Source organism: Bubalus kerabau, chromosome 17 (genome assembly GCF_029407905.1).
Source record: "Bubalus kerabau isolate K-KA32 ecotype Philippines breed swamp buffalo chromosome 17, PCC_UOA_SB_1v2, whole genome shotgun sequence".
Classification (NCBI taxonomy): Eukaryota; Metazoa; Chordata; class Mammalia; order Artiodactyla; family Bovidae; genus Bubalus; species Bubalus kerabau.
Genome location: NC_073640.1, coordinates 23187833 through 23259921, shown reverse-complemented (window position 1 = coordinate 23259921; position 72089 = coordinate 23187833).

Below are 72089 nucleotides of genomic sequence, written 5' to 3'. Positions count from 1 at the left end.
TAAGTTGACTATAGTTGTGTGGGTCTATTTCTGGGCTTTCTCTCTGTCCCACTGAGCTATGTGTCTATTCTTTTTCTAATACTATGCTGCCTTGATTACTGTAGGTTTATAGTAAGTTTTGAAGCTCACTGCTGTCAGTCCTCCAAATTTGTTTTTTATTTTCAGCGTTATGTTGGCTATTCTGAGTCTTTTGTTTTCTTTTTTTTTTTTTCTGTGTACATACTTTTAATTTTTTTTTTCTATTTATTTTTTTAGTTGGAGGAAAATTGCTTTTCAATGTTGTATTCATTTATGCCATACAATGACATGAATCAGTCATAATTATACATATATCCCCTTTCTCTCGAGCCTCTTTCCCCTCCCTTTAGTCCACCCCTCTAGATCCCCCCCAGAGTACCAGTATGTGCTCCCTTGGTTACATAGCAACTTCTCACCAGCTATGTATTTTACACATGGATTTATATATATATATATATATATATATATATATATATACACACACACACACACACACACATGTTGATACTACTTTCTCCATTCATCCTACTCTCTCCTTCCCCCACTGTGTCCACAAGTGCATTCTCTACAGCTGAGCCTCCATTCTTTCCCTGCAAGTAACTTCATCAAAATTGAGTAAGTTCTAGTGAGGTGGATGAACCTAGAACCTGTTATACAGAGTGAAGTAAGTCAGAAAAAGAAAAACAAATATCATATATTAACACATATATATGAACTCTAGGAAAAAAAAATTTTAACATATATAAACCTCAGAATCAGCTTGTATCTACAAAATAGTGTGCTGGCATTATGTTAAAACTATATATCAAGTTAGGAAGAATTGACATTGGGCTTCCTGGTGTATCAGATGGTAAAGGCTCTGCCTGCAATGTGGGAGACCTGGGTTCAGTCCCTGGGTTAAGAAGATCCCCTGGAGAAGGGAATGGCAACCCACTCCAGTATACATGCCTGGAGAATTCCATGGACAGAGGAGCCTGGTGAACTACAGTCCATGGGGTCACAAAGAGTTGGACACGACTAAGCAACTAACACACACACAGAGATTCTAGAAAAAATGGTTTCGCTTTTTTTATATATAAACTTTAGAATCCATTTGTCTGTATCTATAAAATGATATGCTAGGATTATGTTAAATCTAGCAAACACCCTCTTCCAACAACACAAGAGAAGACTTTACACATGGACTTGACCAGATACTCAATACTGAAATCAGATTGATTATATTCTTTGAAACCAAAGATGGAGAAGCTCTATATAGTCAGCAAAAACAAGACAGGGAGCTGACTGTGGCTCAGATCATGAACTCCTTATTGCCAAATTCAGACTTAAATTGAAGAAAGCAGGGAAAACTACTAGACCATTCAGGCATGACCTAAAACAAATCCCTTACAACCATACAGTGGAAGTGACAAATAGATTCAAGGGATTAGATCTGATAGACAGAGGGCCTGAAGAACTATGGACAAAAGTTCGTGACATTGTACAGAAGGCAGTGACCAAGACCATTCCCAAGAAAAAGAAATGCAAAAAGGCAAAATGGTTGTCTGAGGAGGCCTTACAAACAGCTATGAAAAGAAGAGAAGCGAAAGGCAAAGGAAAAAAGGAAAGCTATACCCATGTGAATGAAGAGTTCCAAAGAATAGCAAGGAGAGATAAGAAAGCCTTCCTCCTCAGCGATCAATGTAAAGAAATTGAGGAAAACAATAGAATGGGAAAGACTAGAGATCTCTTCAAGAAAATTTGAGATACCAAGGGAACTTTTCATGCAAAGACGGGCTTGATAAAGGACAGAAATGGTATGGACCTAACAGAAGCAGAAGATATTAAGAAGAGGTGGCAAGAATACACAGAAGAACTATAAAAAATAACATCTGCATGATCCAGATAACCACTATGGTGTGATCACTCAGCTGGAGCCAGACATCTTGGAATGCAAAGTGAAGTGGGCCTCAGGAAGTGTCACTACCAAAAAAGTTCATGAAGGTGATGGAGCTCCAGTTGAGCTCTTTCAAATCCTAAAAGATGATGCTGTGAAAGTGCTGCACTCAATATGCCAGCAAATTTGGAAAACTCAGCAGTGGCCACAGGACTGAAAAAGGTCAGTTTTCATTCCAATCCCAAAGAAAGGCAATGCCAAAGAATGCTCAAACTACAACACAATTGCACTCATCTCACACATTAGCAAAGTAATGCTCAAAATTCTCCAAGCCAGGCTTCAACAGTACATGAACCGTGAACTTCCAGATGCTCAAGCTGGATTTAGAAGAGGCAGAGGAACCAGAGGTCAAATTGCCAACATCAACTGGATCATCAAAAAATCAAGAGAGTTCTAGAAAAACATCTATTTCTGCTTTATTGACTATGCCAAACCTTTGACTGTGTGGATCACAACAAACTTTGGAAAATTCTTCAAGAGGTGGGCATACCACGCCACCTGACCTGCCTCCTGAGAAATCTGTATGCAGTTCAAGAAGCAACAGTTAGAAATGGACATGGAACAACAGACTGGTTCCAAATCAAGAAAGGAGTATGTCAAGGCTGTATATTGTCACCCTGCTTATTTAACTTAAGTGCAGAGTACATCAAGAGAAATGCTGGACTGGATGAAGCACAAGCTGGAATCAAGATTGCTGGGAGAAATATCAATAACCTCAGATATGTAGATGACACTACACTTATGGCAGGAAATGAAGAGGAGGAACTAAAGAGCCTCTTGATGAAAGTGAAAGAGGAGAGTGAAAAAGTTGGCTTAAAACTCAACATTCAGAAAACAAAGATCCTACCATCTGGTCCCATCACTTCATGGGAAATAGATGGGAAAACAGTGACAGACTTTATTTTAGGGGGCTCCACAATCACTGCAAATGGTGACTGCAACCATGAAATTAAAAGACGCTTACTCCTTAGAGGAAAAGCTATGACCAAACTGGACAGCTTATTAAAAAACAGAGATGCTACTTTGCCAACAAAGGTCCGTCTAGTCAAAGCTATGGTTTTTCCAGTAGTCATGTGTGGGTGTGAGAGCTGGACTATAAAGAAAGCTGAGTGACAAAAAATTGATGCTTTTAAACTGTGGTATTGGAGGACTCTTGAGAGTCCCTTGGACTGCAAAGAGATCCAACCATTCCATCCTAAAGGAAATCAGTCCTGAATATTCATTGGAAGGACTGATATTGAAACTGAAAGTCCAATACTTTGGCCACCTCATGCAAAGAACTGACTCATTGAAAAAAGCGCTGATGCTGGGAAAGATTGAAGGTGGGAGGAGAAGGAGACGACAGAGGATGAGATGGTTGGATGGCATCACCGACTCAATGGACATGAGTTTGAGTAGACTCTCGGAGTTTGTGAAGGACAGGGAGGCCTGGCATGCTGCAGTCCACGAGACTGAAAAAAGTCAGACATGACTGAGCAACTGAACTGTACTGAACTGATAGATAAAGTTGGGAAGAATTGGCATTTTAACAATATTGAATTTTTGAACAAGGTTTTTTTTTTTTTTTTTTTTTTTTTTAAACCAGCTTAGTTCAGTTCAGTCACTCAGTCATGTCTGACTCTTTGCGACCCCATGAATCGCAGCACACCAGGCCTCCCTGTCCATCACCAACTCTCGGAGTTCACTCAGACTCACGTCCATCGAGTCAGTGATGCCATCCAGCCATCTCATCCTCTGTTGTCCCCTTCTCCTCCTGCCCCCAATCCCTCCCAGCATCAGAGTCTTTCCCAATGAGTCAACTCTTTGCATGAGGTGGCCAAAGTACTGGAGTTTCAGCTTTAGCATCATTCCTTCCAAGAAATCCCAGGGCTGATCTCCTTCAGAATGGACTGGTTGGATCTCCTTGCAGTCCAAGGGACTCTCAAGAGTCTTCTCCAACACCACAGTTCAAAAGCATCAATTCTTCAGCACTCAGCCTTCTTCACAGTCCAACTCTCACATCCATACATGACCACTGGAAAAACCACTGCCTTGACTAGATGGACCTTTGTTGGCAAAGTAATGTCTCTGCTTTTGAATATGTTATCTAGGTTGGTCATAACTTTCCTTCCAAGGAGCAAGTGTCTTTTAATTTCATGGCTGCAGTCACCATCTGCAGTGATTTTGGAGCCCCCAAAAATAAAGTCTGACACTGTTTCCACTGTTTCCCCATCTATTTCCCATGAAGTGATGGGACCACATGCCATGATCTTTGTTTTCTGAATGTTGAGCTTTAAGCCAACTTTTTCACTCTCCTCTTTCACTTTCATCAAGAGGCTTTATAGTTCCTCTTCACTTTCTGCCATAAGGGTGATGTCATCTGCATATCTGAGGTTATTGATATTTCTCCCGGCAATCTTGATTCCAGCTTGTGCTTCTTCCAGTGCAGCGTTTCTCATGATGTACTCTGCATAGAAGTTAAATAAGCAGGGTGACAATATACAGCCTTGACGTACTCCTTTTCCTATTTGGAACCAGTCTGTTGTTGCATGTCCAGTTCTAACTGTTGCTTCCTGACCTGCAAAGGCGTAATTGACATAAACTAAGCTACCCATTTAATGTGCACAATTTGATAAATTTTGATGTATATATGCATTCCTGAAGCCATTACTACACACAATATAATGAACAAATTCATCAGTCACCAATTTCTTCATGTCTCATTTTAATTTCTTCCTTCTTATCCACCTCTCCAAATAACCAATATGATCTCTATTATCAGTTTACATTTCCTATACTTTCATATAAATGGAGTAATACAGCATATATATATTTTTGGTCTGATTTATCACTTTCACTCAGTATAATTATTATGAGATTCATAAATGTCATAGTACATATCCATAGAGTATTTCTTTTAATCCTCAGGTAATATCCAATTGTATAAATACACCACAATTTGTTTATTCATCAATCTGTTGAAGAACATTGGATTGTTTCCAGCTTTCAGCTATTCCAAATAGCAGCTGTAAACACTTGTATAGAAGTCTTCATATGGACATATGCTTCCATATTTCTTGTGTAAATATCTGGGAGTAGAATGACTTGATCAACTGATAAGCATAATTTTACCTTCTTAAGCAACTGCCATCCCATGCTCATCAATACCTTCATCTGTTGCAACTCAATTCCAGGGAACATTGTGAGATGTTAAAAATAGACATCTTCAAGCTGTTCTCTGACAGAAGAAGGAAGTGGTATGACAGCAATTAGAAACACTGGCCTCAAAGGTTGAGAAAGTTCAGTCCAAGTCAGACACTTCTTCCACTGCAGTCTTCTCTACTCTTGTTAGAGATATTTATTATTATGGACAGAAACATGTGGTTTTTGTGATTCTGTTCACTCCCTTCATGACAATGGATTCATAATTTTGCCATAGGTTTTAAATCTCAAGGGGTTTTAGACTGATTTTTTTCTAGTTTCAATAGCATGTTACTCAAAGTATTTCTCTAGACAACACTTTTGGGGAAACTTTTACATATTGTTCTCGCTTCCTGAAGATATAAGTTATGTTCTCCTTCAAAAATAAAAAAATGCATATATATGCAGTCTTCTTGTTTACATCCCCTTCTATAAAGTTCTAGGCCCCTTGGTTCTTCTTTTTTAAACTGTTTCTTTTGCATCCCTCTCTTCTACATTTCTTGGACTAAGTAAGGGTTTTTATTGAGAACTTCTTCTTTCCCTTTAAGCCACTACCACAATAGTTTCCAGATAATGGGGACACATTTAAAAAAATTATTTGATGCATTTTTAAAGTTACACTACATTTTCAGTTATTACAAAATATTGGCTACATTCACCATGCTGTTCAATACATCCTGTCTTATACCCAATGGTTTGTACCCCTCACTCCCTCATCCCTGGTATATTGCCCCCCACCACCTCCAATAACACATAGTTTGTTCTCTATATCTGTTGAGTTTGCTTATTTTATGCTATATTCACTAATCTGGTGTACTTTTCAGATTCCACATATAAACAACATCATACAGTATTTCTCTGTCTGATTTATTTCACTTAGTATAATGCCCTCCAATTCCATCCATGCTGTTGCAAATGGAAAAATTTCATTCTTTTCTATGATCGAGTAGTATTCCATTACATACACGCCACATCCGCTTTATCCATTCATCTGCTGATGGGCATTTAGATTGCTTCCATGTCTTGGCTGTTGTAAATCATTCTGCTGTGAACACTGGGATACATGTATCTTTTCGCATTAGTGTTTTTGAAGTGATGTTTCTGTTTTTCCTTTTTGTTTAGGTCCTAACATTATCTTTCTTTTTAACCTAAGGATATTTCAGTACCTTTTGATCTAAGAGGTTTTGATGGCTGAAAGACAGTCAGTCTTGGATGGTGTTTCCTTTGTCAGCTTGGGTACTTACGGCATCAGCACAGGTGGAGGTGGGCTGGGGTGGCATGAAGGCTGTAGATGCTGTGAGCTATAAGAGTCTTCCTTTTCTCCTTCCCTCCCTTCTCTTGAAAACAAGAATTCTCCTCCTGTTCTTTCTAAAACAACAATAAAACTCATCTCTTTTTGACCCCTCTTTGTGCTGGGTTTGAAGCTTTGTGGAACTCTAGAGCAAGAATTGGTACACATTTTCTTATAATAAATATTTTAGGCTTTGCCAGTCAGGAGTTAAAAATCAAGGCTATTATGTAGGTACTTATATAACCATTTAAAATGTAACTATTTCAGAATGTGAAAAAAAAAAAAAATTCTTACCTCTTGGATCATAAACCAACAGGCAGCTGGCCAGCTTTGGCTCCCATAGTTTCACTGAACTTTGCTCTAGAGGACTGGATAATATCTAAGTTCTCATGGGATTTGGGGTGTGCTCAACTATAGAGAGTAGTGCAGAATAGTTGGGAAAATTTACATTCAAATACAGAATGAATCCACATCAAATCTATCTCTACCAAATGCTATCTGTTAAAATCCATCTGAAATAATTTTCTCTGCAAATGAAAAAGCTATTATTTAATTTCTCACTGAGTTGGGCCTGATATGTACTAGGGAAAGTAGTGACTGGTTGCTGACTGCTTCTAAAATTTTCTCCTACTTTAGAAAATTCTACAGCCTCATTTTTCTCCAGTGATCTTTCCATTCCAGTTAATCAGTTCACACACATCTTCCCACTCAACCTCTTTGCCCTGACATCCACACGTTTACTGTGGTCTCTCTGTGGCTGGCTCTTAACTCCCCCATCTCCTCATGCCCTCTGTCCACTGCTACCTGTGCCAAGTTAAGTCTATCTGCATCCTTAATGTGAGGAATTGCCAACATGCAAAACCTGAACCCTAAGAGTAAGAACGTTGATTTCAGAGAGTGTAGTGGTCTGGACAGACATGGAACATGGCCTCACACGATTTCCACCTTTAGGTACTCACTCCCTTGGATAATCCACTCCCTATGGAGTCTGGGCTAGAACTAGTGACTTGCTTCTAAAGTACTGAGCTGTCCCGTTCAAGATGCGGTTGGTTACAAAAGTCTATGACTGTCTCATTAGCATGCCTTCTCTTGCTTTCTGACTTGTTCGGTTCAATGAAGACAGTTGTCAAGTTGTGAGCTGCCCTATGGAGAGGCCCGGGTGGCCTGGAACTGAGGGTGGCCTCTGGCCCGCTGCCATCAAGGAGCTGAGGTCCTCAGTGCAACCCCTGGGAGAAACTGAATCCTGCCAAAAGCCACGCAGAGAACTTGGAAGCAAATTCTTCCTTAGTCCAGCTTCGAGACCACAGTAACCCCAACGAACACCTCAACTGCAGCCTCCTAAGAGACCGCAGGCTTAGAACTCAGCCAAGCTACACCTGGATTCCTGAGCCATGGAAACCATGAGATAGTAAATGTTGTTTTAAGTCAGTAAGTTTGGGGGCTATTTTGTTACACAGCAATAGATAATTCCAGTAACCTCAAATTTATGATAATGTGTAGTGGGAGAAAACTTGGGCATACTAAACATTTGTATTTGTGTGTACTCAGCTAGGTCCAATCTATGTGACCCCTTGGACTGTAGCCCACTAGGCTCCTCTGTCCATGGATTTCCCAGGCAAGAATACTGGAATGGGCTTCCATTTCCTTTTCCAGGGATCTTCCTGAGCCAGGGATTGAACCTGCATCTCCTGCATTGGCAGGTGGATTCTTTACCACTGAGCTACCACTAAATATTAAATCTTCTTTTCGAATGTATTTAAGTAAAAAAAAAAAGAAAGAAAAAAAACTTTACTACAGATGAAAACATTCAAATGTGACACATATTTCAAAAATTATGAAAATGACTGTTTTAGGCAATGGCTTTGAATTCATCACCACCAATAATCTGTCATGATTTAAGACCCCCACCCCTGCTCTCTTCTCCATCTCTATCACATCTTTACACCACAATTTTGTGTAGTTGCCTTGTGATGGCAAGGCGGGATGGCAAGTATCCACTCAGCATTTTGTTGTTTTGAGGTCTATTTTAGGACCTGAAGGAGAAAGATACAAGATGATTTCATGTCTAGGTTCATGGGTTTAATGTTGTAGTGAAGCATCAGAATTTATTTTCATGAAACAATTTATATGCACGTGGGAATAAGAGATTGTGCAATGAACATGGGACTTGGATAAATGTTCAGGATTTGGGGGCGATCTGGATTATCAGTTCAGTTCATTTCAGTCGCTCGCTCAGTCATGCTTGATTCTTTGAGGCCCCATGGACTGCAGCACGCCAGGCTTCCCTGTCGATTACCAAGTCCCAGAGCTTGCTCCAACTCATGTCTGTCGAGTCAGGGATGCCATCGAACCATCTCAACCTCTGCCATCCCCTTCTCCTCCTGCCTGCAATCTTTTCCAGCATCAGGGTCTGTTCAAATGAGTCAGCTTTTCACATCAGGTGGCCAAAGTATTGGAACTTCAGCTTCAGTCCTTCCAGTGAATATTCAGGACTGATTCCTTTAGCATGGACTGGTTGGATCTTCTTGCCAATCTGGATCATAAAGGAAAATTACAGAGATTAGAAAAGTCTAGAGAGACCTTAAGGAAAGGTCATTTCAGCTCTGGAAGAAGGGTCAATTTAGCACTCACTGTGTGCTACGGTAAATACGGCACCATGCACCTATAGGAAGCAGTAAAGGAACACACTCTCCTGGTTTGTCTGGGTCTGAGGGTTTCCTGGGACAGGGAATTTTCCATGCAAACACCAGGAAAGCCCCTGCATGGTTGGCCTCCCTATGTGGTGGCCTCTATACTTGTGGAGCTTTGAGTCTGTAAAAGGTCACAGTTGGGCAAACCTTGTGAGAGATGTTGTGGAAAACTGAACAACTGTCCCCACATATCTCCACCTCACCCCTGTAACCTACAAAAAGTACCTTATACGTCAAAAGCAGGTGGTTCAGTGGCAAAGAATTTGCCTGCCAATGCAGGAGACCTAAGAGACTGGGTTTCATCCTTGGGTCAGGAAGATCCCCTTCAGGAGGGCATGGCAACCCACTCCAGTATTGTTGCTTGGAGAATCCCATGGCCAGAGGAGCCTGGCGGGCTACAGTCCATAGGGTTGCACAGAGTCAGACATGACTGAAGTAACTTAGCACACACACATGCCTGCAAAGGTTGATTTTATGTGTCAGTTTGACCAGCCATGAGCTGCCCAGATTAAACTTTGTTTCTGGGGTCATCTTTGGCTGTGTTTCCTTATGAACTAGCATTTGAATTGGCGGACTCGAGAAAGTAGATCACCCTCCCCCATGTGTGAGGAAGAGCATCAATTTCCTTTTTGCCTGCCTGACTGACCAATATATAGGTCTTCTGCCTTTGGGCTGGGATTTACACCATCATCAGCTCCCTTGATTCTCTGGCTTTAAGACCTGAATGGAATTATAGGACCAACCTCACGGGGTCCCCCATTTTCTTCCCCAGGTTTCAGTTTGCACATGGTGGATTGTGGAACTTCTCAGACTCCATGATCTTGTGAGTCAATGCGTCATAATCAATCAGTCTCTCTCCATCAATAAATAGGTGGATGATAGATAGATACAGATATATCTCCCATTGGAGATATATTATACACACATGCATCCACGCACACACACATACACATATTCTGTTAGCCTACGCCATGTCAGAATGAAATGCATACTGGTTAAGTACTTATCTCCAATGTGGGAAAAACTCACACCCTGAAAAATGGAGATAATCCATTTTAGTGTGAAGAAAATAGGAATATTTCCATATTTTCCTCTATCTCATTATTTTCATATTTCTACTTGGAGTTTTGTTATATATAGTAGATAATATAGTCATGCTTGCATATCATTTATAAATTAATAAGTAGATAGTGATGGAAGTGTCTCTTCATGCATTTTCTTTATAATGGGGTGTGCAATAAAAAGGTCTGATGATCAGAAATCTCTATAGTGTTACACTTGGGTGGATTTAGAGCAACCCCTACTTGCTTCCTATTGGATTCAGGAGATGTTTTACAACCTCTCCCGTCCTCCACATGTCCAATCTGTGAAATGGGATGGCAACCATGATGCTAATACTTTAACTCATGATGTTGGATGAGGGCTAAAATTGATGCTGCATGTGAGAGCTGGGACTAGAGTGGGCTCTCAGGGTGTGTAAATACAGAGGTGGCCCCTGACATTTCACATTATACTGCCCATGAGCACTTGGCATGTACTTGCCACTGGTGGCTGCTAGAATTGATACTCACTCTCAGTCCAGCCCCAGACTGGAACCCCCCCTCCAACCAAGGCCTTCTCCCAGGAAACCTCAGATACTGAGTTTCCCGTATCCCCAATCCCTGCAGTTCAGAGAGGAATTTGGTTGGCCTTTCCAGAGTGAAGGCTCAACCCTGCCAAGCCTCACACTGGAGGCCAGCTCTCCCCACATCAGGCACACTCTTAAACATCTGTCTGTGGCGTGATTTATTCTATTTTAAAATGAGGTTTTCAAACAACTCAGTATCTTAATTTTAGCAGTTCAGCTCCTTTGTATGCTAACAATACCAAACATGCAAATGAGCTACCACTTTGCTTTCTAGCAAAAATGTTTCTGTGCAAACACTTGATTTTATAACGCACTTTGCAGCTTTCTCCTATAATTAGTTGTTAAATCTATATTTGACTTTGTCTAAGTGGTTGCATCGCAAGGCTGTTTTTCTTGCCTCTCACTTTGGCTGGTTCATCTTACCCCTGATCATGTATCTGTCTGCATGGGGACATAGCTTCTTGGCTAGTTTCTAGCTGGAAGGCAAAATCAAGAAACATGCCAAAAGTCAGGGCCCGGTTGCACCCAGAGACGCTAAAGACTCCTGGATATGTAAGGTTCAAATCACATGTCTCTCACCCACTTTTTTTTTCTTTTAAAGAGAGTATGGCCAATAAACAATGTAGTGATAATTTTGGGTGAACAGCAAAAGGACTCAGCCATACATGTATATGTATCCCTTCTCTCCCAGACTTTCTCCCGTCCAGGCTGCCATTGAGCAGAATTCCCTGAGATATACATGTTGGTTATCCATTTTAAATATAGCAGTGTATACATACTGATCCTGAACTCCCTAACTATCCCTTCCCCTGTACTTCCCCCCAGCTATCATAAGTTCATTTTCTAAGTCTGTGAGTCCATTTTTATTTTGTAAATACCTTCATCTGTATCATTTCTTTTTAGATTTCACATATAAGGGATGTCATATGATGTTCCTCCTTCTCTGACTTGCCTCACTCAGTATGGCAATCTCTAGTTCCATCCACATTTCTGCAAATGGCATTATTTCATTCTTTTTAATGGCTGAGTAGTATTCCATTTTATATATGCACCACATCTTATTTATCCATTCCTCTGTCACCGACATCTCATCCTCTTTGGATCAGCAGATTAACCATGACCTGCCCTTTTTCATGGTTAACCATGAAGCTCAGATCTGGCTTCTGCCTGCATCATGTCTTCCAGCATCCAACACCAAGGGACAGCAGGTGTATTCCTCCCACCATGAGGGGGAAGCAAGCCTTATGGCCAAGTTCAGTAGCAGTCAGTGGGGAAGTATATTGCTACTTTGGCAGTGAAGAAGGGAAGAAAGTGAATATTTTTGAACAACAATCTCCCATAAGTACCAAAAGACAGAGCTCGAAGTGTTGTTCATTCATACTCAGTCATGGGAAAAGTTTTTTGAGTGACTACTTGACACTGGTTACTGCAGGTACAACAGTGATTTAAGGGTTTAGACAGAAGATACCATGAACTCACCTTTCCTGTGCTTACAGTCTAGACTAAGCAGGTCATTGAGGCTGACCTCAAACTCTCCAGTCTCCTACAAATGGTGGAGCCTGAAACCTATGCAGTTTGGGAGCCCTTGATGGCTCAGTGGTAAAGAATCCACTGGCAATACAGAAAACTCAGTTTCGAGCCCTGGGTCAGGAAGATCCCCTGGAGGAGGAAATGGCAACCCACTCCAGTGTTCCTGCCTGGAGAATCCCATGGGCAGAGGAGCCTGGACTACAGTCCATGTGGTCACAAAGAGTCAGAAGTGAATGACTTAGGGACTAAAACGACAACATCAAGTAAAAGACTGCAAAAGCATGACATAAACTTAGGCATGATAATCATGTTTATTTAAAACAGAAAAGAAATCATGACAAGATACAAATCTTAAGAAGCTGACTGACCAAATTTTTAAGAAGAGCTTCCAGACAAAGAAAGAATTTTTAAATTAATTAGCTGCCTAGAACACCTCTACAGTACTTTTTCTTACAATTTTGGCTTCACACTCTTGGATTGCCTCTTATGACAATAACTTTGTCATACTTTCAGTGGAGAGACTAGAAAGACAGGTCAGTCTTTCCTCTCTATGGTTGATCAAAATAGTAAAACATGATATTTGGGCTGTGTGAAACATGCAACTTCACTGAGAGAAGTCCTCACTGAAAGATACAGGTTTGAACTCTTCAAACACAATATTTCTGATAAATTATATTTCATGAGATGTTCATATAAATGATGGTGGGTTTATAATTATATTGTCAATAAAATGCTGCTCTATTTGGTATATTCTGACAGGAAAGAGCTTCTATTTTGACTAGGAATTAATGTGAACAGAAATTTCTGCTTATAAGTTTGCACATTTGACTAGTATAGAATTTTTCATAGCCTTGTTCTGACTCACTGCTTTTCAAACGTGTTTCTTCTCTCCTCTTCTGTCCTCCTAATTCTAGGACTGGGGCCCACAGACATGCTCCTATCTCAATACAGTGTCTGTCTTTGGACTGTCTTGTCACGATGCAGTGAGCTGGCCCAGGGGCAGGAGCTGAACCCATGGCTTACCTGAACCCACACTTATCCTGGGGCAGCCATCAATAGCTTACTCTCCATGGGCCCTCTGTACCACAAAAATATATCTCACTAAGTACAGGCGAAAAGTGTCCTCAACTCAGGGTCCTCTTGACCAGCTCCTGAAAAATGTTGTCACCAACCAACACATGGACAAGTGTAATGTGAGGAAAATTGAAACAGAAAGAAATAGCAGCCCTGCTGCTGCTGCTGCTGCTAAGTTGCTTCAGTCGTGTCTGACTCTGTGAGACCCCATAGACGGCGGCCCACTAGGCTCCTTTGTCCCTGGTTTTCTCCAGGCAAGAACACTGGAGTGGGTTCTCCAATGCATGAAAGTGAAAAGTGAAAGTGAAGTCGCTCAGTCGTGCCTAACTCTTAGCGACCCCATGAACTGCAGCCTACCAGGCTCCTCCATCCATGGGATTTTCCAGGCAAGAGTACTGAAGTGGGGTGCCATTGTGACCCAAGTGCAATTAAAATACATACTTTTGCAAATTTCACAAAAACATGCTGCCTTATTCAGTCTATTCAGGCCACTGAAACAAAATGCCATATACTGGGTAGCCTAGAAACAGCAAATATTTCTTTCTCAGAGTTCTGGAGTTTGGGAAGTTCAAGATCAAGGTGCCAGCAGATTAATGTCTGGTGAGGGCCACTTCCTAGTTCATGAACAGCTGTCTTCTAGTGTAACCTTTTCATTCCAATCCCAAAGAAAGGCAACGCCAAAGAATGTTCAAACTACTGCACAATTGCACTCATCTCACATGCTAGTAAAGTAATGCTCAAAATTCTCCAAGCCAGGCTTCAGCAATACGTGAACCATGAACTTCCAGATGTTCAAGCTGGTTTTAGAAAAGGCGGAGGAACCAGAAATCAAATTGCCAACATCTGCTGGATCATGGGAAAAGGAAGAGAGTTCCAGAAAAACATCTATTTCTGCTTCATTGACTATAACAAAGCCTTTGACTGTGTGGATCACAAGAAACTGTGGAAAATTCTGAAAGAGATGGGAATACAAGACCACCTGATCTGACTCTTGAGAAACCTGTATGCAGGTCAGGAAGCAACAGTTAGAACTGGACATGCAACAACAGACTGGTTCCAAATAGGAAAAGGACTCCGTCAAGGCTGTATATTGTCACCCTGCTTATTTAACTTCTATGCAGAGTACATCATGAGAAATGCTGGGCTGGAAGAAGCACAAGCTGGAATCAAGATTGCCATGAGAAATATCAATAACCTCAGATATGCAGATGACACCACCCTTATGGCAGAAAGTGAAGAGGAACTATAAAGCCTCTTGATGAAAGTGAAAGAGGAGAGTGAAAAAGTTGGCTTAAAGCTCAACATTCAGAAAATGAAGATCATGGCATGTGGTCCCATCACTTCATGGGAAATAGATGGGGAAACAGTGGAAACAGTGTCAGACTTTATTTTTCTGGGCTCCAAAATCACTGCAAATGGTGACTGCAGCCATGAAATTAAAAGACGCTTCCTCCTTGGAAAGAAAGTTATGACCAACCTAGACAGCATATTAAAAAGCAGAGATATTACTTTGCCAACAAAGGTCCATCTAGTCAAGGCTATGGTTTTTCCAGTAATGATGTATGGATGTGAGAGTTGGACTGTGAAGAAAGCTGAGTGCCTAAGAATTGATGCTTTTGAGCTGTGGTGTTGGAGAAGACTCTTGAGATTCCCTTGGACTGCAAGGAGATCCAACCAGTCCATTCTAGAGGAGATCAGTCTGGGTGTTCATTGGAAGGACTGATGCTAAAGCTGAAACTCCAATACTTTGGCCACCTCAGGAGAAGAGTTGACTCATTGGAAAAGACTCTGATGCTGGGAGGGATTGGGGGCAGGAGGAGAAGGGGACCACAGAGGATGAGATGGCTGGATGGCATCACCGACTCAATGGACATGAGTTTGGGTGGACTCCGGGAGTTGGTGATGGATAGGGAGGCCTGGCATGCTGCAATTCATGGGGTCGCAAAGAGCAGGACACAACTGACCGACTGAACTGAACTGAACATGATGGGAGATTTCTCGTACCTCCGTTATAAAGACACGATTCCCATTCATGACCTAATCACCTCCCAAAGGTCTCATGTACTAACACCATCTCTCGGGGGTTAGGATTTCCACATATGGATTTGGAGGGGACACAATCGCTATACAACACGTGATCACGTGAACCCACTGTTAAGCCCTTCTCTGGGCTGCGGAAGGGGTTTGTGCAAGTGAGCAGTGCTAAAAATCAAGCTTCATGAACTTCATGGTAAGCCCAAACCTCCTTGAGCTCCCCCAGCACAGACTCCATCCTCAGAGTTTCTTGCCAGGGGGCATAACTCCTTGAAGGAGCTACTTCTGTAATATGTCCTGGGAACTGTGACAAGGGAGGGTCTGTAGTTTTCTTTCCCTTTATACTTTGTATCAAGGAGAATCTGACATAGCCTTCTCCCATCCTCTCTCTGTTTCTCTTTCTTTCCTCTTCTAGCCTCTGACCTTGTTACTGATTCTTCCTTTTGGCTTCTCCTTGCCTTCCTGACTTGACTGCATAAACCACAGACTTCCTAGAGAAAGCCTGCCCCAGCCCCAGGGGCCCTTCCTGTAAAGCCTTCTCCCAGGGACTTTAGGAAGTTCTTTCTAGATAAGATGCTAATAAAGGCTTATATGCATATGAGAAAATACTCAAACTCATTGCTAATGAGGAAAATGCAGATTGAAAATCACAGTAAAGGACTTCTCCAGCAGTCTAATAGTTAAGACTCTGCACTTCCAGTGCAGGGGTGTGGGTTCATTCCCTGGTTGGAGAAATGAGATCCCCCATGCCACGCAGCTTGGCCAAAAAAAAAAATTAAAAATAAGAAAATGCAGATTGAAAATAACAGTGAGACACTATCTTGGTCTTATAATACTGGCAAAACCCTAAAATCGATCATTTCAACAATCCACACAGTTGCTGGCAAATAGGTATCACAATGCAACATAGTTGTGAAAGTGAAAGTGAAAGTGAAGTCGCTCAGTCGTGTCCAACTCTTTGTAACCCCATGGACTGTAGCCTACCAGGCTCCTCAGTCCATGGAATATTCCAGGCAAGAGTACTGGAGTGGTTTGCTATTTCCTTCTCCAGGGGTCTTTCCAACCCAGGGATCGAACCCGGGTCTCCTGCACTGCAGGCAGATGCTTTACTGTCTGAACCACGGAGGCCTTTATTGGGCTGTCAAAATTTATAATGTGCCTACCTATTCCCCTATGTATGTTTCAAAGAGTCTGTTTTACAGAAATAATCTCATTTGCTCAAAGATATATTACAGGGACTATTTTTTTGTTCCCTGTGCTATACAGTAGGTTTTTATCTATTTTATATATTGATAGTGTGTGAATAGATGTATTTTAAGGTCTTCTTAATTGCAACATTAAAATAATGAAAAACCAGAAAGTGAAAGTATTAGTCACTTGGTGTGTCTGACTCTTTGGGACCCCATGAACTGTAACCTGCCAGGCTAGTCTGCCCATAGGATTCTCTTGGCAAGAATGCTACAGTGGGTTGCCATCCCCTTCTCCAGGGAATCTTCCCAACCCAGGGATCAAACCTGGGTCTCCTGAATTGCAGGCAGATTCCTTACTGTCTGAGCTACCAGGGAAGCCCCAATGAAAAAGTTGAGGGAACATAAAAGTCCATCAATGGGAAACATGTTAAATAAATTATGATTCATTCATACTGTGAAATCATCTGCAACTATTTGTTTTTTAATGATTGTTCTGTCATAGAAGTATTCCCAGGACATATTAAAATGTGAGGGAATCAGGTCAAAACACCATGCGTGTGGTATGGGCACATTTCTCATGGACTGAAAAATTGGACAAATGAAATAACCTCTTGGGACCTCAGTCTCCTCATCTGAAGAGAATCTTTCCATTTCCCAGATGTTAGCAAATTAAAAGGGACAATGGGTGTAGAAGAAGCCTATAAACTGTAAAGTTCTATGTAATTCACCAATTGAAATTTATTGACTCAAAAGGGAATATCGCTCAAGGGCACAAATCCTCATTTTACTATAGGATGTCTTTTAATCCCCAAAGTCTTCGATAGTTTATTAAAGACATCTTAAGAAGTAAATTGTTTTGCTTTCGGCAGTAGCTGACTGTCACATAGTATAAGTAGATTGGAGCATACCTAGCAAAGTGCTTGGTGCATAGTGGGCATTTAAAAAGTAGTTGTGGAATGAATGACTAAACCATTGAACGGAAGTAGGAATGTCAGGGTGAACTGGGTTAAACCAAAAGATAGTGCTGGTCTTGGAGGCCAGAATCACTCAAGAATGACTCCAGAACCAGAGATGAAGTTCGCCTTGATGGAGCATTCCCCCATTATTTATGAGATCATCAGGGTGAAATATTAACAGAAAAGAACAGAATGCTAACATAGAATGTACACTATGACTACAACTATAAGGAAATGAAATATTTCTAGAGATCAGTCCTGGGAGGCAAACACTAAATTGGAAACAGTTGGTTTGCTTAGTGTGGTGATATTGTGAGTAAATTTTCTTTTTAATTCTAGGACTGTTATAATGTTTCAGGCAATCCACACTTCACTTAAGTGGATTTAGAAAAAGAATAGGTACTCATTGAAGAAAATTAGGAAATTTGAGAAAAACTGAAAGGGGAAAAGAGCTTCATTCCCAGAACCATTACTAAACAATACTTGTTATTAATATGTTGTGTCTTTCACTGAAGTCTTGCTACTACATTTTTTCCTTATATTTTGGAGACAAATATTTAACATATGTGAGTGTTCTATGTGCCATTCTCCCCACTCTGCAATAAAATGTTGATGAGCCTGTGTTTTTGGTGACGGGCTTGTGTTCAGAGTTTCTGAATTCTGGTTCGGTCACTTACCAGCTCTCCCACATGCTGGGCAACATTCTGACTCCATCCAAGCTTCAGGTTTTGCATTTGTAACATGAGGATATTCTCAGTACATGCTTCCTAAGTGAATTATATCCTGGAAACTTGTTCACCTCAGTTTCAGGCAGATAATACACACTCTGGAAAGACTAATTCTGGAAGAAAAGAATAAAGGAACCAAGTAGGGGAACTTGGCCTGGTCTAGGAGACCAGGGAGGGCTTCCCAGAAGAAGTGGCATTTGACCCTGGTATCTGAAGACAGAGCAGAAATTTACCATCAATGAGAAACAGGTTAGATAGAGTATGGTTCATCTGTACTGTGAAATATCACTGGGAACTCAGAGGTGGAGAATGAATTTCAGAAACAGCTGCAACATCCTCCTTGGGCCCAGGGTCACTGGCACTGAAGAAGGGAAGGCAGAGGGGAGGGATCAGGCCAGATGACAGACCCAAAGTCACAGGGGGATTCAGAGGAGGAAGGGACCCAAAAAGAGGTCAGTGAGAAAGAGAATCAGGAAGCAAAGTGTTCTGTGACCCACAGAGGTCTCAGGGAATCACCAGAGCAGATGGTGCAGGGCCCCAGATCCCTGATGGAGAGGTGGAGCTTGATCCTAGAGAACAATGGGGAGCCATCAAAAGGTTTTAAGAAAAGGAACCCTGGTCAGATTTGTATATTTAGAAGAACATGCTACCTGCCTTGTGGGGCATGGCTCAGCAGGGGAGTGGGGAGCAGGGGTGGGAGTGACGAGTGGGCAGAGTGGGAATGAGAAGACTTCTAAGAAGTCTTCCTTCTCCTGGCAAGAAATGCTGTAGCTTGAGCTAGTTGGTTCTTCAGTCATGAATTTCCCCTTCATAAGTAAACATATCTTGCTGCATACTTAGTCGCTCAGTTGTGTCCTACTGTTTGTGACTATGGCCTGCCAGGATCCTCTGTCCATGGAATTCTCCAGGTAAGAATACAGGAGTGGGTTGCCATTTTCCTCCTCTAGGGAATCTTTCCCACCCAGGGATCAAACCTGCATCTCCTGTGTCACTTGCATTGCAGGCAGATTGTTTACCTGCTGAGCCATTGAGGAAGCCTGCATAAACAAACACCAGAACTCATATTATTACTAGTCGTTGCCCAGCTCTTTGCTTCCAATGCATTTAAAGATGCACCTTGCTCAGCCTACTTGGGGCTTCCCAGATGGCACTAGTGGTAAAGAACACTCCTGCCAATGTAGGAGATGCAGATTTCATCCCTGGGTCAGGGAGATCCCCTGGAGGAGGGCATGGCAACCCATTCCAGAATTCTTGCCTGGGGAATCCCCATGGACAGAGGGGCCTGGCAGGCTAAAGTCCATAGAGTCACAAAGAGTCAGACAAGACTGAAGCGACTTAGCATGCATGGATGCAGCCTACCTTAGAATCTGCAGGTGTCCAATAAGTTGGGTTGAGAGGGTCAGGAGGAGTATTTCTGCTGAGTCTGAGAAATGTACAGAGTGCTGCCATGGATAGAAGAGAAGGCTGACCTGCAAGCCTGCAGCAAGCACCCTGGGTTTATATTCCAGACCACCAGCCACTGTAATTATACATTAGTGGGCCTCAGAACGGCACAGTGTAGGTGCTTGCAGCCAGGGTCCCTGTTATAAAGACGCTGGTTGTGGTTGGTTATTAACTATACTGTACGAAGCCTCATAAACACCTTTTTACACATACAGTGCACCTTTCAATACAACAATCAAATGCTTTTCAACAAATTACAGTCTCCTAGAAAAGGGACCCCTTGATTGCTTCCCAGAAAGAGGTGGAAGGAAACTTTAGACAGAACTCACTCGAAGCCTGATGTTTAGAGCCGTGTTTGCTTTGGGGTGGAAATGCTAGCCTGGAGTTCAGACCCCAAGTGACTCTGGGGAAATCAGTGCCGATGAATCCAAACCTGGCTAGAGAAGAAAGCAAGACCACTGAAATAATCGAACCAATATACTTTACAGATGAGCAGAATGAGCTCAGGATCTAGAAAAATGGTATAGACGATCTTATTTGTGAAACAGAAATAGACACAGACGTAGAGAAAAGTGTGTGGATACCAAGGAGAGAAAGAAGGGTGGGATGAACTGGGAGATTGGGATTGACATGCAAACACTATTGATACTATCTACAAAATAGATAACTAATGAGAACCAACTCTATGAGGATAAGTTTGAGCAAACTCAGAGAAAGTGAAAGACAGGGAAGCCTGGTGTGCTACATATAGTCCATGGGGTCACAAGGAGTCGGACACAACTCAGCGACTGAATAACAACAACAATGAGAACCTACTCTATAGCTCAGGGAACTCTACTTAGTGCTCTGCGGTTACCTATACGGGAAGAAAATTCAAAAAAAGAGGACTGATTTACGTATAACTGATCCATTTTGCTGTACAGTAGATGCTAACACAATATTGTAAAGCAAATATCCTCCAATTAAAATTAATTTAAAAAAATACTTACAAAAAAAGAGCAACCACTGTCTGAAGCCTCTTGGGAACTCAAAGATGGACCTTTTGAGTCAAATTCACTCAAAAGTGAATTTCGGAACCAGTTGCCAGCATCATCCTTGGGCAGAGCTTACTGATCAACATGCTAAATACAGAGTCTTACACACAGAATGTTGAATCCTTACTCCCAACACTTTCTTTGCATAATTCTTTCTCTTATGTCCCCAGTCAAGCAAATCATTTCACTGTTATAAAGATAGATTTTTCGATTTCATAGATCAGTAAAAGGTACAGACCTAAGGTTGCAAACGTTTTTATTTTGCCAGATAAGAACACTGGAGAAAAACAAACTGATAAGATGATGATCCAAGAATGTGTGTGATTTGCAATTACCAGCATTCCTACAAGGGGAAAACGCTACTATCACTAGAAAAGGAGACAATAAAGTGGGGGGAAAGAAGAAAATATCAAAATTATATTGGTAGTTACCTGGCCTGGGTGGGGGTTGTAGTTTGGCTGCAGAGGGGAACAGGGAACTTTTCTGGGGAGATGGGCATATCCCATCTCTATTTGGATTGAGATAGTGGTTATATGAGTGTATCCATTTAACAAATCATTGCTGTTTGTTAGAAGATGTTCCTCGTGATACAAAAATAAAGCGAGATATAAGTAACAAAAAAACCCATATCCTGATCAGGCAAATCTTTCTTGGATCCAGACTTGTGTCCAAGTTTGTAGCTGGATTGAGGGACACAAGAGGGAAAAAGACAAGGGTTGGTCCCTCGTGTAGCTTCCCTGTGTCCTTCCAACCCACGTCAATCAAGAGAACACTGTGTCAGAGTATATTTCTAGTCAGTGTCTCAGATGAAACTCAACTAGGGGCAAAGCCAAGGAATCCCTGTTCTTTACTTCGCCTAAGGACTTGAGAAAGGGGTACAACCAATCTTGGCTTCAGAGTCCTCATATGACCATTGAGAAAGTCATCACCCTCTAGGGGTAAATGTTCTAGGGGACTCCCTAATCTTGAGAATTCAGGCTCTGACAAGGTCAAGGGAGCTAAGCAAAGCCACTGAGGCTGGTTTCCTTAGTTCTAGCCTTTCCTTGTTTGCTTATAAAATACAAAGCTTAAAGAGAAGTGACTAAATGCAGGCTTAGGCAGCAGAAAGACCTGAATATGAATCATGCTCTGACACTTATGAGCTGTGTGACACAGGGCAAGGAACTTCACCCTGATGAGCCTCCCTTTCCTGCGCTGTAAAATTACAGATCACGATAGTGACCATCCAGAAAGACTGAGGATTAAACAAGATAACAGGCAAAAAGTTGCCAGCTCAGTGTCTGGCACCGAGTAGGTTCTGAATTAATATCTAGATACTTTTACAATTTCTCCTAGACATTTCCACAGGCTTCCTAGCAACCAACAGGAATGGGAGAACTCGCATAAGGTAGGACAGGATTCTTGGAGGCTCTGTTTCCTCGACTCTAAAATGATGAGGATAAGATGAGGTGATGTGTGTGAAATGCTTACCCCATGCCCAACACTTAGTAGGTGCTCACTTAGTGAGAATCCTGGTCGTAACAGTGTCAATGGGAGCTCAGATCACTTTTGGCCAAACAGGACTGTGGAAGAGTCACATGTAATGGCCATGACAGCTACACTACCTTTTTGCCGTCAATACACATTTTCCTGAGTTTTCTCCAAGGGTTCAGTAGGAATGACCAGAGCTCTAATGCTGAAATCGGTGGTACAAGCAGCATCTCTTTCTTTTAGTCCTTCTGTTGGCAGGGACTCTGCTGGTTTGCAGTTGCATGCTTAGCTCCAGGAAAAGTGTTGAGCACGTAACAGGTGCTCAATAAATATTTCCTAAATGAATGAATGAGTTCACAAGGCAAAGAATGAATGAGAGTAATGTGTCTGAGACCTCTTAAGTTCTATATTCAGCCAAGTATGATTCTCTAAATGCCAAGGCAGAGAAGCAGATACAAACACTGTAGAGAGATTCTCAAGTGAACGGCTGGCTGTAGTTAAACCGGCAAGCTCAGGGTTGCTTTTCCTAGAGCTGGAGTTCTGCAGATTTGGGTTTGGTGTGGGTTTTTGGCAGATAAGAGAAATGCACGCTATGTCTCTGTGATCCTCAGAGTACTTCATGCATGAGACTGTCCCAAGATCAGTGATCCCCAAATGACCAAAAAAAGGTACAACCTGGTTAATTGCTGCCCCTCATCCCCAACTTAAACCTGAAAGTAAAGTCATACTCAGGAGGATTTGCAAAAACAGGCTTACAACATTGCAGAAAACCAAACCAAAGGCAAACCATCGACAAAAATAAAAATCAAAACTAGCAAGCATTTCTGCCATCGCAGGACCCGTTCTTATTTACACTTGGGTTTTAAAACTCCACAAGACAACGGGAGTACTCTAATTGGAGCCTGGGAGGAAAGACAGAATGGCCAGTCGCTAGTAAAACCGAAAGCATTTATTTATTATTTAATTTGTTTGCCCAGGAGACTTCGCTCCTGATGTAACATCTGGTTTTCATTGTAGCCCAACTTTTACCTAATTGTACAGCTGGGGAGATTAAGGCACTAGGGGTCACAGGCCGAGCCCAGCCAGGACCCTGGGCCCTATGAGAGCTTTGCTCCTCGCTTTAGGGTAGAGACCACACTCCTTGCCCCTGGTCCTCTGGTGGAGACCTATAAATAAGAAAGGAATTACTCTTTCAAGTCCCCACCTCTCCCTCCTTCTGATTCTCATTAATGGTGGGGATGGGGGTTGAGGGCAGAGGAGGGGGACTAGGGAGATGGAAGATGCAGGAGGTAGGGGCAGCAACCACAGAGGTTCCAGACCACAGGCAAGGGATGGGGGCGTGGCAGGGACGGAAGTCGCTCTTCCGGGGGGTCCTTTGTCAAAGGCTGGCTCCTCTGACCCCAAGTGACTGGTAAAGGGCAGACAGTGTCCGTTTTCCAACTTGGAGAGTGACAAGGAAGAAGCAGATTTCAACAGTCACATCAAGAGGCCAGAGTGGAAAAAGAATAAATCCCACCTGAGCGGAAGTTGCCACCCAGGGCTTGGGGAATGTTCTTACTGGATTTGATTCCCATCTTTGCCACTTCCAGTATGACCTTGGGCGAGTTGTTTTAACTTCTCTGAGCCTCCATTCCCGGGATTCTTGGGAAGATTAAATGAGATAATTTATGCAAAGAACCTAGGAGAAATAGCTGATGCTTGATAAACATTTTTTAAAAAGTAGTAATAACCAATCTAAAAAAAACTGCTCCAGATGCCACACTTTATTCTGTGACTATTTAAAGAAGTGAGCATACCTTCAGGGCTACCTAGAGAATGTCATACAATGAACAAGGACTGGAGAGGTATCAGAAGACTTGTTTGAGCCTCCTGTCATTCTAGCCACTGGGGAATTGAGGCAGGATGGAGCCACAGGAACTTGAAGACATATGATAATAACCAAGAAATTCCAAATCTGTCTGGTGAGACCAGAAGTACTCACATGGAACTAAGCATTGATAATTCAGGGCTGAGTACCCACTACAGCCAAAATGAAGGCTACTCAAGTCAGACTCAGAATCAGTCAGGGCTAGGATTGCTAGGAAACCCTTCAGAGCAGAAGTGGGACTACAGGGTTTTTGAATGATAGCTAGGAGTTGGAGAGGCAGAGTGACCTCAGTGGACTATTCCAGAATACAGAGGACTTGGGTGAACTGGAGGTGATGGTGGAGGAGCGGTGAGCTGAGTAGCCTGGACAGAGAGATGGTAGACAGATGGGGCATGGAGGACAGTGTGCTATATTCTGGAAGGTCTTGAAAGTCAGGCAAAGGTGTGTGCCTCCCAGGACAACAGGCTGTAGCTACTGGCTACTGTGCCAAAGAAGAGGATGACGTGAGGACTTGAGAAAGCTCACAGGCACTGACCACATGGATAGGATGAAGATAGACTAAACACTGGGATGCCCCTGGGTCTGATCTTCTGGGATTCCTGCCTCACCAAGGCTCAGTCCATCTTTCTCAGCCTATGAAGCTTTGAGTCAGGGACTTCTCTTCTTGGTGAGCCTGGAACCATGCTCCGTTTTCCTGCGTTTCCTGCACACCCCACTGGCCTTGGTTGGGGTACACTGCGATCTATCTATCCTGGCATCATAGCATCTAGGCCAGGTATAGTCTAGTTTCAACAGCAGCCCGAGACTACTCTTAGGGCTCTGATGTATTCGTTAGCCAAGATTTTCAGAATGATAAGAATGTAAAGCAAGAAAAACCAGACTGGGAACCAGATACCCTGTTCAGCTGACCCGTTGGCATTCCATTGTTTAGATTATAGAATTATGGCAGGAAGACTAGGCTACTGAGCCTGGCACAGAGACATTCATGTTGGACATTTCAGAGTGAGTGGAGATGTGGAGATGAATCCAGACTCTTCATGTGTTTGGTGGGGGGCTCCCATTCTTCCTGCTTTGGGATGACTTTACACTTCTCACCCAGATGCTTTCTGAGCAGACATCAATGAAGATTCTTATGCTACCACTGGGCAGGTCACTGAACTCCCCTGCCTCTCATTTTTCTTGTCTGTGAGATGAAGAGTTTTTGTTTCAAGGGTCAAATGAAGTCATAAATGTTAAAGCACCCTGAAAACAATAAAGACACTCTATGGCTCGATGGTGTAGGGGAAAACTTTTGAGTGAATCTTTCCTAATTTTCATCTCCCATTTATATCCTAAACCTGTCTCCAACCTATGCAAACCCATCATTCTCACTTAGAAAAATATATGATATGGGCACTCAGTATATGCTGTGCAATGTGCGCTGTGCAATATGCACTGTGCAATTTGCCAGGGGTGTGCATGGGTAAAGTCAAAGAATTAAAGTATGGCTGATGGCACATTTCCCAAACCATACTCTACAGAGAACCAAGTGAAGGGACGTCACCTAAACACATCTGTCCCATTGTCATATAAAGCATGACGTGCAGGATAATCAGAATTCCTCACTGCATGTTTCTCAGAACATGCAATATGCTAATGTCACTGGAGATGTAGAAAGGACATAAGGTGTTTCTCATTCCACTCATGGAGCCCACAAAGCAGAGCAATCATCAAGTGAAAAATGGGGTTACTCACTTGTTGTCCTGGACAAGGGGATGCTTCTAAGTTAGAGTCATTGACCTCGCCCAGAGCAACAGCAAAGGATGCTCTCTTTCCAATTCATTTCACCCCAGTAACATTTTTCTCAAGGGACATCCAAGTATCTCAAATAAAATATTTAGTTCAATGTAATTTACAAATGAGAAAGTCACATGATACTACTTCTTTTCAAATCATGATTTTGAGCTTTTATTTAATAAGCAATAAAAAAATGCTTAAAATGACACTCTAAGACTTGATGATGCAGGGTAAAGCTTCTGAGTGAATCTTTCCTAATTTTCATCTCCCATTTATATCCTAACCCTGCCTCTAACCTATGCAAACCCATCAATGTCACTTGGAAAAATCAAGGGTTGTCAACATATCTATCTTGATCCAAGGGCAAGTTAACCATCGATGGTATTACACAGACCAGTTTCCCTTTTCCAAAAACTTTGGCTGAATAAAAGAGGGTTTTGTTGCTAAGTCTAGCTTCCAAGTTCTAATTTGTTCTAATTTGTCATTAACCCACCTGGTTTCCACTTAACTGTCTAAGAGAAAAATCAGCATTTCAAGGTGACCAAGATTGAGACTGGGATTTCTCCTCCCTCCCTCCCTTAAACAATGGCCAAGGGTAAGGTCGAGTTCCAGTCTTAAATATTTGATGATGTTTAGTTCTGAGGGGGGGAGGAAAGGTTGAGCCTTTTTTGAACCTTGTTCCCAAAAGGGCAATGGGTATTATTAAATGCATCCATTAAGGCAGACATATGAGGGGTGAGGTTTATGACCCTGGAAGAGAATGCCTCTGAGACTTCTAGGAGACTTATCTCTGGAAATCTTCCTGGGGTCATCTGCTCTGGTCACTTCTACTCCCATATCTTTCAGCTCAACTTGAAGGTAGTCTAGAGAACTAACATAAATGCACAGAGAATATATCCCCACTGCCCTTTACAAATGGAGTACCATGAGCATGACTTACACAGTCAAAATACTCTCACCAGCCCAGCACTCCTTCAGGAGGCAGCACTAAAGAGGGTCCCTAGAAGAGCAAATGAGTGTACAGGTGGAATCTCTCGCCCATCAAACTGGGGAAGAATCAACGAGGCTATCACCTTCTTGTCCATCAGGTTTTTATCCTCACTCTCGGGTGATACTTAGTCCCTGGCTTTTTGCCTAAACCCTGCAGTTCAGCCTCTTAAACATGACTTTTTCTTCTTCTACGTTCCTTCACAACTGGCCTCCCACCCAACTCTGACTTTGAAAAGAGTTGAGAAGGCCCTGTCAGCATTATCAGCAGCCACCTTTTCTTCTAACTGTTTTGTGTGTGTTAGATTTGCATCCTTACAAACTTCATGAAGGCTGAGACTTAATCTCATCCACTACTTACAGTACCTGACAATGATGGACACAGAGCAGACTCTTCTTTGAGGCTATCAACCAAGCGTCTGGAGATAGAAGTAATGCTAGCTTAATAGTGTCATTATATGTCTGTTTCAATTTACAGAAGTCAAGTCAGAAGGAAGAAACGTACTCATTTCTTGTCTGTTTTTCTCCATTACATGCTCCATTACATAATACATTGCCTACCTTCACCTATCAACACTGTTTTAATTTTTTCCAGAAACACATGTATTATACACACACACGCACACAAAATCACAATCTTTTTTAAAATGTTTGTTTCTTTGTCTGCGCATGGAACACTAAATAATTTAATTCTCTGAGGCTGACTCTGGTCAAGCTTTAAAAAGCATGAGAAAGGGTAACATGTAGATACTAGTGTCGGACTGTAGAGGTGAAGGAATCTGTATTCTTGCCTCTGACAATTCACTCTGCCTAGGGAAAAGTGTCATGCATTGTAGAAAGAGAAAATGCAAAAATCTGCCCTTCAGATAATACATCTTGGCTTAGGTAGGTAGAGATTGGGGTGGGGGGGCGGCGGCAAATACATTGAATCACGCCTTCTTTCATTATTTTTGACATTGATTTGTCATTAAGAAAATTTATTAGGCTCCAGATTAAATTGATTTGAAGAATCATTAATTCATGGGATGAAGCCAGAACCATTTGGCCTGCCCACACTGAAATGAGGCAGTATTGATAAAACAAAGGGGAAATATCAGAGCTATTTAAAATCCACTTTTTTCTTACCTGAAGGAACATGTTGGACATAATTTCAGGAGGATATCCTAATAGTTGACCTCAGTCAACTTTTTTCCAGAGAAGGATTTTTCCAATACCTAAATCAGAGGGAAAGGTGGATAATTAATTTCTGAAAAAAAGAAAATTACCAAGTGGCCTATTGGTCAAAAACAGTGATTATAACAGGGTAAAGACCCTGCCTGCTAATGCAGGAGACATAAGAAACCTGAGTTTGATCACTGGGTCAGGAAGATCCCCTGGAGGAGTGCATGGCAACCCACTCCAATATTCTTACCTGGAGAATCCGATGGACAGAGGGGCCTGGCAGGTTATAGTCCATAGGGTCACAAAGAGGCAGACATGACTTATCACATCATCACAGAGATTATAACACATCCTCCCTCCTCCCCTCATAAAAGAAAACCAGAATAACCAGAATCCAATTTATCTGCACCCCAGTGCTGCCCCTCTCCAAACAATGTCGCTGTCCCCCAGATGACGACTTCTGCTCAAGCTAAGGGTAGCCACTTCATCTAAGGAAGCTAAGCCTACTGTGAGGCAGGATTATTGTTGGTCTGATTCTTCAACCCTTCAAAAGTTCTCAGAGAATATAAATCACTGTGGAACATACCATAAAACATGTTTCTCTACCTTTCTCTTAGTCATGTTCTCCTATACTTTCAAAAGAAAAATAAGAATAATATTAAACTCCTCCAATCACTTGTATGAATCAAGACTTAAATCAATTGTTTGCAAATGATCAAAAAGACTTAGGGGGAAAAGGGGCGGGGTGGGGTTTTTGCTTCATATGGCAGAAAAGTCTAGTAGTATATTGGGCTCAGGCAGGGCTGGCAGGAGGTAGTTGAACAATGTCACCATGACTTGTTTCCTACTCTTTGTCTCTCTCTCTCTCTCCCTCCCGTTCTTAATCCCTCTCTTCACTCAAGAGTCTCTCCGTTACCTCTGGGTCTACATCCTCATTTTAACCAACACCACCTGTAGAAAATGGCTCCTCTATTCCAGAGCTTGGACCAAAGTCCTTGAATTAAGTCCTTTGTCTTGGAAGTGAATTTTGAATCTACATTCAGCTGTCTCCATGTCCTTCCACCAGTCTCTATCCCACTCTGTATCACATGCTAAGTCTGGGGGCTCAGACATAGCCCTCACCTTCAACCAATCTTTCTTCTGAAGCTAGTGCTTCCTTTCTGACATTCAAAGAACACAGCCCACAAGTTTACCTGTTGTGAGCATCCATCCTCGGGGCAAATGAATGTGGTTAAGGGTGACACGCCCATGGTTTACTTCTCTAGATACTCCTCAAAAGCGGCTTAGTTTTCCAACCAAATGCAGAAAGCTCTAGAAGGCAGACATTGGGTCTGAGAAGTGATGAAGAGTTTGAAGAATGAGCTTTGCAATTAACTTTACCACTCGCTGACATGATGATACTTGGGATTTTTTTGGAGCACAGAGAAGCAGCTGAGGAGAGGGCAGCCCTGGAGTGTTGAGTATGGCACTGAAGCGGAATGAAGTGAAGGCAGAAAGTTCACGAAGAAGAGTTGGGGATGAAATGTTCAGAGACCAAATAAAAAGATTTATAGCTTCATACAAACACAGACACACACACACACACACACAAACAGACACATATATACACACACACTGGGGTTTAAGTACACTGTGATCTCACTTAAGTTCTGCCTGTGTTTGAGTGTATGTGTGTCTGTGTTTAACTTGCATATTCTTCTTTAAGTTGGGAGAGTTGGGGAAGAAGCCAAGAGGCCCAGGCAGAGGGCAAAGTGCAGCCTCCTGAGTGCCAACAGAAGACCTCATCTATAAATGCTGCCTTGCCCCTGAAGCCTAGCTGGGTCCTGCCAGTCCTCTAGATTTACACCATCCCTGATGCCTTAGAACCTGGCTTGTCCTCTTTTACTCCATTTGGGTGATTTATTTAGTTTCCTGATGAAAGGAAAGGTCTAACCCAGAAGACACTCAATGAACCTCTTTCTTTGCGTATCCTTGGGACCCCCAACTTAGGAAAGATTCACAGAACTGAAAACACCATCACAACTACGTAGAACTCCACAACTTCTACACCACCTTTGCATCCATTGTATCATCAGCAAATATTTTCACACATTGGAAATCCACCATGATTAAACATTTGGCTATGTACTAGGCACTATGCTGAGTGAATGGTATATATCTTCTCCTGTTTAATGCATCTAAAAATTATGTGAGAATGAATATTATTATCTTCACTTGACAAAGTGAGAAAGAGATTAAACAGCTTGCCCAAGGTCACACATCTCAGTAGCAAAGCCAAGATTCAGGCCCAATCACTGTGCTCTTATCAAAAGTATTAACTCAATACTTTTGACCCAGGGCACTGAGAAAAGATTTGTCGAAAGAATGAATGAATGAGCAATTCAACATTGTGGATTACATATCAGTTCAGTGTCTCTTGTTGTGTTCCTGACTCTGATGCATAGATAAAAACTAAGAAGCTCATGACTCTAGCAGATTGTCCCACTTCCATTCTGTCTCTTAGGAGCCATTGATATATTGAGTCCCAGGCAGAGATTCTTCTTAGCTGAGCCTAATGGATCTTGGTTAGGTTCATTAATACCATTGTGGTTCAAAGACAGTCAATACTCTAGCCACTGCCTCCGATCAGACTACATGAAAAAAAGGAATTCAACTTCTTCCTGTGTTTTGCCCAAGCACAGTATGATGTGTGGGTAATTTCTGGTCTGGCCAGTAAAAACCTCCGGGAGCCTTCCTTTAGGTCTTTAATTATGAACTGTAGGGGACACCACAAAATAAATACTTAAAATGTCTAGACAACCAGTCATCAGAGTAGGATAATTAACTTCAAACATTCTAAATTGTTGGAGGAGTCGTTATTCACCTTCTGTAGTTCCTTTCTATATCCTTCCCTGGCCAATATGTTTGTAGCAACGAGGCTGGGGGACCAGTTGAAACCTTCTCCTGATACAAAGCAGCCTCTTTTCCCCGGCTCTTAAATGACAAGTCACAAAATGACCAGAGAACATACAATAAAGGAACATAAACTGAGACCATTAGTTTTTCCAAGGAAGGAAAAAATCTCTCCACTTTTTAATTACGTTGAAACACAAAACAGCAGGAAGGCAGATTGGAAGAAGAAGAATTACTATTTTCTTATTTCGTCTATTTTATGTATTTCTGTCTTAATTTTTTATTACTAGAAAAAAAAATAATCAAGCCATCCTGATTCTTGATTAATACTCAGTAAGTTTGCCTCCTGACATCTAAAATGTGATTAGGCTGCTGTTGAACTTGGGGTGTTTCTCCCGTTACCCGTTCTCACCTCCCACATACTTCCTCCAAGGAAGGGGTTTTTTTTAGCATTGAGCACACATTAATTTTGTCATGATCCCAAACCAAAACACTTCATGAAAGAGATATGGATTTCACAATGAGAATTAGCTCCAAACGTGTCTCAGACTCCAGCCCCCACTGCAGAAGGGGCCTGTGGGGGCCTTGCTGTTAATCAAATCCAAAACCTGAACTCAAACAGCCTGTCTTCGGGCAACGAATGGATCTTAAAACTATGAGCCATGTGAGTGCAGCACTGAGCTTGCCTCTGAGGCAAAGGAAAGCTGTTCAAAATGTCAGCAACTTCATTCTACACACTCTTTCACATCATCGTCCAAACAATCTCTAATAAGACACCAAATAATTGAGAAGAATTCTCATTGTTTGATTCCGATGTCATTTTCCTTTCAGTGAAAGAAATGCCATGTCAACTGTTACTGAGCGAAAATTTTATATTCCATTTATAATGACCATATTTAATTGCTACAGCTCTAATTAAAAGTGATATCCGATTGCATGCATGTACTTTTTAAAAACCATAATTGTCTTGTGCAAGCCACTGAATAGATTTAAGAATCTTCAATAACAAAATTGCATTAATAGCATATGCTATTAAATATGATTGATGGCAAAATTGGACCCCTCCTGGTTCTCTATTACACAAAGAAACACTGCTTTTGAAGATGGCGCCTGGAGTGTCAACAAGAGAGCCAGGAGAAATAGACTGGCACCACCAAGGCCTGCTTTCCCCTAAAGAAAAAGCAATGTCTTGGTAGGAATAAAAAGGGCCTCTAGCATTTGAGCTAAGTGCTGCTGTGTGCCGTGCTAAGTCGCTTCGGTCATGTCTGACCCTTTGTGACACCATGGACTGTAGCCCACCAGAGTCCTCTGTCTGTGGGAATCTCCAGGACAGAATACTGGATTGGGTTGCCATGCCCTCCTCCAGGGGATCTTCCTGAGCCAGGGATCAAACCCGGGTTTCTTATGTCTCCTGTATCGGCAGGTAGGTTATTTACCACTAGCACCACATGGGAAGCCCTTGAGCTAGGTGGGCGAATGGATGTTTACTTGTCTAGGTGGGTTCTTGGGAATTTACTTGATTGGTTCTGTGTAGAAACCCCGCTCCCAATAAGTGTCAGAAGAACCCATGATAGAAGGGCACTTAGAAGTGGGTTACATTTTTGAGAAATTTCTCTAGAATTTTCTCCTAGAGCCATTTCTCTAGGAGAAAGCACAAACCAGCAGCAAGGCTACACTTAGTTGTATTGTACAAGTAAATGATTATGAAATGTTGATTGTGTATATGGCTTAGTCCTTCCACAACCCATACCCTCATGAGTCTTCATCAAGCTAGAAATTGCAGCCATAGAACAGGAAACAGAAATAAATATAGGAGACACACAAAAGAGATGCCAGATTCCAAGATCGATGATGTGAACAAGAACTGAAATGAAAAAGAATTAGAGAAGAGAGATGGAAGGGACTGTGATTTTTCTGTGGCTGATTTTTTTTCTATTTGAACCTTTTTGCAATCCTCTGAGAGTAGAAGTGAAGAAATTGAGGCTCAGGGGAGAGTATGTAAACTTTAGACCCCAAATCCCACCCTCTTTCAATTCTAGCGCATACTGCCTCTCACAAGATCACAGCATGGATGCCTGTCAAGGAGACCCATTGTGCCTTGGATTCAATACATTCTTTGGATCCTCTGCTCCAGTTTCTGGGTTTATAAAGAGAACTCCTTATTGGAAAGGGCAACAGTAGTTAAACCATTTCAGACTAAGATTTCAGTACAGTCTTGGATGGACAACAGGGATCAAGGCTAGGTGATTACGCAGCATCACTCAGAATCTAGTGGAAGGAAGTATGGAGACAAGACCTGATTCCAAAGACAGCACTGAACTGTCTAATTTTGATGAGAGCTTGTTCGGTTTCTCTTGCTCTCTTCCTGTTTGAGTCTGGTCGGGAAGAAGGGGCATAAATAAAACTCCTGAGCCCTGGATCCACTTAATGGGATAGCCACTCTTATCATTATTATCGTCACTTATCATTAAGTGACGATAATAATGACAACCATTAGTTGGGTCGATCATGTTCAACAAGTACCAGATACCATGCTGGATATTTTATAGACCGAATCTCATTGGCTTCTTCAGGAAGTACCTACTATTATTAATACTCGCTTTTGATAGCTGAGAAATCAAGGTTCCAGAAAGTCAAGCAACTTGAACCAGGTTTCATAGACTACTGTCAGAGCCAGAATTTAAACCCAGAACCAGTTGATTTTGAAGGTTTTGCCTGTAACCACAGAGCTGTGTGGTTTAAAGCAAGATGGATGAAACTTCTGCAGGAATGACCCTTTTTTTTCCAGCCTAGACAGGTGGATGGATTTTGCCTGAGGGGCCTGGTTTGTTAACCTGAAACTAGCCTCATAAACGTTTATTGAAACAAGCTCATTAATTTTCATTGTATTGGTTCTGAGATGGCTAGGGAGAAGCAGTTTTCACAGTGAGAATAAGGCAGAAAGGACAACAATGCCTTAGAAAGGGAGTCTACAGTTTTCCAGGCCCCCACCCCTCCTATCTTAGTGTTCAGGCAGAAAGAACTAGAACCATCTTCTTTCCACCTTTGTGAACATGAGGTTGAACACTCTGGCTTAAAGCCTACCTGCTAGAGGCAGACCCTTCATCACACAGACAATGGGAGTGCCGATATAAACTACAGTAGAGATGAGATGTCTTGGTCAAGTAAGCCTCCAAATACTAGACGTTAATAGTAAAACCACATCACTGAATGGGAAGCAATAAGGACGGTGAGAAAAATATGAGTCTTGATATATTTTTTTCCAGTTTTACTGAGATATGACTGACCAGTTTTAAATTGTGTATATTTAGGTTGCACCATGTGACTTTTTAAGGTATGCACTGTGGTGATCTAATACCAATATACATTGTGAGATGATGGCTACAATCCAGTTAATTAACACATCCATCACTTCATGTAGTTATCTTTTTTTTGTTGTGGTGAAACACTTAAGATTTACTTTCTTAGCAAATTTCAAGTATATGATGCAGTATTTTTAACTATAATCATCATGCCGTACATCAGATCTCCATAACGTGTTCAGTTATGACAGCCGACTTATTAGAAAAGACCCTGATGCTGGGAAAAACTGAAGGCAGGAGGAGAAGGGGACGACAGAGGATGAGATGGTTAGATGGCGTCACCAACTCAATGGACATGAGCTTGAGCAAGCTCCAGGAGATGGTAAAGGACAGAGAAGCCTGGTGTGCTGCAGTCCGTGGGATCAGAAAGTCGGACATGACTGAGTGACTGAACAAAATGTTAATCTTCTACCTGAGCGTTTGTGCCTTGGCCAACATCTTCCCATTGCCCCTAATCCTCTACTCCAGGCAACCACTGATCTACCCTCTGGTTCTATGAATCTGACCTTTTTAATAGATTCCACATATAAGTGAAATCATAGAGTATTTATCCCTCTCATGGTATTTTTAAAGGAAGACAATGTGACTCTCTAGAAAGAATTCTAATAACCAGCGCATATAAAACGTGTTTTGTTTCATTAGTAATAAAATAAATGTAAAATTTTAAAAGAAGAATGGTAAAAATATCATTTTTAACAATAAAACTAGTGAAGATTTAAGAGAAATATGTATTGCACAGCAATAAAAAGAAACTAACTGCTGATACATGCAATAACAAATATGAACCTCAAATAGATGATGCTAAGTGTGAGAAGCTCAAAAGGTTACATCGGCATGATTTTATTTATGTGACAACCTGGAAAAAGCAAAACCAAAGGGACAATGTAGGAGGTAAGGGTGGGGAGAAGAGGTGGCTACACAGGAATAGGAGGGAATGTTCTATATCTTGATGGTGGTGGTGATTTCCTGACTACATACATCTGTCAGAATTTAGGGAACTTGACATGAAAAGCAGTGAATTTTTCTGCTGTAAATTTTGCTTTAATCTTAAAATGGAAAAAACTGAAGTATAATTTCAGTTCTATAAAATGGAAAATATTTTAGAAAAATCATATACACAGAATTTTAACAGTTCTTATATATGGTGATAGTTAATGGGTGTTCTTTACTTTCTTTTATGAGCTTTCAAAATTGTATAAATTTTTTTTAGAGTTAATAGATTATTTTGTTAATAAGGTCAGGAAAATAAAATTATTTTCATGTTCATTAAAAAGGAAGATAGATAATGCCCAGGATTAATAAGTGGATAATAAAATTATCACCTTGTACACCTCTAGGAGAATTTTATATTAACAACATAGTAATACATCTCAGAGATTTTGTAATCAGTTCATTTCAGTCACTCAGTCGTGTCTGACTCTTTGTGACCCCATGAGTCGCAGCACACCAGGCCTCCCTGTCCATCACCAACTCCCAGAGTTAACTCAAACTCACATCCATTGAGTCAGTGATGCCATCCAGCCATCTCATCCTCTGTCATCCCCTTCTCCTCCTGCCCCCAAACCCTCCCAGCATGCACCTATCTTGGTATTTATAGTAGAAGTGAAAGTATTTGCACGTGGATATTCATTGCATTGTTTATAATAGAAAAAACTTTGAAGATGTCTGAGTGTCTGATATGATAGAAAATTGGTTAAATGGATTATGATATATCAATTAAGTAGTAGTTATAATCATAAACATTAATCATGATTATAATGTAGGTGATTTGACATAGAAAAATGTTCAGTGATAAAGAAGCATATATACATTTTCTTTGTTTTTCCTTTCTACTTTACCATTTTCTGTTGCACTTTTTTATCTTTGTTCATTTCTTAAAAATGTTCTCAGATAACTCTGGAATTTATCAATTACTTTTAATTTTTTAATGACCCCCCCCATTTAAAGATAATTTAGGAATAGTTGACTCATTGGAAAAGACTCTGATGCTGGGAGGGATTGGGGGCAGGAGGAGAAGGGGACGACAGAGGATGAGATGGCTGGATGGCATCACTGACTCGATGGACATGAGTTTGGGTGAACTCCAGGAGTTGGTGATGGACAGGGAGGCCTGGCGTGCTGCGATTCATGGGGTCTCAAAGAGTTGGACATGACTGAGCGACTGAACTGAACTGAAGAATCTTGGGTTGACCATTATTTTCCTTAGCACTTTGAAGATATCATTCCATTATTTCTCTATGAGTAGTCTGTTTTGGTTTGTTAGGTTTTATTAAACATTTTACTGTGAAATCATTGTGAGATTGATGTATAGTTAGTATAATGAGAGAGATTCCATGTACCCTTTATCCAGGCTCCCCCAGTGGTAACTTGTGCAAACTGGAGTGCAGTTTCACACCCAGCACAATGACCTATATACGTCAAGAAGCAGAACACTTCCATCACCTTAAGTATCCCTCAAGTTTCCTTATATCAACAGCTATGTCTTTCCTGCTATATCTCCTCAATAATTCCTTGTATCCACTATTTTCCATTGCTATACTTTTGTCACATAAGAGTCTTATAGAAATAAAGTCATATGGTAGGTAGTCTTTTGAGATTGACCTTTTTCATTCAATAATTTTCTAGAGTTTCAGGCAAATCATTTTGTGTGTCAAGAGTTCCTTTCCACTGCTGAATAGTATTCCTTGGTATGGCAACCCCAGTTGGTTTAACCATTCACCTATTGAAAGATATCTGGGTTGTTTTGAGTTTGAGGCTAGTAGAAACTGCCGAGAGAATTCATGTACATGTTTTTGTGTGAAGAAATTTTCATTTCTCTGGGATAAATGCCCAGGAGTGCAGTAGTTTGGTTTTTATCAATCCTCTCAGCCCTTTAGAGAAATTACTCTCTGAGAACTAAGGGCTTCAAATTTAGAAAATCCTCAGTCACTATGTTTTCTAAAATTGCTACTTCACTCTATACTCCATTTTTTCCTTTTGGAACTCTGGAGCTTCTCAATGTCACGTTGTTTAACTGCTACTTTTTCTGTGTGCTTGAATTCTTCCATTCTATGCCATCAGTTTTTATGATTATTTCCAGTCAAAGATTTTCCTATCTTTTAAGATTCAGGTTATTTTCCAATTTTGTAATATTTCCTTCACATATCCTTATTCTATTTCTTTCTGCCTGCTTTGTTTCATTGTTATATTTTATTTTTTATATGAATAACTTACCTTGTAAATAATTCTAACTATACTGACTTTAAGTCATTTTCAGGCATTTTTATTTTTCATTTCACCTTGAATAAATTCCTTTTCCAAATTGATTTTGGTCTCTACTGATTTTCCATAAGCGTTTGAGATGTTAGTCTGCAGACTCATTGTAAATGACAATCTCTTATTTTAATTTCTCATGTTTACCTCAGTCTATGAGTCTCTCTCTCCTTGTCCAGATATTTTGTCTTATCACCTTTCAGAGCTCTTAGGTTCCCAGTCTAGGTCTTACCCAAATGACTTGGGATGGTGTTCCTCACATGACCTGTGATGATGAAGCATTTATTTCCCCAGTCCTTCAAAGTTTAAAGGTGTTGTAAAATTTAGTAAAAAATAAATTACTAGAAATATCATCACCATCATTATCAAGTCTTGTACCAGTGACACAGTTCACAGAAAGGTATCAGCTGGGCTCCCATGCCACACCTTGGCTTGTGGCTTTTGGCCAAACGACCTTGAGGATTTTACAGATCCAATCACAGACCTGGCTGCTGTCATGGTCTAGGAGAGTGCATGTACTTCATCTACTTTCCTTGGTAATCAGCGTTTGGAAACCACAGCTCCTGGAGGAGCAGACATGGCATTTCTTTTTCAGCCTCCTTTTACAGGAAGAGACATCTTATCTGAGTTCCTAATTTTAAAAAGTGAAACTGATTTGGTTCTCACCCTCACTTGAGAAACTTTATAGAAGTCAAACTTCATAACCCACAGACTGGGGCATTTATCCCTACTCATTCTCTGTGCTTCTGTTTTGGTTCTGTCTGTGGACATGAAGATGGTGTTCAAAGGAACAGTTATATTTTTTCAATTTCCTTTTAAATTGTGCGTGTTGTAGCAGATAAGAAACAGTTGCCTTTGAAAGCCATTTTTGTTCCTGCTCTATAACTGAACCCCAGCTATATATCCACTCTCCAATTCAGGGATAATTCTTCAGGGAAGTCTACCTCCTGTTCCAGATTTGGGCAGGGGCAGTGATTAATTTATGGCTGGTCATGTGACACACTCTAGCTAATGAGATGGGAGGAGAGATCTGGAGAAGGTCTTTGAGAAAAGTTTCATCTCTCCTAAAGAGAATGAAAAACACAAATAGTTTTACTTTCTATTTAAGCATGTTGATGTGATGGGAGGTATAGAAGCCACTATCTTGTGTCCATGAGAGTCAACCTGAAGTCCTTGATCAGGTATAAAGAATTTGCTTATTATCTGAGCTGATTAAAGTTGAGATTTTTCATTCCTTGCAGCCAAAGACATCCTGACTCCTATATCTGTTGTTATAGTATGTCTGGGACAGGGTGGCAGTGTGACCCATACACCATATTAGTTTTAAAATCATTCTCATTGATAAGCAATGGAGTTCTTGGCCTTCCCCAATCAATAGAAATTGACTAGAGGCCAGACAAGAAATTCACACAAGGCTATATTGGAGCCCCTCCTGCAGCAGCAGGGAGCAAGGGCAAACATTTTCCCTTGCTTGCTCACTCCTTGAGAGAAGGGTGAGTTTGTTCCTTATATGGAGTGAGAGTTGAGGTGTGTCCAGGACCAGTTTGGAGGAGTGTTTTGGTGGTTTGCCCATCCTTTTGGGGTATTGAGTGCAGAGGACACGCTCAGTACCGTGCTTTTGCTCCCAAAACCCAGCATTTTGCTCTGAGCTCTTCAGATGTGGCAGTTGGTTTTTTGTTTTGTCTTTTGTATCTTTTTGTTCTAATTTGCCCCAACCATGCATGCATACAGCTATTTTCAGTCCCATCTAGTTTCTTTGTATTTTGTTGCTCAAGGAGAGGTGTGTCCAGGTGCAAGCACTGGAGCACTGCAGGAGCAAAGGGTCCCAGGTTCCAGCTTGTCTCATGATGACATGTGTAACTTTCAGGATAATTCATGGTGATACTTCCAAAGTATATGAAATAACTCCCAATAAGCCTTTAAAATATTCATAAATACTTTAGGGGGATTCCTTAATGAATTGATAGAACATGTTCAAGTTAATACAATGATTTTGATTGGAAAATGAGAATTTCTGAAGGAACTTCCATTCTAGCCAACGTTTATTTACCATTTGTTAAATACCAAACTCCACAATAGGAGCCATGAGCATTATTAAAGAAGGTAATGCTGGGGCCTTTTCCCTTAACAAATTCAATGAGGGAATGTGTTTGATCAGTCATTCAGTTGTGTCCAACCCTTTGCAACCCCTTGGACTGTAGTCCACCAGGCTCCTCTGTCCATGGGACTTTGCAGGCAAGAATACTCTAGCAGGTTGCCATTTCTTACCCCAGCAGATCTTCCTAACCAAGGGATCGAACTTGCATCCCTTGGCTTCCTACATTGGCAGGCAAATTCTTCACCTTTGAACTACCAGGGAAGCCCAAGACTTATCATAAACAGCAGCGGCCGGGAGAAGCAACCCCACGCCCAAGGCCAGGGGCGGTGGCTGGGAGGACCAACCCCACGTCCAAGGAGCCATGGCTGCGCAGGTGCAGGAGGGCCTAGAGGAGCTATCCCACTTTGAAGGTCAGGAAGGGCGGCAGTGAGGAGATACCCCTCGTCCAAGGTAAGGAGCAATGGCCGCGCTTTGCTGGAGCAGCCGTGAAGAGATACCCCACACCCAAGGTAAGAGAAACCCAAGTAAGACAGTAGGTGTTGCAAGAGGGCATCAGAGGGCAGACACACTGAAACCATACTCACAGAAAACTAGTCAATCTAATCACACTAGGACCACAACCTTGTCTAACTCAATGAAACTAAGCCATGCCCGTGGGGCAACCCAAGATGGGCGGGTCATGGTGGAGAGATCTGACAGAATGTGGTCCGCTGGAGAAGGGAATGGCAAACCACTTCAGTATTCTTGCCTTGAGAACCCCATGAACATTATGAAAAGGCAAAATGATAGGATACTGAAAGAGAAACTCCCCAGGTCAGTAGGTGCCCAATATGCTACTGGAGATCAGTGGAGAAATAACTCCAGAAAGAATGAAGGGATGGAGCCAAAGCAAAAAGAATATCCAGCTGTGGATGCGACTGGTGATAGAAGCAAGGTCCTATGCTGTAAAGAGCAATATTGCATAGGAACCTGGAATGTCAGGTCCATGAATCAAGGCAAATTGGAAGTGGTCAATCAAAAGATGGCAAGACTGAATGTCTACATTCTAGGAATCAGCTAACTGAAATGGACTGGAATGGGTGAATTTAACTCAGATGACCATTATATCTACTACTGCAGGCAGGAATCCCTCAGAAGAAATGGAGTAGCCATCATGGTCAACAAAAGAGTCTGAAATGCAGTACTTGGATGCAGTCTCAAAAACGACAGAATGATCTCTGTTCGTTTCCAAGGCAAACCATTCAGTATCACAGTAATCCAAGTCTATGCCCCAACCAGTAATGCTGAAGAAGCTGAAGTTGAACGGTTCTATGAAGACCTACAAGACCTTTTAGAACTAACACCCAAAAAAGATGTTCTTTTCATTATAGGGGACTGGAATGCAAAAGTAGGAAGTCAAGAAATACCTGGAGTAACAGGCAAATTTGGCCTTGGAATACGGAATGAAGCAGGGCAAAGACTAATAGAGTTTTGCCAAGAAAATGCACTGGTCATAACAAACACCCTCTTCCAACAACACAAGAGAAGACTCTACACATGGACATCACCAGATGGTCAACGCCGAAATCAGATTGATTATATTCTTTGCGGCCAAAGATGGAGAAGCTCTATACAGTCAGCAAAAACAAGACCAGGAGCTGACTGTGGCTCAGATCATGAACTCCTTATTGCCAAATTCAGACTTAAATTGAAGAAAGTAGGGAAAACCACTAGACCATTCCGGTATGACCTAAATCAAATCCCTTATGATTATACAGTGGAAGTGAGAAATAGATTTAAGGGCCTAGATCTGATAGATAGAGTGCCTGATGAACTATGGAATGAGGTTCGTAACATTGTACAGGAGACAGGGATCAAGACCATCCCCATGGAAAAGAAATGCAAAAAAGCAAAATGGCTGTCTGGGGAGGCCTTACAAATAGCTGTGAAAAGAAGAGAAGCAAAAAGCAAAGGAGAAAAAGAAAGATATAAACATCTAAATGCAGAGTTCCAAAGAATAGCAAGGAGAGATAAGAAAGCTTTCTTCAGTGATCAATGCAAAGGAATATAGGAAAACAACAGAATGGGAAAGACTAGAGATCACTTCAAGAAAATCAGAGACACCAAAGGAACATTTCATGCAAAGATGGGCTCAATAAAGGACAGAAATGGTATGGACCTAACAGAAGCAGAAGATATTAAGAAGAGAAGGCAAGAATACAAAGAAGAACTGTACAAAAAAGAACTTCAGGACCCAGATAATCATGATGGTGTGATCACTGACCTAGAGCCAGACATCCTGGAATGTGAAGTCAAGTGGGCCTTAGAAAGCATCACTATGAACAAAGCTAGTGGAGGCGATGGAATTCCAGTTGAGCTATTCCAAATCCTGAAAGATGATGCTGTGAAAGAGCTGCACTCAATATGCCAGCAAATTTGGAAAACTCAGCAGTGGCCACAGGACTGGAAAAGGTCAGTTTTCATTCCAGTCCCAAAGAAAGGCAATGCCAAAGAATGCTCAAACTGCTGCACAATTACACTCATCTCACACGCTAGTAAAGTAATCCTCAAAATTCTCCAAGCCAGGCTTCAGCAATATGAACCGTGAACTTCCTGATGTTCAAGCTAGTTTTAGAAAAGGCAGAGGAACCAGAGGTCAAATTGCCAACATCCACTGGATCATGGAAAAAGCAAGAGAGTTCCAGAAAAACATCTATTTCTGCTTTATTGACTATGCCAAAGCCTTTGACTGTGTGGATCACAATAAACTGTGGAAAATTCTGAAAGAGATGGGAATACCAGACCACCTGACCTGCCTCTTGAGAAATTTGTATGCAGGTCAGGAAGCAATAGTTAGAACTGGACATGGAACAACAGACTGGTTCCAGATAGGAAAAGGAGTACATCAAGGCTGTATATTGTCACCCTGTTTATTTAACTTATATGCAGAGTACATCATGAGAAACACTGGACTGGAAGAAACACAAGCTGGAATCAACATTGCCAGGAGAAATATCAATAACCTCAGATATGCAGATGACACCACCCTTATGGCAGAAAGTGAAGAGCAACTAAAACGCCTCTTGATGAAAGTGAAAGTGGAGAGTGAAAAAGTTGGCTTAAAGCTCAACATTCAGAAAACGAAGATCATGGCATCGGGTCCCATCACTTAATGGGAAATAGATGGGGAAACAGTGGAAACAGTGTCAGACTTTATTTTGGGGGGCTCCAAAATCACTGCAGATGGTGACTGCAGCCATGAAATTAAAAGATGTTTAGTCCTTGGAAGGAAAGTTATGACCAGCCTAGATAGCATATTCAAAAGCAGAGACATTACTTTGCCAACAAAGGTTCGTCTAGTCAAGGCTGTAGTTTTTCCTGTGGTCATGTATGGATGTGAGAGTTGGACTGTGAAGAAGGCTGAGCACTGAAGAATTGATGCTTTTGAACTGTGGTGTTGGAGAAGACTCTTGAGAGTCCCTTGGACTGCAAGGAGATCCAACCAGTCCATTCTGAAGATCAGCCCTGGGATTTCTTTGGAAGGAATGATGCTACAGCTGAAACTCTAGTACTTTGGCCACCTCATGCGAAGAGTTGACTCATTGGAAAAGACTCTGATGCTGGGAGGGACTGGGGGCAGGAGGAGAAGGGCACGACAGAGGATGAGATGGCTGGGTGGCATCACTGACTCAATGGACGTGAGTCTGAGTGAACTCCGGGAGTTGGTGATGGACAGGGAGGCCTGGCGTGCTGCGATTCATGGGGTCGCAAAGAGTCGGACATGACTGAGTGACTGATCTGATCTGATCTGAAACACTAGAATGACCTGAACCCATGAGGAAGATACAACTACGTAAGGGGTCAGAAAAAAGAATAAACATTGTACTGTAAATGTTATCAAAGAATGTTTGTTTACACTGATTGCTTGGTTACCAAATTCTCTACGGATCAAGGTTAAACCCCACCCCAGCCCACACTTGAATGGTTATAAATGCTAAACTAAGGTAAAACAGTGTTGAGAAATTTCTCTATGTCATTAAATCAACTGCAGAAGATTTTCCAACTAAACTTCAAGCCTCTAGTTAGCATACCTTTGAATGCAAGTGAGGCAGTTATCAAATTTGAAGAAATATTCCTTAAGGTGGTGTGTTCATTAAATGTGTAACTTTGTCAGAGTGCCACTGCATTACGGATTTTTTTTACAGCCAAGTGGTGAGAAAAGTACCTTTGGAATCGTTACTCACTGACAACATAGAAAGTGAAAATTGCGCGTATTCTCAAATCTTTACACATTTCTCTGACTGATCATTGGTTCCTTGGAACACTGGAGATTTGTGTGAAGCATGCCTGCAGGCTACATATGTTATAAGTTAACAGGAAAATGTGTACCAGAAATCAAACATAAGATTCTGTTCGATCACTCTGGTGCACCTGCTTATCCACCTGGACAATTAGTGGTTTCTTTACAGCTGAAGATGGACCAACCCCCAAATGTTTATGTGGAGAAGAAATACCTGCAGAGCTGATCCATTCTATGGTTGCTTGTGAAAAATAAATTTCTACAAATTTTAAATTTTTCTACACAATTTACAGAATAGTTTGATACTTTTTTATTTAGAAAATGGTTATTATTTAAAAACTAAAGTAGAAAATATAAATGAATAGGAAGTTACACAAGGGATAAATGTCCATCTAATATATAGGCAGAAATGTATTTTAGTCAAGTATCTTTGGAAATTGAAGAGATTTCCAAGTGGGAACCAACAGCCACTTGATTTTCAGCAGCTTTCACTCTTTCTGAAAACTGACAATAGGCAAAGCATCCTACTGAAGATCTATGCCATGGAAGCCAAGCTGTCAGTTACCGCTCTAATCAATTAGGTTTGTTGGTTCAGCAAGCCCAACACATGCCTTCAGCCCTACCAATGCAGATGCCAAGACTGGAAGTAACTGGACAGGAGAGCAAATAAGGAAAATCAAGTCTGAAAGCCCACCCAGGCCAAGATATAGAGACAGTGATTCTTTAGAGAGTCGATCATCTGGTGGGAGTGGCAAATGGCATCGTCATTGTCAAAGTGTGATTCATTTGAATACATATTTTAAAATTTAAATTGGGCTCACTTTGTATTACAGGAATTCATGTCTCAATATCTGTCCTTGAAAAATACATTTACACAAAAGCATGTACAAAAGGTTCATTATAAAAAACAAAACAAAACAAAAAATGGTTAATGAGTTAAGCGTTCATCAATACAAGGATGGTTAAATAACAGGTAAATGTAATGAAGTGAATCAGCATTTGTCAACACGGGGTCTTCTTTAAGACACAAGGCTGAATGGACGAATAAAAATTGCCTTAGGAGTAATATGCACAGTTGAACACTCTGTATGTTAAATCCATCACTCATTAAGCAATAGGATTTATTTTCCAGGAGTGCATTATTTTTCTATATGCAAAGCGAGGAAGAAGATTTAGAAGTTGACATCCGAAACTGGTTAACAGTGACTGCTTTTGTGGAGGTAAGAGGGGACAAGAATTGAAGATAAAAGTGTTTTAAAGGGGCACTGTACCTTTATGTGTAAGGTTTTAACTACATATATCCTTCATTTTTTACATATATTATGCATATGGTTTATAAAGTTAAAATAGATAAACAGAAAGCAAAGAAACTGTATGGACTTCAAGTTTAAACCTATTCTATGTATAAGTAAGATTTGTTCAACATTTTTTGAGAGTTCTCTTTCTTGAGTTGATACCATGATTCTGAGCATTGAGGAGTCTTAGAAAGAGAAAACAGTGATACTACAATGAAAGCTTCTTCCCATCTCTCTTTTCATGCCGTTAGAAGGGCAAAATCAAACTACTCTGCAGAAATTAGGGTGGTCCCATTGATCTCTGCTTCCTCAGTACCTCTTGGCTTTGAACCACCTCCAAGTTGTATCACATAACTCCTCAGCATTCTTCTCAGCTCCCCTAAGTCAACAATGGATTCTTGAAGCATCCATCGATGTATTGACATGGAACAGGCATGACAGACACACTGGCCAAACTGGCAAACAGTGACACAGGATGTTGGCTAGACCAGAGCTCTTTGAACTGAACTAGGAATTTTCCAGTCCCTCCCGTGGGAAATCTTGCCAGTGGATTGCAGATGCACTGACAACCAGCCCAAGTAAAAGATGGGATGGTCGGGAGCTATTGAGAAGAGGGGATATCTCTTTCCCTTCCACCTGCTTAAACCATGGGTGGCTATGTTGCTACTGTAAGAGGATGCTTGAAAATGGGTCCAGAAACAACAGAAAGAGTAAGACATAGTAAAGGAGAAAACAGATTCTTAATAGCACTGGTTTGCTATTCTAGATCCAACCTTATTTATTTTAGTGTAGTAACACCCATGAACTTTTTAATTATTTTATTGTTCAGTCACTAAATCATGTCTGACTCTTTGTAACCCCATAGCATGCAGCATGCCACCCTCCCCTGTCTTTCACTATCTCCTGGAGTTTGCTCAAATTCACATCTTATTCTTGCTGTTGTTTCTGTTATTGATTGGTATGTTATCAGGGTTCTACTTGAGAAACATAACCACAGGATATATGTACTGATATATATGTAGGTACAAAGGGGTTTATTTCAAAGAATTAGCTTATGTGATTTTGAGGTCTGACAAGTCCACAATCTGTAGAGTCGGCCAGCAGGCTGGAAACTCGTAGGCTAGAACTAACACTTTCTTTCTCTTCACATTCTTCTTCCTCAGGGAAACCTCAGTGTTTTTATTATGGACTTTCAGCTGATCGGGTGAGGCCCATCCAGATTGTCAAGGTCAACCGATTATAGGCTGTTTAACCACATCTACCAAATACTTCACAGCAACCCCTAGATTAATGTGATTCAAAGAGTTGACTCATTGGAAAAGACCCTGATGACGAGAAAGATGGGAGGCAGGAGGAGAAGGGGACAACAGAGGATGAGCTGGTTGGATGTCATCACTGACTCATTGGGCATGAGTTTGAGCAAACTCTGAGAGATAGTGAAGGACAGGGAAGACTGGTGTGCTGCAGTTCTTGGGGTCACAAAGAGTCATATACAACTTAGTGACTAAACAACAATAGTGAACTATTTGTTCAAGTTGGTACATGAAACTGGGGACTCTGCCATCACATCTGGGGGCTCCCTTGGGAAAGCAGTTTCCATGAGAAGTCTTATCTATCTTGTATCCCTAAATGCCTTGGCAGCCATTTTCCTCCAAATGGTCCAGACAAACCCAGGTAACATCTCAAGGTAGTCACGAGGTGGCATCTGCCAGAGGGGTCCTGAGCAGCTGCCCACTGATCCCTAACTCAGAAGAAGCTGAGATTTGGTGCCAGGTCTCTGAACATCCCATGGTAGTCTTAGCTGGCTGCCATGTGAGTTCTGATTTACCCTCAGTGAGTAGAGATGCTCCTCGGCCCTCCCAGCTTTGGACTCTTCAACCTCACTCAAGAAGTGCTTCTAAGACAAAAATCAGAATTTTTTAGAAAACCTGCCAGGATGGAATCCTGCAAGCTGCCTTTAAAGACATCAGGCTATAAATCCAGGTTCGTGTGGGGGATGAGTGAAAGCATCTAGGGCTGTTCTTAAATGGAGCTGAGAGCAGATGCTCTTCGAACCAGAGCACCTGATAAACTACTGAGTAATGAGAGGTCCCTGTCACAAGAGAGCTCTCTGCCCTTCGCCATGGCAGTGGTACCACTGTGTTGCTTTGGGGGACCCTCTCCCCAATGTCAGGGGAACCAAGAGAAGAATGTGCCCCGCAGAGGCAGGTGTGAGCATCTTCAACATTTGCAATACCTTTATACTAGCATTATTATCACTGATTTAGATGTTATGCATCTTCCCCAATAGATTGTGATCACCTTGAGTAGAAGCATCTGGACTGTTTTGTTAAACATTCTGTCACACCTGGGATAGTGTTTCACCGCTGCACGAACTCTATTGACATTTGAAGAAGGATAAAAAGAGGCGAGGAAAGAAAGGAGAGAGAGAAGGAGGGAGGGAGGAATCAGTTACTATTCACTGAACCAGCATTAGAGGACTAGTTTAGGGGATCCTGAAATCTGGGATCTGAGGAGGTCAGAGAGGCAAAATGTTAGACTGTTGAGTCCCCACATCCATGAATTTTTTCCTCTGTTACTGAGTCAAAATGTTGCCAAAGGGCTACAAGATGACTAGACTCGTCAAAAACGAACTGAACATTAAACTAGACTGGTGAGTTTACAATGAATCTGTTATTGTGTTTTTTTGGGTTTTCATCACAGGGGTCAGAGATAACCCGGTGGCACTGATTGTGATGGGGAAAGAGGAGGGGTGCACAGAGAAGATGGAAGAGGGGATGTCCTGGTTCCTGGCCCCAGTTCTGCACTGGTGATTCTCGAGCAAATCTTTCTCTCCATGCCTGGAGTCCCATCTTCAAAATGAAGGGGATGAAGAAAATCAGTGGCACTCAAGCTTTATTTTTAAACTGTGAAATCTTATAAGGAATCCCAATATATAAAAGCAGAGCAGTAGAACGTAATTGGTATATACATATATATTTAAACGTATAAACTTACTTATACAGATAATAATATGGCTTCGTATAAACCACCTATTAAAATTTGGGGTAATGGAAGAAAGAGATAGCTTTATATCTACTCTAATCATCTGATTTGTTTTTAATTTTTGTTTTCATGGCAAAACAAGTAAATTCTCACAGACAAGCACTTGCAAATGGTAAATGCTTATTTTTCAGTCTTAGAATCTTCAGTTTCATCAAAATGGCAAGTTGAGTGTTATTCCAAGGTCTTCAGAGAAGTGAGTTAGCCTGGCAACACAGTTTAACCTCTATGGGGTCACCAGCAGGCTAAGATACATTTTATTAACTCATAAGCAGCTAAATGAAATTAAAAGACACTTACTCCTTGGAAGAAAAGTTATGATCAACCTAGATAGCATATTGAAAAGCAGAGACATTACTTTGCCAACAAAGGTCCGTTTAATCAAGGCTATGGTTTTTCCTGTGGTCATGTATGGATGCGAGAGTTGGACTGTGAAGAAAGCTGAGCGCCAAAGAATCGATGCTTTTGAACTGTAGTGTTGGAGAAGACTCTTGAGAGTCCCTTGGACTGCAAAGAGATCCAACCAGTCCATTCTGAAGGAGATCAGCCCTGGGATTTCTTTGGAAGGAATGATACTAAAGCTGAAACTCAGTACTTTGGCCACCTCATGGGAAGAGTTGACTCATTGGAAAAGACTCTGATGCTGGGAGGGATTGGGGGCAAGAGGAGAAGGGGACGAGAGAGGATGAGATGGCTGGATGGCATCACCGACTCAATGGACGTGAGTTTGAATGAACTCCAGGAGTTGGTGATGGACAGGGAGGCCTGGCGTGCTGCGATTCATGGGGTCTCAAAGAGTCGGTCACCAGTGAGCCACTGAACTGACTGATATTTCAAGATGTTTAGACTTGTTTCCAGTACTGGGCTGTAAGACAGGCTACAAGGAAGTATTGTATAATACAGGGACTATAGCCAATATTTTGTAAGAACTGTAATTGGAGTGTCACCTTTAAAAGTTGTATAAAAATTATTTTTAAAAATTAAAACGACAAAGTATTTTTGAATATATATGAATGATGCTACGATTTTGTTCCTTTCTATTCGCTTTACTCACTTAGGAGACCCTGTGTATGTAGACTATCTCCACACACGTGATTAAATACTTAGAGGTATAATTACAACAGTAATAATAATAATAATAATCAATTATATTTATCAAGCACAAGCTACATGGCAAACTTCTGCTAGATATTTTATAATTATTTATTGGCTTCTCTACTCCTCTCAGTTGCCTTGGAAGGTAGATAAGTGACAGTGATTTCTCAAGGTCATCGTTAATGAATAGTCAAGCTGGGATTTGAAACCTGCTTAGGTTGACCTCCAAGCCTGTTCTACTTTTTACTCCATCCTGTTACCTCCGTTGGAGCTCCTTAATTACCCAACAGCCATGGGGCTTCCCTGGTGACTCAACAGTAAAGAATCCTCCTGCCATACAGGAGATGTGGGTTCCATCCCTGTGTCAGGAAGATCCCTGGAGGAGGAAATGGCAATCCCGTCCAGTATTCTTGCTTAGCTAATCCCGCAAACAGAGGATCTTGTCACACTGCAGTCCACAGGGTCACAAAGACTCGGACACAACAGCACGCACGCACCACAAGCCATCACACAGGCCATGGAATCAAGTGTAGTGATCAAGAATGGTGGTCGTCAGCCTGCCTGTGTCTGGTGGGCGCCTTACTTTCTCAGAGCTGTGCTAACTTTCCTTCTCTGTACAGATCAGGATGCAGGGTGGACCTCTCTCCTCCCCCACTCCAAATCAGCCTATTCCTCCTGGGGCCTTTCAGCTGACAGCTGCGGAAAGGACAGTGAGCCTGCTGAAAACGGGTCCCTAATTTCCCTCTGGCAAGAGACTGCGGTCCAACTTTGGAGAGGACAATTAGCGCGCTCTCAGCTGGAACAATGGGAGCAGCAACAGATGCTTCCCGTCCCAGGGATGCTCCAAGCTGCAGCCCTTGCTAATGGGAGGCTTTCTTTCTCCCTGCGGAGGAAACCTGGCAGCCATGCCAGCAGCCTGGGTGGGTTTGAGGGAAGCATTATCGGACTAAAGCAGGGAAGCCAGGGACCACAGAGTCCCTTCACCACTCTCCTCACATGGTGAGGAGAATATAGCCACCCCATCTTCTTCCTGGACCAGGAGTGGTGGGGACCAGTTCTGTTCCAAACCAGTGGTTCAAGGAACTACAAAAATGACGCCCAAGGGTTAAGAGCAAGGAATCCAGAGTGGACAGATTCAGGTTTTAGTCCTAGAATTGACTCTTATTGGCCTTGGAAAAATTCTTAAAGGTTTCTAAGCCTCAGTTTTCCCATTAGTAAAACAAGGAAATAGTAACCTGCACATCACAGGTTTTGGTGGAGGATGAAGTAAAACAATATATGAAAACACTTCACAGTGAAAGATCTGAAAAATGTTCTATATAAAAAGAACTGTTTGGGTTATAATTACCTCTGTTTCTGGATCCCTGGGTCTGGAAAATCTGCTGGAGAACGGCAGGCAAACCACTCCAGCATTCTTGCCTGGAGAATCCCAAGGACAGAGGAGCCTTGTGGGCTGCAGTCCATAAGGTCACAAAGAGTCAGATGCAACTGAAGCAATTTAGCACGCACAAGACTGGCACATAATATGTGTGCAATAAATACAGACTCAGAGCCTTTCAGTAAAAGAGGGACCTGAGATCCTCCAGCCTAATGATGTTCAAATTGTTTACCTGGAGGTGTTTCAGAGCATCTGAAACCTTTTTTTTTTTTTTTTTTTTATTGTGGAGAATTTAAACATTTAGCTGCTTCAGTTCAGTTCAGTTCAGTTCAGTCGCTCAGTCGTGTCTGACTCTTTGCGACCCCATGAATCGCAGCACGCCAGGCCTCCCTGTCCATCACCAACTCCCAGAGTTCACTCAGACTCACGTCCATCGAGTCAGTGATGCCATCCAGCCATCTCATCCTCTGTCGTCCCCTTCTCCTCTTGACCCCAATCCCTCCCAGCATCAGGGTCTTTTCCAATGAGTCAACTCTTCACATGAAGTGGCCAAAGTACTGGAGCTTCAGCTTCAGCATCATTCCCTCCAAAGAAATCCCAGGGCTGATCTCCTGAAATATAGGTGCCATCTATACTAGCAAACAAAACTCTGTAATAAAACAACTTTTTAAGCTAAAATAATTGTTTTAAAAATCATCTACTATGTCCTAAGTATGTGCTGGCTGATAAGCACCTAGCCAACAAAATGGCCTGGCCCTACTGGGAAGTCTTATAGAATGGGTGTTCTGAATTGGCATAGCAGTCAATGTTGATAGAAGTTGTTGGAAGCTTTGGCAAACTGCTGGAAGGCTCTGAACCTTGGGCCATACTATGGCCACAGGGTTATTGTTTCTGCATGGGAGTCTTGGGTCTCAGAACCATATGACAACACAACAGGCAAAACACAGGCCTGGGAATGAGTCTTGCCCACTCCGGTCCTGTTTCCATACTTCCTGGTTGTGGGACTTTGCAAATCCCTTCTCCTTTCTTGCCCCCACTTAGCTATACTGTAAGGATGACCACTGCTGACTCACTTACAATGAGAGGTTTGAGGACCAACAGAGCAACCTAACCACCCTGTGAATATCTCTGGAATCCAAATGAAAGGTGTTATCCACCATTATCTTTCTTCTCTTAAAGACCTTGGGTATAATGCAGTTCCCCAACACAAAGATTCATATTTTGAATTTATAGAATTTGTGAATTTCATTCCTACACACGCACACACACACACACACACACACACACCCCATCCCTAAAGAGCATATAATACCCTGGGTCAAACACACTCATCACAATCATGTCCTTCCATCTAAGACAGAGAAAGGAGATATACCCATGTTGTCTCTATGGGATCCTTTCTGATCTGACTCCCAAATATCCCAGGATCAGGATCAAAGGAGGTATTTACCATGTAAGGGTAAATTCACTCTATCTACAAATTTATTGATGTCTAATCACATTGTGACAGACATACTGGGGGGGTCTTTCTTGTTCCTCTGCACTGCTTCACTGAGGGTCAGAGGAGAACATGAGGTCCCAAGAGAAGGAGCAATAGCTCCTCAACACATATTTCTCATACTAGGAACTGTATTTGGTGCTAGTAACAGAGTGGAGTGCAAGATAGAAGAATGTCATTTTATACATCTTACAGTTTAGTGTCTAGAAAAGAGGTATCATTGAAATATTACCTCAAGTGTATCATTTCAGACTATGGTTAGGACTCTGAAGTTAAAGCACAGGGTTTAAAAAAAAAAAGTACAGAGAGATTAGAAGGGGCCTCATAAGTAGCAACAAAAGGGGTTAAATTAAAAGGAAAAAAAAAAAAAAAAGAAACCACTGTTTAACCACAGTCAATGAAATTAGATAAAATTATCTGCTAGTCTTTATGTAAAGATCTAATGCTGCCCTTTACAATAAAGGCTCTATATGGCTTGCAAGATACAGTAAAATTAATTTTATATTGGGCTGCCAGGCGCTGTTAGAAGAGCGTGTTTATGTAAGCAGTCCCAGAGCTGAAAACATTCAGTTGTAAAGGCCGAGTCTCAGGAGTGGCTTAGTGAGGAAAAATCCAAGGGCTGGCATTCCCCTGGGGCAAAGTCTCAGCTGGCTTTATGGCTGGACACCCTGTTGGGTGTTTTTCCTTAAATAGCCCCTCCTGACAACACCTGGCAGAACCCCGAAGGAGAAATGGGATGATCCGCCTTTGGAGTTTTGCTCGGCAGCAAAGTGGAAGGGAATTGGAAATGACTGTCTTTACTTAAAATCTAGGTGAGGATAGGTCCTATATATAGAGACACGGATTGGACTTTCTCCAGTTTCTGAATAAGAAGACTCAGGCTCACTGCAGGGAAGAAGAAAATGAGCTCAAGCAGGCTTGATTGGAAGGAAGTGAGACACTGTTTGAAGTGAGGATTCCCTGTGCAACCAAGGTGATGCAGACTTTTTGTGAGGAATCTACTTCTCAACCCTGGCTGTATTTGCCTACATCTTTTGCATTCACATGGGCTCATGAATTTCATCAACAGAGTAGGACCAGGAGAAAGGGCACCTTCCAGAACTGCTGCTGCCAGTGCCCCCATCCCCACGGCAAGCCAATGCCAACCCACGCCTCCACGGGAGACCCTCTAACACTGGCGGGTATAGCTGTGTTTTTACCTAGTCTCCCCATAAAAGGATACTAAAAAGAATTGCCCAAGAAAGAGGAAAACACAGGAAGGAAGTGGAAAATGATGACACTAGATGTAGTTAGAAGACAGCTAATCCAGCATATGACAACACAGCCACCACGCCTGGGACTGTACACGTGCCACCAGAGGGGCTGAGTGCGAGAGAGCTCAACGGCATGACGAGGGGCAGGCTGAAGATGTCTCCGGGAGGTGGCATGGGTGAAAACTTTCGTGTTCAAGAAAGTTTGAGAGAGATTTTTAGGACGTTGAAAGTACAAAGTGTAAAGTGTTGATCTTAACTTAGAAGGTATGTGTATTCATCAAGTTATAGAAAAAGTTATCATGCAAAGAAGGTGAGCGCTGTTTAAATTACTGCTCATATGATTTTAGAAATTAATAAAATGATTTCATTGCCAAAAAGAAAGAATAGGACCAGAAGCCCTGAGTGGCTCTTTCAGACTGACAAACTTGAGAAGCCAGTGTGCCAGCCACCATTCCGCTTTTCCCTTGCACCAGTTTTCTGCAGAAGAGGGCAGTCACCTAGACGGCGCATCAGGGATGGCAGAGCCACAATGTGGAAGGAGCCTGGGTCTTTGAGTCACCATTTGGAGGTGAGCTAACTACCAGTTAGGGAGATCCATTCTGGCCATTAGGCGAGTGAGAAATTAACTTCTCTTTTGTTGAAGCTGTTATACTGGGAAATTGTTTACAGCAGCTATTATCCAAGTAGAGTGACATTCAGCCCTAGTGATTTAGTGTGTGTGTGTGGGCATGCATGCATGTGCGTGTGTGTGTGCTCTGTCATGTACAACTGTTTGTGACCCCATGGGCCCACCAGATTCTTCTGTCCATGGAATTCTCCAGGCAAGAATACTGGAGTGCTTTGCCATTTCCTACTCCAGGGGATCTTCCTGGCCAGGGATCAAGTCCCAGTCTCTTGTGTCTCCTGCATTGACAGGTGGATTCTTTACCACTAGTGCCACCTGAGAAGCCCAGTAGAGTGACATTCAGCCTCAGGATTGCGTTTAGTACCTTTTCTTTAGGGTTATTAATATAAGGAAATATGTTGCTGCTATCCCTACTATGCCCATTGGGAAAACTTGTTCATTGATTATGACATTTTTATCTGTCTTCACGTGGTCTCAGAAACCTTCTTAACATTGTAGTTATTACCAGATTATTGAAGTTAGCACTCAGAAAAATATCTATTTGCTATTCCAGCATGACGATCAGCTTCTTCAAATAAGGATTTAATATCTCTCACTTATCACATGGCCAGCACATAGCAGCAGCTCAAAAATATTTGCTGAATGTATGGAAAGGGGTAGATGCTCTACAAAGATCTATTCTTCTATATTTACAACCTTCTTTAGGCCACAGAGCTACCACAAAAGGGGAGGCCATAGAGACAATTATTAGGATAATTGAATTTCAGGTATTAAGGGTCCTGGTAGACTTGGAGTAGCCATCCTAGGATGGAAGGTCAGTATTCATTGGTAATCTCTCAACCTCTGTATTTTACTTTGCTTTCATAGAAAAAGCAATTCAAATTGTTCAGATCTACTTGGAGATCCAGTGTCAGGAGAGGTAAAGGGGAAAAATTCACACTATTGTTTAGATGGTGCTTTGAATATCATAGCCTGACAGATGTTAACTTAGAGAATCTGTCAATAATCAATGTGAGCAGCAGTGAGCATGGCCGTCCCTTTCCTCAGCACCACCAGCTCCAGTAGCAGGACTCCTGTGTCCATAATTTCATTTAGTAATTGTTGAAGCAAAGAAAACAGAGGGGTCTACCCATCTCACAGATAAAGACAGAATCCTAGAGGGCATATGACTTGACAACATCATGAAATATTAAATTCAAACTCAGGTCCAGAATCCGACTCAACATTTCACCTATCCATTTGTACAGCAGTCATTCAGCTGATAATCACTAAGTACTGAATACTTGTCAAGCACGAGCTGCCCCTGAGTCTTGCTGACCACATCTTCACATCATTTTTTCCACAGCACAGACTCCTGTGTTCTCCTCATTCTTGGTATTGTATTAAAGTATAGCCTTTTCTCTTGTACATTATCAGACTGTTAAAGCCAAAGTGGCGGGAGGAGTGTTGTATGGCAAGAGAGCATTGGACCCCTCTCCTGGAAACTTGCAGAGTCTGGGATTTGCCTGGAAGTAATGGAGAGATTACTAGGTCTAGAGTCTCTGATGGCTCCCAGGGGCTTGAAAGCATTCCTTTGGTGCCTTAGCTGGGGCTTCAGACCTACAACCTAAGAAATGTAGCTTTCTGATCAGAACCTGGGTCCATGAACACCATGATCCAGCTTTGCTGGCTCTCAGCCATCAAAGCATCTGAGATGGACATGGAAGCAACCTGTTCGGTCACTTCCACGGACACTGGGACACTCAGTTGCAGATGCCAGCTTCCAGCCCAGGGTGCTCCCATCAGAGCAAGAGGGCTCTTCCCAAGGCCTACAGTGGGGGCCAAGGATCACTGCATGCACGCATGCTAAGTCACTTCAATCGTATCCAACTCTGCGACCCCATGGACAGCAGCCCACCAGGCTCCTCTGTCCACGGAATCCTCCAGGCAAGGGTACTGGAGTGGGTTGCCATTTAGTGGAGACTAATTCCTTCAACAGTTGATAGACCCACATAAATATCAATTCATTGCCTATCTTTGGAGGGAAGTAAGAATTCTCCTGGAAGGAGCATGCGTTTGTATGTGTTAAATTGCTTCAGTTGTGTCCAACTGTTTGCGACCCCATGGACTGTAGCCCGCCAGGCTCCTCTATCTGTGGGATTCTCCAGGCAAGAATACTGGAGTGGGTTGCTATGCCCTCCTCCAGGGGATCTTCTTGACCCATAAATGGAACCCATGCTTCTTACATCGCCTCCATTGGCACACACGTTCTCTACCACTAGTGCCACCTGCTGCTTTCCTGGTGGCTCAGAAGGTAAAGAATTGGCTTGCAATGAGGTAGACCCAGGTTCAATCCCTGGGTGGAGAAGACCCCCTGGAGAAGGGAGTGGCAACTTGCTCCAGTATTCTTGAATTCCATGGACAGAGGAGCCTGGCAAGCTACAGTCCATAGGGTTGCAAAGAATTGGAAATGACTGAGCAACTAATATCCAATACCAAACCAACCTGTGAAGCCCTGGAAGGAGCATTAGTTCAGTTCAGTCACTCAGTCATGTCTAACTCTTTGTGACCCCATGGACTGCGGCACATTGGGCTTCCCTGTCCTTCACCATCTCCTGGAGTTTGCTCAAACTCATGTCCATAGAGTTGGTGATGCCATCCAATCATCTCATTCTCGGTCCTCTTCTCCTCTTGCCTTCAATCTTTCCCAGAATCAGAATCTTTTCCAATGAGTCAGTTTTTCACATCAAGTGGCCAAAGTGTTGGAGTTTCAGCTTCAGCATCAGTCCTTCCAATGAATATTCAGGACTGATTTCTTTTAGGATTGACTGGTTTGATCTCCTCACAGTCCAAGGGACTCTCAAGAGTCTTCTCCAACACCACAGTTCAAAAGCATCAATTCTTCAGCACTCAGCCTTCTTTATGGTCCAACCCTCACATCCATACATGATGGATAGGTAATGGAGCATAGTGATGTCATAAGGAGAAAATTGTCATAGTGGAATAGGTATTAGCAATCTCAGAGCACGTAAGTGTATTTTTTTTAAGTCCTTGGAAAACTCACTTTTACAGTTCTCTGAGACTGCTTCTTCTTCATTTTTCCCTCCTTCCCACAAGATGTTCTACACTCCATTGCTCCCTAACTCTCAAGCACACTAGTTTTATTTCTGCATTGTGTCACATCAACAATCTGAAATGCATCTTTCCTTTCTACCTGTTTCAGCAAGTCCTGCTCACTCACTTGGTGGTAGAATCCCTTCTTCTCTCCCCAACTTCCTATGGTCTGGAGAGAGAGGCCAGGCCACACCATTCATCACGGCTCCCACGTCTTTCTCTTTAGGTATACTGATACCACATTTCCTCTGAGATTATAAGCCTTGTGCAGAAGAGGCAGTTGATCTTGTACTCTTTAGTATATAAACTGAACACTCTGTTTTTAAAAAATTAAATATTGTTCTTTCTGTTATTGTTTCTCAAGCAGTGGATGAGGACTTTGATCTCACATAATAGAGGCTGTATTCTAAAGAGCTAATCCATATTTGGGGTCTAAGTGGATTTGCCATCTGCTATGAACGGTTTTAAGTAGATGAGACGGCCACATGGGGAAGACTTTGGGAGATGGGGACAACCTCCTGAGGATTCCTGCTCATAGATCTGGGGATCAGCAGTGGTGACATCTTTGAAAATGAGGTGACCTAAGAGAAAGTCAAGGCACTCAGCTTCCTCCTCTTCTCAGTAACTTTTGGAAATCCTTTTTTTTTTTTTAATTTTTATATTGGAAGAAAATGTGCTTTATAACATTATGTTAGTCTATGCCATACAGCAATGCAGATCAGCCACAATCAATGCAGGCCTCCCCTTCCTCTTGAGCCTCCCTTCCTCCACCCCTCTAGGTCATCACAGAACAGCAGGCTGGGCTCCCTGGGTTATATAGCAACTTCCCATCCACTAGCGATTTTACACTTTGTAGTATACATATGTCGATGCTGCTTTTCCATTCGTCCACTCTCTCCTTCTCTCACTGTGACCACAAGCCTGTTCTCTACATCTGAGTCTCAGAGAAGAGATGACGTGCATGTGAGACTCAGATCCACAGGGTAGGCTTCCCAACTTATCATGCAGACCTGTTAGAGAGGGAACGCTGATAATAGCAGAGGGGGAGACATAGACCCACCATCCCCACCCACTTGTGGAAGGTCCCGAATCAACTGCCCTAGTTTTCTCACCGCATCCCGCCCCCAACCCGCACCAAAGCTGGCCAAGAGCCAGGCAGACCTCCAACATTAAAACTGGCAAATGGGATCCATGCCTTGATACGCCCCCTCCCCACCTTTTTTCCTTGCTCAAAGAGGATTTTGGTGCCAGCACCATATGTTGAAAGGGTCCAAGCACAATCCTATTACCATTGCAGGAGGCATTAAATAATTACATTAATTTACCTAAATATGGAAAAAAAAATCTTTACAAATCAGAGACACTTGGCAAATTTTCCGGCTGCACATTTTTCTCTTGGCACGGCACACTGTCCTGTTGGGTTCCTATTGCTACTTGGAGTGTTTCCTTTAATTGTGGGGCACATGGCTTCTCTTGTTCTGTTTAATTTTCTCGAAGCTGGTTCCCTATTCTGGCTACAAACATATTATAGGGAAAAAAATGCCCACAATAGTATGGATTGTGCTGAAGTGTACCCTAAGGGGGAGAACATAAAAATAGTAATTTCTCGTATATGAAACCTTCCAAAGGGGCGGTCTTTCATGAGCTTGCTTTACAAAAAGGACTGAAGGAATGGAAAGGGGGAAAAAGAAAGAAGGCAGGGATTAGAAGAGGAAAGGGAAAGGGTTTCTGCCATGGAGTTGGAGGTGGCTGTCTGGGTTCCGCGAGTATTAATACCATGAACGGGACTTTTCTTTGGTGGACCTTCTAGGGACACACCTCTTCTTTGGTCTATACCTTCACTGCCAATACTCCCTGTGTCTCAACCATGTGCCTTTACTGTTTGCTGTGAAACTGGAGGACTGACATGAGGGTCATATGTATACAACTCTGCGTGCGTGCATGCTAAGTCACTCAGTCGAGTCTGACTCTGTGACCAAATGGAAGGTAGCCCTCCAGGCTCCTCTGTCCGTGGGATTCTCCAGGCAAGAATACTGGAGTGGGTTGCCATTCCCTTCTCCAGGGGACCTTCCCGACTCAGGGATTGAAACTGTGTCTCACTGCGTCTCCTGCATGGGCAGGTGGGTTCTTTACCACTAGGGCTACTGGGAAGCCCACCTTCCCCATAAAACACAGGAAGAGCAGAATGACTGTCACCCACACAACACAAGTGGAGAGGCCAAGAAAGGGGAGGTCCTGGTACCTTGCAAAGCTCTCTGATCCAAGAACTGCCCTGGCTTCCCTTCTGTGGCATAAGGGCTTTTAGAAGCTGCTTCTCAAAGGCTCTGTGAAAGACCATGACCTTTTCTTTTGTTTCTAGCCCATTGCAGAAACTTTTTTTTCCATCACAGCCCTTGGAGGTTGCAGTAAAGTCAAATGGCTGGAAAAATTTCTCAATGTTTCCTCTTACTTTCTAGCCCTGTCTCTTTGTGGATGAGTAAGCAAGAGAGAGCAAGGATCAGTCCATGGCCCACCCCTTGAGTAGCTCTAATCTAAACTGCTGGGAGATGAGATGCAGCTAAAATGGCCCCTTCCAAGAGGGGTGCTCATTGACATTGGGGTTAGGCTCCCATCTTTCTAAGAGCAGAGATACAAAAAGAGGAGCTGGGTCCCCAGAAGATGAGCCTCCTCCCCTCCTGTCCAGTTTACAGAAGGTCCACTTAGCCTGAAAAGAGTGCCAACTCCCACCAGACCTCACTCCAGTCCTTGAGATCTTGGGGGAAGCTGGTCTTCAGACATGGCCAGGGTAGGTATAGAGGGCGAAGCATTATTTTTTAAGGTAAAATGTGTGCCTCTAAAAAAGATATTCATATGTGGTTAAGATAATAGCGAAAAGATGTCAGAGGAAGCAAAGAATGGTGATTTTTTAAGGTTCTGACTTCTCCACCCCAAAAATGGTGCCAGTTCCACCTCACAAAACATTTACTGTTCTGAAGTCAGGGTCTGGCGAGGCCTCTGCCTCTAGACATTATAAAAGATGCAATTTTCCTAACTTCGTCATACTCCTGCTCACGTCCAGCCTGTTCCATACATGACTACTCTCTCTTCCCTGCTGTTAATTCCAGGTGTTAGGCTGATGCCATTTTCTTGATGGTCTGGCAGCATCCGCCTCATTGCCTATGAGATGCTTAGAAATGCAGAATCTCACGCCCCGCCATGCCCCCAGCTGACCTGATTCCACATGTGAACAGCATCCTTGAGTGGTTTCCATCTGCACGCTGCTCACGGAAGCCGCGATGGTGACACGTGACATGCATTTAGCTCCACTTTCTGCACGAGGGAGGTGGTATAGACAGGACAACCTCAGGGAGCTGGAGGACAGGAAACCAATAAGGTAAAGTGAAGGGCTAGAAAATCAGAAAGTTACTACCAACCCTAGACCGGAAGGGACAAAGAGAAGAAGCCTCAGCCTCCCAGAAGCTGCAGGAGAGAGCCCTGACAGGGGCTAGGGTGGTTTATTTTTTATTTTTCCAAATTAATTTACTTATTTACTGGCTGCCCTGGGTCTTCATTGCTGTGTGGGTTTTCTCTAGTTGTGGTGCACGGGCTTCTCATTGAGGGGGCTTCTCTTGTTGTGGGTTCCCAGTTCTAGAGTTCAGGCTCAGTAGCTGTGACACATGAGCTTGGTTACTCTGCACTATGTGGGATCTTCCAGGACCAGGGATCAAACCAGTGTCCCTTGCATTGCAGTCGGGTGGATTCCCAACTACCGGACCACCTGAGGAGTCCCAGGGCTAGGGTGTGTTATGAAGCCTTCAATAGAGGAAGACGGGGACAAACATCCTTTTGACCCTAGGGAAATAAATACTCCAATCTCTCTCTTCTCTCCGCCTCCCTCTGCTGTCAGTGTTTCTATTAAGGGCTGAATTGTGTTCCCTCAAAGATATGTTGATGTCCTAACTTCCAATACCCCAGAATGTGACCTTGACCTTATTTGGAAATAAGATCATAGCAGATATAAGTAGTTAAGATAAAGGCGTACTGGGGCAGGGTAGGCCCTTCATCCGACATGACTGGTGTCCATATAAGAACAGAAGGGATGCAAAGACAGACGGACATAGGAAGGAAATGGCCATGTTTTGATGGAGGCAGAGATTGCAAAAATGTATCTTCAAGCCAAAGGTTGCTAGCAAGCACCAGGCACTGGAAGAGGCAGGGAAGAATTCTTCGCTGGAGGTTTCAGAGGCCATGTGGCTCAATGGTAAAGAATCCACCGTCAGTGCAGGAAATACAGGAGACACAGGTTCGATCCCTGGGTTGGGAATATCCCCTGGAGAAAGAAATGGCAACCCATTCCAGTATTCTTGCCTGGAAAATCCCATGGACAGAGGAGCCTCGTGGGCTATAGTCCATGGGGTCACAAAAGTGCCGGACACAACTTAGCAACTAAACAATAAGAAAAGCCCTGAGGCCACCTTGATTTTGGGCTTCCAGACCCCAGAACTGTGCTGCAATAAATCTGTCTTGTCTTCAGCCACTCAGTTCATGGTACTGCGTCAGTGTAGCCCTAAGAAAGGGATGTAGTCTCCAAAGGGAAGGCAGAGGACAAAGGAACCACTTAATGGGAAGGTAGAAAAAAAATAGAGAATGAGTCTGGAGGAGCAAACAGGGAGTGTACAACAGAGAGGGACTATCAAAATACCTGATAGAAAGCTTTTAGGTTAAAAGAAAAAAAAAAACAGAAAACAGTTTCCTTTTGCAAATGTTACCAAACCCTCTGCTGCTGGCTCCTTCCCTGGCTGCTTGAAAGAAACCTGCCTGCAACATGTTAGCCTGCGGCCAGCACACAGAGGGGACAGGACATTGACAGAGAGACAGTGTGTGATAAACCTGATGGCTTAATTTAAGCTCTTGATGCTCTCTCCTCTGTGACCTGAGCTATTCTTTCTGAAGACCTAGATGCCAGAGAATGGTCTCATGACTCTGATAAATGTAAGCATCCACATCAAATCTGTAGGTCTTAGTTGCAGCACTTGGGGTCTTCCATCTTTATTGCGGCATGAAGGATCTTTAGTTGAAGCATGCAAACTCTTAGTTGTGGTATGTGGAATCTAGTATGTGGTATCTGGTTCAGTCCTGACCAGGGATTGACCCTGGGCCACCTGCATTGGGAGCTGAGAATCTTAGTCACTGAATCCCCAGTGACTGAGGGAAAGAAAGTTTTCCTTCCAGGCAAGAAACTTTTTAGGACCCAGTCCATATGAAAAGAAACATTTTATAAAATCAAATACATATTTTCTTGTAGATCATTGTTGTTTAATGAAAAATCAGAAACAGCCTAGATATTCAAAATCAAGGAATGAGTCAAATGAATTTTCTACATCCATCTGGTGAAATTCTATTGAGGCAAAAATTATGACATAAATGATGATTTTCTAAATGTCCTCTGTAGGATCCCAGGATTTTTCTCAAAACCCCTCATGGATGAAAGGGTGTGAGTAAACACATGAAACTATGGATATCTTAAGACTGATTTAACCAGATAATTTTATTTTGACCTATATTTATCCATTTGGCCTCCAGATAGGATTTCCTTCCAATGAAGAGTCCCAAGAAACACTCATTCGTATGTCATTAGGGTTGAAAATATGCATTGTTTACCTTTTATGTACACGGATTAGCACTGGGGGAGTAATAGGGGGAAGAGTCCAGGTTTGATGAGGAGCAGAAGATCTGAGAAGGACCGTGGCAGACTGATGACTCAGTCAGTTCAGTGACTCAGTGGTGTCCAGCTCTTTGCGACTCCATGGACTGCGGCACAGCAGGCTCCCCTGTCCTTCACCAACTCCCGGAGCTTGCTCAAACTCATGTCCATCGAGTCAGTAATATCCAACGTCTCACCCTCTGTCGTCCCCTTCTCCTCCTGCCGTCAGTCTTTCCCAGCATCAGGGTCTTTTCCAATGAGTCAGTTCTTCACATCAGGTGGCCAAAGTATTGGCGCTTTAGCTTCAACATCAGTCCTTTCAATGAATATTCAGGACTGACTTCCTTTAGGATTGATTTGTTAGATCTCCTTGCAGTCCAAGGGACTCTCAAGAGTCTTCTCCAACACCACAGAAGTTCATGTAAAACTGACTCAGAGCTCAGATGACTCAGAGTTCATGTAAAACTGATCCATGTGGATGATGAGACCAAGTGCAGAGAGGAAAGAACCTAGACTGGGAGCAGGGTGAGCTGGTCCCATCATGTCACCAGGAGGTAATATGCTTGAGTAGGTCCCCTTTGGGCTGTGGTTTCCTTGTCCTTAAAGGTCAAGAGCTCCACCTGAATGATCTCATGTCTTTATGAACATGCCAATGTTCTTTAATACTATAGAGAAACTTAGATGATGTCAAAAAGAAATTTCCCCAAATATCATTACATCCAGTTGCATATTCATTCCTAACTTCAACTTTCCTCATGTATTTTCAGCTCTTTTCCTACACATGAACCAGATATGTGGATAGAAATAGTATCTGACAGATACAACATTGTGTTTAATCTCCATATATGTTTGTATCTCTATACATCTGTATCTATCTCCATATCATCTGTATATAAAGATTTTGAGAGATTATTGTTCAAGCTGGATTTAGAAAAGGCAGAGGAACCAGAGATCAAATTGCCAACATCTGTTGGATCGTTGAAAAAGTGAGAGAGTTCCAGAAAAACATCTACTTTTGCTTTATTGACTATGACAAAGTCTTTGATTGTGTGGATCACAACAAACTGGAAAATTCTGAAAGAAATGGGAATACCAGGCCACCTGATATGCCTCCTGAGGAATCTGTATGCAGGTCAAGAAGCAACAGTTAGAACTGGACATGGAACAACAGACTGTTTCCAAATCGGGAAAGGAGTATGTCAAGGCTGTATATTGTCTTATTTATGCTTATTTATATTTATATTTATATTTATAAATTATATTTATATTTATAAATATGCTTATTTAACTTATATGCAGAGTACATCATGCAAAATGCTGGGTTGGAGGAAGCACAAGCTGGAATCAAGATTGCTGGGGGAAATATCAATAACCTCAGATATGCAGATGACACCACCCTTATGGCCGAAAGGGAAGAAGAACTAAAGAGTCTCTTGATGAAAGTGAAAGAGGAGAGTGAAAAAGTTGGCTTAAAACTCAACATTCAGAAAATGAAGATCATAGTATCTGGTCCCATCACTTCATGGCAAATTGATGGGGAAACAATGCAAACAGTGAGAGACATTATTTTTGGCTTGTTCCTTAGAAGAAAAGTTATGACCAACAAAGACAGCATATTAAAAAGCAGAGACATTACTTTGCCAACAAAGGTCCATCTAGTCAAAGCTTTGGTTTTTCCAGTAGTCATGTATGGATGTGAGTGTTGGACTATAAAGAAATCTGAGAACCAAATAATTGATGCTTTTGAACTGTGATGTTGGAGAAGACTCTTGAGAGCCCCTTGGACTGCAAGGAGATCCAGCGGGTCCATCCTAAAGGAAACCCGTCCTAAATATTCATTGGAAGGACCGATGCTGAAGCTGAAACTCCAATACCTTGGCCACCTGATGCGAAGAACTGACTCATTGGAAAAGACCCTGATTCTGGGAAAGATTGAAGGCAGGAGGAGAAGGGGATGGCAGAGAATGAGGTGGTTGGATGGCATCACTGACTTGATGGACTTGAGTTTAAGCAAGCTCTGGGACAGGGAAGCCTGGCATGCCACAGTCCATGGGGTCGCAAAGAGTCAGACACGACTGAGTGACTGAACTGACTGAACTGAGAGATTATCTACCTATATCCATGTGTCTATCTATATCCATATCTATCTATCTATCAGGAGGATAGACAGTTTTCATCCATTTTCATTGCATGGTAGGACTGGAAGTGATAGTAAACCATACAGTCGAGTCTGTTCATTCCTCACAAAACTGACACTCAGACAGAAGATACATTGTAACCAAAGTCATACAGTTAATTGACATCCAACCCCCAGCTAAATCTCAAGATTTTAAAGCCAAAATTAACCACTTTTCGCACTACAGTTGTTAACTTTACACTCTATCCTAAGATTACTTGCTGTGCTTTCTGAGGTCTTGAAGAGGGGGAATAAAAAAACGAAAACTTGTTTCTGAACTTCTGCTCGCCTAATGAACTCATCCGATTTACCAGATGTATGAAAGTGAAACAAATCTGATGCACAATCAGTTAATCCTGCATCTTCTTGGCGGCAGTGTCTGAAACAGCCGGAGGACAGTGCCCCAGCCTGCAGTGGTGTTACGGATCACAACGGAAGCATATTGTCATCAGATTAATTTTCCAACGCTCCTACCCCAACCGCAGAATCCTGAGAGAACGAGTGTCAAATACACTTAATAATTGCATAATTATGACATCTGTTACTCTCCAGCACCTCTTAGTGGAAAATTAACTGAAGAAATAGCAGGTTCAAAGATGTGTTAACACTCTGATAGCAGATTTAATTGAAATATGACGGGGGAGGATAATGGAGATTAAATTAAGCTCTCAGATAATCATCTGACACAGAGATAATTGAGCCAGCCTCTGCCACGTTGATGAACGCTTCAGAGATGCTATGCCGGGTGGCATTTAGAGTATCTTATCCTTCAGGCAAAATGGAATTCTTCTCCCTCCACCTCCCCCCTTCCTCTCTCTCTCTTGTCATTCAACATTTGTATCCTCCAAATCGATAATGTGAACAGCAGCATAATTGGAAATAAAAGATGATCTGAAATCCACAGGAAATTAGGTTGAGGTGCGCAGAGGAGCACAGTTGTGTCCTAGACACAAGGGGGACTTTTATAAGCTGTCCATAAGAAGAATGTGCCTCCTCCCTGAAGTCTCACTGGGACTGTTTGTCCAATACCTCTGTCCTCAATGGAGAGAACTTCTCATGTTTGAGACAGGGAGGGGACCAGACAGAAGTGACTTCGTGCTCTCTGGACTCCACAGGGAACATTGCCATGCTTTTCAGGGCAAGTTCAGGATGTAGTGTGCCCTGAAGATCTGGTACCCAGTACTGGAGGGCATGGAGTCATCCTAAAGAGGCAGCTAGCTCACGGTGGTTATTAGTGAATGTCGGGGGTTACATGTGATGAACAGTTAAAAGCAAGAAGTGGGGAACAGAGTTCTGGTTGTTGTCATCACAAGGGTCAGCCTTCAACAGTCCTAGAGAGTAGGGACCCACCCTCTTTAACCCAGGAACTCCTGCCTCTCCAAGGGTTATGAGTGGCAAGCCAAGTATAGACAATAAGATGGCATGCAAAAGGGGGTCTTCACCCTTTCTCCACTCAACCAGTGCCCCAGCTACTCAGAGTTTCAGGTTTGAGATTTTAGACCAATGTGATTTACCTGCTTTATTGATGTGGAGCTGTGAGAATGTGGTTACATCTCCTTAAGAGTCCACCGAAACATCTGTATCACATTTCTCTCTTATTCTTCTCTTCCTTGCCATCACCCCGCCCATGAACACACCAAGAATTCCCTGCCCTGGCCACTCCCTGTACAGTAACATAATTCAGGGGCACCCCTTTGGGGCTGGAGGAAGCCACTGACACAAGTGCCCCTGGAAGTGGATTGCCTAGCAGACAACCAACCTCCCAGAGCAAAGCTGGGCCCCTAAACTTAATACGGGAGGAAGAAATCTTCCTCTCACCAGTGCAGTCGTGTGTCATATGGCGCCTGTAGGATTCAGTAAGGGGCTCAGCCAGTCTCTTACTTCAGTGGTGACCACATCCTCTAGTTCAGATCCACATTTTGGCAGTAAGTCCTTCAGTAGGCCATTGGAGCCTGACGACCAGAGGATTGCCTCCAAATCTGGCCAGAGCATCCACACTCCAAATAGACATCCTCTTTCACAGGGTCTCCAGGGCACGATGCCCACAATGGCTGAGACAGAGTCTGGAGTCCAGGGCTTTACAAATGACAAAATTCCCCTCTCACCACCCTGTCTTCTTTTTCGAATCTCATGGAGATTTTATTTTACAGAGCTCATTGCTCCTCTCAATTATCAGTCTCAAGTAGGATCTTGGATTCAGCAAGATTACAGCAATGTTTAAATCTGGGGAGAACAATGGGGCACTCCATCCCATCCCTTCCCTCCCAGAAGAGTTCCATTAAGTACATTTCACCAATTCCTGGCTATCAACAGTAAATTCCATTGCATCCAGCCCCCCAGCTAATCTCTGATGGCAAAGCTTAGAAGGTGGGTTGTCCCAGGTGTCCTGTAATTTCTGCCCTAAATTGTTAATTTATTGAAGCATCAAAGCGCAAGGAATCTCATGAGAAGACAATTTAAGGGATCGTTTTAATCATCCTCCTGCAGCCAAGTAATATGGCACCAGAAATTCCTTCCAAGGCGAAGATTCTTGACCTTCCTCTGACCTCTCTTTTTATCTGCAGGATGGGTGTGTGGGGCCAATAAATCAACAGAACCCACCTCTTTCTGTCTAGTCTGATGCTGCCAACTGACACTGGATGGCTAGACTCTGCTTAGAGAAAACATTAGAAAACCTTAATGTGTTCACAACGGTAACATGTTTTTGTTGCTTCCACCCCTTTTAAGAATTTCTGCAGTTCCTTCAAGAAGTTGATTATTTTTTATATTGGGTATCATCTTGTCTTCTTGGGCAAATTATACAATCTAGGATATGTTTTGCTGAGTATGTAAATGCCTTTTACATATTTCAAAATAATATCTAATTAAAATGTCAAAGTTATAGCTCATGTGGCTGGAGTGGACAGGGCTCCACCTCCTCCTTCAGCCTCTCAAAGTAACATTTACAGCATGTCCTACAATTAGGAGCAATTATAAATTCCAATTAAAAAGAAACACACACCATCCTGACGATATGGTTCTTTGATGTTTCTTTCTTTAATTTATGTGCTTGGTGTACCAAATTGTTTCAGCTTCCTCAGCTATGTTTCTAGACAGAAAAGACTCCCAAAACTGCAGGGAGAAAAGCAGACCAAGTGTGAGAAAAGTAGTAAAGTTCATTAAAAAAAAAGAAAGGGTTATTGCATCTATAACTTCTGGACTTGGTGCTCATTGATTAGAGATTAAACATCATCCTTTGTACTACTCAGATTGGGATTTTTAATTAGGATGTCATTATTACACAGATATACTGAAGGCCAAATTGATTTCTGAGACCTTTTGAAATAATAGCACTACTTCTGCAAAATGAAAATCATAATAGATTATTGACTGCTTTAGGAGTTTTGATCCAAGGGCACCTCCCCAATGTCAGCGTTTTCAATATTTTTAGTTTCATGCAAAGGGACACTCATAATTAGGCTTATATTAGAAGTTTGTGCACATCAATGCTGTGTTATGGTTGCCAGTGGTGTCCCATTGATTATCCTTAAATTATAACAGCAGTGACGTTGCTCATTGCTGAAATTGTTTATATGCCACAGAGTCTTTGTGTAATTTAAAAAGTGTTCATATTCATAACGAGTAACATACATGACTCACAAGATCAGGAGCTATCCACTTTCGTAATTCCTATGCTCTTCACATCTCAGTAATTTTTTTCAGGGTGCTCCTAGTTCAAAAGAAATACTTAATAGTTCCATGTATTAGTCAGGTCCAAACAACTTAATAAGCATTTATGTCCCAACAACTTAATAGCATATTAAAAAAACAGAAATTGAAAGAAAAACGTATTATGTTTATTTCATTTTCTAACACCCACAATTACTTCTAATGGGATGTCTGTGCCGTTAGGCTCTGCACAACTTCTAAAGTCTTGGAATCCGATTGGCCCCTGCCACTGTCATTTCCTGTTCCACACTGAGGTTTCTTCAGGTCTTGCTTTTTATCACAGCAACTGTGGAAAATCCAGCTTCCAAGAGATAGTATGTCATTGAAAGAAACACAGCATGATCTCCTGTTGAGACTGTGAATGACCTCAAGCTAAGCATTGACAGTTTGCAAGGTGTCTGAGAAATGTTGGGGGCTTCCCTGGTGGTTCAGATGGTTAAAAAGTCTGCCTGCAATATGGGAGACCCGGGTTCGATCCCTGGGTTGGGAAGATTCCCCTGGAGAAGAGAATGACTACCAACTCTAGTATTCTTGCCTGGAGAATCCTGTGCACAGAGGAGACTGGCAGGCTAGCCCATGGGGTCGCAAAGAGTCAAACACTTTCACATTCCCTGCCCTTAACCTCGACCTGAGCATGATGGCCCATGCCTGTCAGTCCCACTGATGCCATACATCTAAGAATCTGGAGAACCACATCCCACGCAAAGTAGCATTGGCTGAACATCAATGCCCAGTGGCATATCTACACAACAGAGCACCATTTGGTCTTCTAAAAGGAACGCAGCTCTGAATCAACACAAAGGAACCCTGAGACTATTATGCTAAGAGGAAGAGGCCAGGCAGATCATGCATGGTATGATTCCATTTATATGAAGGATCTAGAACAAGCAAATTTATAGAGATCGAAAGTAGAATCATGGTTACCAGGAGCTGATAGGAGGGGGGAATGGAGAGTTATTGTTTAATGAGTACAGAGTTTCTGTTTGGGATGATAAAAATGTTCTGGAAATGGATAAGGGTGATGGTTATGCAACTTTGCAAATATGCTTATTGCCACTGAATTGTACACTTAAAAAATGGTTAAAATTGTAAATTTTCTGTTGAGCCTATTTCCACACACACACACACACACTCACAAATATCCAGCTTGGAAAACGCATGTGGTTTGCTTTAAAAGATGACACTAATAAATAAAGATTGGAAGTGCAAAAGTCCCATAGACACCTTGTCTCTTAAAGCATGAAATACCCAGTCAGAACAGGGGTTGGCAAACTTTATCTGTAAAGAGCCAAATAGTAAATATTTTAGTCTTTACAGATCTAAAATCTCTGTTGCAACTATTCAACTCCGCCCTTGAATTGTGAAAGTAGCTATAGACAATATGTAATCAGATGAGCCTGACTGATTTCCAGCAAACCTTTATCAATGGGACTGATTTTAAATGTCATATGATTCTCACACACCATAAAATATTGTTCTTCTTTAGACCTTTTCTCCAACCACTCTTAGGTTTTGGGTCTTACTAGACAGAGGGCCAGACTTGGCCCCTAAGCTGGAAGTTTGCTGACCCCCGGGCTAGAACTTCAAATCAGTAATGAGTAAACCCCATAGTAACATAGTATATGGAATCTCTCCAAACATTAGGGATGGTGTTCCATGGTGGGTAGGAAATGCCACCCTTGAAAATGTGTTAGTGTATGGCTCAGCCAGAATGAGGCATTCCGTGAGTGAGTTAAACCTAGAGTTGGCCCCCACTTCTACTTTCTGAAATTTGGTCCCATTACCCAGTCAGGTCTCAAAGGCCAGCCCAGTGCTGTGTTCATCCAGGCAATGAGAACATTCATTTGATTCACTACAGGATATAAATAATGCCTTTTAACAGCTCCTGCAGGATTATTTCCACTGAAATATTAGAGATTCAAGCAAATTAGTAAGCATAAGCAAACAAACAACCCCTCCTCCAGTAGTTGTAGAATTTATAAAAGCTTTCTTATAAAGGGAGAGGACAAGGAGGCTTTGCAGCACTGCTAATCTAAAATGATATACATACATATATGTGTGTGCATTCTTGCATACTAAGTCGCTTCAGTCTTACTCGACTCTTTAAGACCTAATGGACTGCAGCCTGCCAGGCACCTCTGTCCACAGGTTTCTCTAGACAAGAATACTGGAGTGGGTTGCTATGCCCTCCACCAGGGGATCTTGCTGACTGAGGGATCGAACCCTGGTTTCTTATGTCTCCTGCATTAGCAGGCGAGTTCTTTACCACTAGCGCCACCTGGAAAGCCCATACATGTGTATATATGCATGCTAAGTCGCTTCAGTCGTGTCTGACTCTTTGCAGCCCCATGGACTGTAGCCTGCCAGGCTCATCTATCCGTGGGATTTCCCAGGCAAGAATGCTGGAGTGGGTTGCCATTTCTTTCCCAGGGGATCTTCTCCATCCAGGGATAGAACCTGCATCTCTTGCATATGCTTCATTGGCAGGCGAATTCTTTACTACTGTGTCACCTAGGCAGCCCTCATACCAGTTATAGCTGTTTGGAAATGGGGTCTCTGGTCAGTTGCTGGGCAATTTACAGATGTGTACAGGCAACCTTTTCTGCGTACACACCTATAACTTGGCCTCCAATGGCTCAGAGCACCCTGAAAGGTTAATGATGCTCAGGGGACACACATTGGAAGCTGTCACCCTGGGCTCCTTCCCTGCATTTCGCCTTCTTCCTCTAATTCTTAACATCTCTCTCTCCTTGATTCTTAGATTTCTCCTCCCATGTCTGCATCAACTCATGGTACCATTTTGTCAAAACAATGAACAATAATAGGTCACAATGAGCTCTAAATAATTTAAATATTTGGTTACAATGAAGATGGCCACAGCCTGCACATCTCTTTGAGCTCAGAAAGGGTTTCCTTCATTAGTTCTAACTTTATTTCCCATAAAATAGGAGGCCATTTGAGTAAAATGATAGTTGGAAAAAATTTTTAAACAGAACCAGCAAATAAACATGGTCTTTATGAGTTGTAACTTAATCCCCAGCTGATGTCATGCTTCATGTTTCAACAGCCAGAAAATGCCTGACATCTATATATCAGGCAGATTTATGGAGACTTCAGGGTAAAGAGGTAAGAGGATTTCTTAAATAAGTATAGTGTGTTAGTCTGGGGGCAATTTGCATCCTCTGTTATTCAGAGATCGAAATGTGCACATTTGGGCAAATTATAGGAATATGCCTTTTCAGTTCATCTCTTTTTTATGCTTAAAAAGTCTTCAGATCTGGGAGATGAGTGCATGAGAAGAGAGAGAGAGAGGGGGGGGGTGGGGAGAGAAAGTCAAAATGTGGTTCTCCTTTCCCCCATTTGGTCAC